This window comes from Gossypium raimondii, chromosome 8, assembly GCF_025698545.1.
Source record: "Gossypium raimondii isolate GPD5lz chromosome 8, ASM2569854v1, whole genome shotgun sequence".
NCBI classification, from domain to species: domain Eukaryota; kingdom Viridiplantae; phylum Streptophyta; class Magnoliopsida; order Malvales; family Malvaceae; genus Gossypium; species Gossypium raimondii.
The window spans coordinates 39,746,293-39,818,381 of NC_068572.1; the positions used below are offsets into that span (position 1 = coordinate 39,746,293).

General features: G+C 32.2%; 4 protein-coding genes and 1 pseudogene across 8 annotated transcripts; 1 reads left to right on the plus strand and 4 right to left on the minus strand.

The window, feature by feature from the left end:
* Positions 1-1,693: 1,693 nt before the first annotated feature.
* LOC105791421 (uncharacterized) lies at positions 1,694-3,367 on the minus strand (annotated as a pseudogene).
* Positions 3,368-9,782: 6,415 nt separating this feature from the next.
* On the minus strand, positions 9,783-11,223 carry LOC105793635 (protein NETWORKED 3A). Its single transcript, XM_012622497.2, is given in 2 exon segments — positions 9,783-10,405; positions 11,139-11,223. Coding segments are annotated over 2 exon segments (708 nt in total).
* Positions 11,224-29,707: 18,484 nt separating this feature from the next.
* Positions 29,708-32,946, plus strand: LOC105791422 (protein TRANSPORT INHIBITOR RESPONSE 1). 3 transcript variants are annotated; one of them, XR_008198472.1, is made up of 4 exons: positions 29,708-30,456; positions 31,093-31,588; positions 31,801-32,653; positions 32,718-32,946. XR_008198472.1 is itself a non-coding variant. In XM_012619487.2 (4 exons), the coding sequence occupies exons 1-3, from the start codon at positions 29,990-29,992 to the stop codon at positions 32,596-32,598; spliced, it is 1,761 nt and encodes a 586-aa protein (XP_012474941.1). In that variant the 5' UTR covers positions 29,708-29,989; the 3' UTR covers positions 32,599-32,612; positions 32,706-32,946. The 3 variants fall into 3 exon arrangements, 2 of the variants coding, with proteins under 2 accessions (XP_012474941.1, XP_012474940.1); XM_012619487.2 differs by having other exon boundaries at positions 31,801-32,612; positions 32,706-32,946; XM_012619486.2 differs by having other exon boundaries at positions 31,801-32,946.
* Positions 32,947-34,370: 1,424 nt separating this feature from the next.
* On the minus strand, positions 34,371-50,744 carry LOC105791423 (zinc finger protein CONSTANS-LIKE 13). Of its 3 annotated transcripts, none has more exons than XM_012619488.2 (4): positions 50,141-50,740; positions 40,749-40,946; positions 34,942-35,213; positions 34,371-34,672 (listed from the first exon to the last, which is right to left on the minus strand). In XM_012619488.2, exons 1-4 carry the CDS (start codon positions 50,639-50,641, stop codon positions 34,582-34,584), a joined length of 1,062 nt encoding a protein of 353 aa, XP_012474942.1. In that variant the 5' UTR covers positions 50,642-50,740; the 3' UTR covers positions 34,371-34,581. The 3 variants fall into 3 exon arrangements, 1 of the variants encoding a protein (XP_012474942.1); XR_008198474.1 differs by lacking the exon at positions 34,371-34,672 and adding an exon at positions 39,277-40,366 and having other exon boundaries at positions 35,039-35,213; positions 50,141-50,744; XR_008198473.1 differs by lacking the exons at positions 34,371-34,672; positions 34,942-35,213 and adding exons at positions 38,829-39,088; positions 39,277-40,366 and having other exon boundaries at positions 50,141-50,744.
* A 952-nt stretch (positions 50,745-51,696) lies between these two features.
* On the minus strand, positions 51,697-53,712 carry LOC105793636 (membrane-anchored ubiquitin-fold protein 6). The gene is made up of 3 exons (XM_012622501.2): positions 53,580-53,712; positions 52,544-52,714; positions 51,697-51,752 (listed from the first exon to the last, which is right to left on the minus strand). Exons 1-3 carry the CDS (start codon positions 53,710-53,712, stop codon positions 51,697-51,699), a joined length of 360 nt encoding a protein of 119 aa, XP_012477955.1.
* Positions 53,713-72,089: the final 18,377 nt, after the last annotated feature.

The following is a 72,089-nucleotide window of genomic DNA, read 5'->3' on the forward strand; positions in this document are numbered from 1 at the left end:
CCCTTTTTCGTTCTTCTTATTGTTTGTTTCATGGGAAAAGTAATAGAAGATGAGGATAGTTTTGACTCTTTTAAAACAACCCAACCCCACTCTCATGGACGGCAACTAATAAACGAGGTCGTTACTACTCTTATTAGTATTACACATGCAAAATACAAAAATTAAAATACTAAAACTTCAAAATTTTAATTAGTTAATATTTTAACTAAAAAAATAAAGAAAAACTCATGTGATTTATCTTCGACTCTGTCAATTTCCTTTTAATTTTAAAATTATAAAAAAAAAAGAAGTTGAATGTGGTTGGAGATCATTTGCGGAATTATCATTTACCAACTATTCCGACACTTCTTCTATGGCAGCAACGACATTTTAGATGTCAAAATCTCTTCTTCTTCTTTTTTAATGCTAGTTTTTTCATAGCTAATCATTACTTTGTTTTTATACAATTTCAATAGTTCAAAAAAATTACAGTAAAATTGTTTATTTTGGTAAGATGAAAATGATTGTGTAAATATGACTAGATTAATTGAGCTTGATTACCGAAAATCCCATGGCAACCAATTCTATCGAATTGTTTTTATTTTAGACAACCATATGTAAAAATTAAATCATTTAAACTATTCAATGGGTTGATTTTTTTCAATGGGTTCAAGGCCTTCCTATTTAAAATTACAATATTCTGAACTTGATCTTTGAAATTTCTTTTTGTCTTCATTAGTCCAAAATTTAACAATTTAATCTTTAAACTTGAATTCTATTAATATGTGATGATAGCGTGACATTTTGAAATTGTGTCATATTATTACTTGAAAATTAAAATATATATAATCTAAAAATTAAAAAATTATATATTAAAAATCGAAGTTATGATGTGATATAATCTTAAAGTGTCACATTATCACACCTTAATAAAATCCACGTTCAAGGATTAAGTTGAAAAATGTCTAAGTTTTAAGGACTAAATATTGTTTTATTCCGAAAAATAATTATAGATGCCTAGGGATGCGATATTATTGGTGGAAATTTTTTTATAACATTAAAACTGTTGACTAAAATTATGAGAAGCGTAGGCTAATAGGTTGACTAAACATTTTCTGGGCAACATGATGATAATTTACACAGTTACACTTCTTAATTAAAGTTAATGTTCATGTATTTTAATATTTTATTATTAATAGATATTTGTATTAAATATGTAATAATAATATTTTAATTGATGATATTTCAGATTCTGATTTTAATTTATAACCTTAAGTTCGATTAAATATAATTTATTTTATTATTTACATGTAATATATAAATTTAAATTTCGAATATATACATTTCTAAAACATAATGTAAGTTAAAAATTGGGAGAAGAAAATACAAAATTTTATTAATCCATTCTTTAAAATTAATCTGGATTCGAATAGTTGTTGTACTAAAAAACTATTAATTGCATTTTGGAAGACTTACTTGGTTTAAAGATAACCTAAATCAAAATAAAGAGAATTTCTTTTATTACTTTCCAAATATCATTTTGGCTTATCATTCTTTTCCTACTTTCCAAGAAAGATGAAGGGAATCACTTTCCAGTAGAATTATTGCTTTAGTTCAAATAGTGAACTTAACAATGATGAAGCCAAATTGGAAATTTTTGGAGCAAAACCAAATAATTTGAGAGTACAGGTATGTTGTTTACAAACTCGATTACTAAAGCTCAACAATGGCCTTGCACATTCAAATTTCTACTCTATGAAATACAGCAGTCAAGCATATTCACAAAAGGTAAAGATAAATCTATTCAATCAAGATAAACTTTAATATCAATTCCATTATCAAAGAGGGATTGAGCCACAGCTCTGATTTCTCCCTGGGAGTATAAGAAGCTGTATACACATCGCCTTCTCTCGCTCTCTCGGCCAATATCCTCCCAATCGCCAAGCAAGCCGGAATGTCCGATCTGGATCTCAGTACTGCTTTAGTGTCCTTTGAGTTTGTGCCTGCAACTGCAACTTGTTTACATGTCACCCTATGTGTAACCGAAGCAGAAACAAAGCGCTTCGAGATGAAGACATCGAGTGTAAACGGTTCCATGTAGGCTTCAGTTCGTTGTTTGAATGAGACATGCTTGTTCGGATTCTTCGACTTCTTTTCTTTCTGATAAGTGTACGGCCTGCTATTATCATCGTCAAGAAAATCCTCTACCCCAAAAAAACTTCTCTGTGAGCAATGAACCTGTACATGAGAAAATGTTGTATAAAGTTTGCAACTCTGAAATTTACAAGCTGCTAATGAAGCAACACTTTGGCACCGGCTGGCATTGCACCTTAGCCTCAAACTTCGAAAGTGCCTCGAACCCAAATTAAAGTTCTCTTTAATGAAGAAAATCCATCAGTTGTGCCTTCTCTCATGGTGCTACTTCCCTATTGGTTACTGTTATACCCATTCTTATACACTACCATCAAGTCACCCGTAATATAGTAAGGCATTGTGAGCCAGGCCAATGGCCCCCTCCTCCATCCCAAAGGCCCCATGACATATTTCTACTAGTTCTCCGAACCGCCTATTGTGAGAACCATCCGATTCTAGCACCCCAAACTTTTGTATTGTAACAGTTACCAAGCAGTATTCAGCCTTAATTCAGTTAAAATTCACAGCTTTATTTCTTTCATGCTTCGTATACATAAAGGACTTGACAAAGCAAGTTGCAAAGTAAGATTTTTATTTTTCATGTTTCAACGTACTTTTGTTTCTTGAAATATCAAACAATGAAAACAATCTCTGGACACCAACGGTGAATGGGTTTGGATTTGATTTGAAAATTCTCGAAGGAGGACGAATTGGGTATTTCCACAAAAACTGAAACAAAATTTAAAAGAATAGAAAGTTACCTGTCGAGAATGAAAAGAACAGGTGGGCACGTACATGCAAGGCAAAATAAGTTTATCTCCAGAATCTGAAACTACCCTTTTCCTCAAATTCCATATTACTTGCTTCAACATCTCACAGACAACACCCTGAAAACCAGAAACAAAATGTAAAACATACATATAACACTTCGCAGAGCGTATAAAGAAGCATTATATCGAACAGTTAACGTGCATTGTTAAACAAAGACTATTGCCAAATGTGACCCAAAAATGAAAAATTATAGTTGATTTTGAAGTAAAATTGATATGTTTTTTGGTGGAATAAATGAAAGTGAGATCAAGAAGAGTTCGGGAATGTGTAGAGCCGGTCAAGCCCAGTGAACAAACTTCAATGAAAAAGAAAAATAAAGAATTATTAAAAAAATTAAGGTAACTTCTTCTTCATCGTATATGTAAATTTCATCAGGAAAAATGGAAATTACGCAGAAAAAGAATAAAATTTAACTAATGAGGAGAAAAAAGAGTAAAGAGAGAGACCTGTTTGGATTCTGAAACAATGCTTGTCAGCAGTTTTGCGCAGTCAAAGGCTTTCGATGTCTCCACTCCACAGGTGATCTCCGATTGGATTTTGTGCAAATCGTAGCCGTACACGATGTTACTATTTTCCTTTTATATTAAAAAAAGAAGAAGATAATATCACATTTGCCACTTGAATTTTTCTAAAATGTCTAATGTGATATTTTCTAAAATGGTACCTAATATTAACACCGTTAGTAAGTAACTAAACTTGCTAACGAAAATTCGACATGTAAATTCTCTTTTTCCAAATTATCAAGGCTAGACTCATTGATGATGTTAACACCAAGCACCATAATGAAACGCATATTAATAGTTTAAATATCGCTTTAGATATTTTATGAAAATATAGATACCATAATAAAGCACATATTGATAGTTCAAGTACTAAATTAAATATTTTCAAAATACAGATATCATATTAGACATTTTATGAAAGTACACATATGATATTATGTCTTTTAAAATGACAAATGGTGTTTTGTAGAAAAATGAAAATCGGTCTTCTACAAGTCTTTTAATTTTTATTGAAAAATTTAATAATATATAATATACTTGCTATTAAGTTTTGGTTGTTATTGTAACAATTAAAAGGGTATGAGTTTAAAGTGGAGTTGTTCACAATTTGAATCGAACATAAATGCCATATTAATACATTTTATATTTGTTCAAGTCTAATTCGACTTGAAACATGAATCTAAAATTTTATTCAAGTTCAACCATATTTGAAAATGATTAATTCAAGCTCACCTACCATATTTTCTTTTTCTTTTTTAATATTTATATTTTTAAATTTTATTCATTAAAATTTTAGATATAAACAACTTAGCATCTTCTAATATTTACATTATAGTATTACATATAGTTTTTTATATGTTGTAAATTATATAATATATTATAAGCATAAAAAACGAGTTGGGGTAAGTTCGAGTTTTGAATATTCGAGTCCGAGTTCGACCCATATATATATATATATATTTGTCTAAATACATTTTTTTTAATCAAACTCTTTTAAATTTGAGTGGGTAGGTTAAGTGATGAAAATGTGAGGAGGAGGGAAGTGAAGAAAGATTAAAATTTGAATGGGGTTTAGAGAGAGTAAAGGGGCATAAATTTGTCGAGGACGCAAAATAGTTAAGTTTTTCCAAATTTCATCAAGAATTGGTGTTTTAGATTTCTGTTTTGAAGATATGATAGTTTTGCTCTCTAATTTCAGTATTTCACCAAGCATTGCTGTTCATCCTTTCCATTTTAAATAAAAATATATAGTAAAAACAACCAACTCAATTCATCTAAAGCCATAATCCAAAGATATTAAGGTAAAACATGGTTAGTCACTTTTTGTTTTTTCAAATCAAAACTTTTAATATAATTAGTGGTGTTGAAACCATTTTTTTTTTTTAAAAAATCGACCTTTTATTTTTTAAAAAGCGAAAATGGAGTCACCACCAATTACTTTTAAGAGCCTTGATCGGGTCACCACTCAATATTTGATCGGGTCACAGAAAGGGGCTTATTTCAAGTTGATCGAGAAGAAAGGATCATGTCCCGTAAGTTAGGACACAATGCCTTAAATTCTCATAAACTAGATATTCGATTATATTTATTTTAAAATAGATATTCGATTATCTCGGTTTTAGAATGAAGCCATATTCCGTAAGTTAGGAACACGACTTTTCTAATTCTGAAATAATAGACATTTGGCTCGGTTTAAAAATTTTCCTTTTTAATGCATCGCGCGAAAAACGAATGTGATAAACAATATGCATTTTACTTATTCAGGCATAATATACACATAGATAAATGTTATAATAATAATGTAAATATAACAATAATAAAATTATTAATTCATGGCATTAACAACAAAAATAAATAAAGTAACTTAAAATAAAAAATGAAAATGAAAGGTGGTTAATGAAAAGGAAGTATAAGTAATATCAAATTAAAATATTTAAAAAGTAAAAGAATAATAAATGAATAAATAGATAATAAAAATACATAATATTAAATTTAAGTATTTAAGAAGTAAAAGAATAATAAATAAATAAATTGATAAAACAAATACAATAATGTTAAATTTAAGTATTTAAAAAGTAAAAGAATAATAAACAAATAAATAAATAGATATAATAAATATAAATAATATTAAATTTAAGTATTTAAAAGCTAAAGAAAATAAATAAATAAAACAAATATAAATAATATTAAATTTAGGTATTTGAAAAGTAAAAGAATAATAAACAAATAAGTAAATAGATATAACAAATATAAATAATATTAATTTTAGGTACTTAAAAAGTAACAGAATAATAAATAAATAAATAAAACAAATATAAAAAGATGAAATTAATTGAATCAAGGACTGAATTGAAATTTAAACGGAATTAAAGGTATAAATCATAATAAATTAAATAATAAAACCGAATAAGGACTAAGATAGAATGCGAGCGAAAGAGGAGGGACCAACTGGGAAATTATTCCCAGGCTCTCTAAACGCACCGTTCTCTAGGGTAGGAAAATGAAATAAAATCAAATCTTCGTGGTAAAAATTAAAAGAGAAAAAGAAAGAAACGGGACCAAATTGAAAACTACCTAAAAAGCAGAAGGACTAGGGTAGCAATTATACCCTAGTCACAAAAACACGTGGATCTGCTAGCAATTATACCCTAGTGCGAAGACCGAACTACAGGTAAAAAATTTTATTATTTACTTATTTAAAAATAATAAAAGAAGAATGAATCACCTTGTATGATTTCTGTTTCAAAATCTCTGTTGTTGTTTTTTTTTTTTATGTTTCTCAATGTATTTTTTTGTTTTTTTCGTGTCCAGAAAAATTACATCTTGAATTCGTTCTTTATTGTAATGGCCAAAATTCAAGGTTATCGGAACAGTGGTTTCGTAGCCACAAATCTGATTTAAAGATAAATTTATTTTAATATTTTTGCATGAATATTGATATGATAGGAAAGTCGTATGAAAATATAGATAGAAGAATTTTACCGATTTAGTGGTTAGTTAGAAAAAGAAATTATTAAAGAAATTGGGTAAAAACAAGGTATCGAGACCATCATCTCTTAAAACTGAGTCGAAAATATTTTTATAAATATTTATGAAGTGTTAGTAATATGGTATTAAAATTTCGTTAGAAAATTTTAATGTTTGGGTAGTCAATTAATTGAAAAGGACTAAATTGAAAAATGTGTAAAAGTTACTAGAAAAATTAAATAGCTCAATTGTTAAATGATGAGGGAATAAATTGCAAATAAGCCCAAAAGGAGATATTTAGGGCGGCATAAGCTGAGAAAAATCAGGAGAATTGGTGAAATAAGGGTAAAATGGGAAAATAACAAATTTTACTAACATAAAAATGGGACCAGTTTGTAGTATCTAGAATCCTCTTTATTTTTCTGCATTCTCATCAGCCAAAAACGTCCTAAGGGTTTATTCAAGCTGGTTTTTCATAATTTTTTCACCAAGTGAGTTAATCATTACCTTTTTCTTGTAATTTTTATGTTTCTAAGACTTTTACAACTAGGTCATATTACTAAATTCATTAATTTTTTATTTCATGAATAAAATTGAAAGTCACAATGGTTGAGTGCTGTAAGTTTATGATAAAATAGCATGAAATTGAAGCTTTAATTTGTTTATGAGATGATTTTATTAGGTAATTTCAAAAGAAATTGATTTGTAGAACCTAATTGTGAAAAGGTTTGGAATTAAAGTCTAGTGCTAAAATTCGATTTCCAAAGGTTATAAAGTAGTTTAAAGTGATAGAATAAAGAGTTAATTGAGAAAAATAAGCTCAATTGAGAGGTTAATTGAGCAGGGATGAAATTATTATTTATTGAAAGCTTAGGGGAAAAATGGTAATTAACATCATGCACTAAAACAGTTTTGGATAGCAGCAGTAGTCTAACTTTAAAAAATCACCAAAAATTTTATAGATCGAATTATAGGATGAATAAAATATTAAATTAAATCTTATTGAGTCTAGTTTCTTATAAAAGAAACGGTGTAAGTAATGGAATTGTAAATCATGAAATATAATAGATTTTGTGAGACAAGGTCAGAATGAATTCAGGTTCCCCTGTTCTGATTTGGAAAATCATAAAAAATTGGAGAAAAATAATTAGGGGCTTAAATTTATATGTTTAAAATCCTTAATGAGTCTATTTTCAAAATAAACAAGTGATAAGATAATTAATTTTTAGTGAAGAGGGGTCGGAACTGTCTAACAGTGAAATAGGGGAAACTTTAAAGAATAAACTGCACTTATTGGCTAAACAAAAAATTCTGAAAATTTTATGGTAAGAAGATATGTGAGTTTAGTTTCTGGGAAAATTAGCGGATTTTAATTTTAAGTTTTGTAGCTCAAGATATAAATAATTTAGTGACTATGACTCAGTGAGACAGCTTTAAATGCAGTATAAATAATAATGGAATTATAGAGAATGTTACATATGAACATGAAATGTAGTAGATTAATGATTAAATTTATTTATTTAGATCCAGAAAATTCAAATACGAAGCTAGATCGAGGAAAAGAAAAATTTCGGGATTAGTAGATTTTTGTTTACGAACAAGTATCGAGGTAAGTTCATGTAACTTGAATTATATTCTTATATGCTTGAAATGTTTGTTATTGATGTGAATATGATTTGAATGTTCATTGTATGAAAATTGATGAAACATTGATATATTTGATAAAAAGGGGAAGAAATCTCGATTGAATAGAAGAAAAATTCGATGGATCTCTGAAAAGGAATTGACGGTAAAAAGGATCTAGCCCGGATGGGTGATCCTATCCTGATATAGCCCTCCCGAAGAATATGTGGAAAATGGATTTAGTCCGGACGGGTAATCCAAATTAGGGTCTGAATTTAGCCTGGACTGGTAATTCAGATCCAAGCTCATTAGAGTAATTGTCATTGCAGGGGATTTAGCTTTGACTGGTAATCCCGACAATACTCTATGAGTTTATATTACAGAGGATTTAGCCTGGACTGGTAATCCCGCTGTAAGGATGAGGTTCGCGGGAGTGTGCTCTCTGAAATAGAAATGTGCGCACATGAATATGAATTGACGGACTCGGATTTGTACACTAAAGTGTACCTTTGAAAATCCATCGAAATTCTGAGAAATTCAATGGGATAAATATGGAAAAATAACAAGGGAATGGAAATCATGGAATTGATGAGCTCATCAATCATGGTATATATATTATTGATACATGAAAATTATTGAACTAACTTGAATGTTGAGTTTGTGCATGTTAAGGGAATAATGCATTGAATGGATGTATGAATGTTTATTGCATTGTATTGAAAATATTAGGTAAGTATAATTCTTGTTACATGAGCTTACTAAGCACAAAGTGTTTACCCTGTTTCCTTTTCCCCTGTGTTGTAGTGTTAAGAGCTCGGAGGTTGGATTTGGTCAGATACGCATCACACTATCAACCTCAAGATCTCGGTATATAAAGAAACTTTATTTTGGAAATCAATGGCATGTATAAGCTAATAAAGTAAATGTTAATGTGAAATGAATGTATGGTTAGCCATTGGTATGGCTAACAAATTTTGGTTTTGGTATGTGATGAGGTTATCTTATGAATACGTTAAATCTATCTTGAAAATACGTTGAAATGGATTGGTTGTGTTGGATTGGTCTCGGTTTAAAATTGCAGGGAAGATTAGATATTTATAAAGGGGTTATATTGAGTTCAAAAAAAAAACTTTGGGATTTTGCAAAAAATTTCTTATGGTTTCGATTTAATCTCGGTTTGGCCCCGATGTATGTTTTGGGTTTCGGAGGCCCATCCAAGGGACGTCATGACATGTTTCGATAAATGAATAGTATTTAACTAGTAATAACAAAAAATTAATTCGGTAAAATCTGGTAATGCCTCATACCCTATTTCGGCGACGAATACGGGTAAGGGTATTACATTTATAGTCGATTTACATATTTTCTTTTTATTATATCTACTGTTCGTCTGCTTCTTGTCTTTTCATCCTTTTTCCTTGCAGGCGGTGACGGTGGCGGTGGCAGGCAGTTGATGGTGGCAGGCAGGCTAGGTAGAGTGCGGCGGCACAAGGGGGCTAAGGTTTCTGTTCCTTTTTTTGCTGAAAACAGTTTAGGTTTTGGGCTTGTTGGGCCATTAGGGTTTTTTTGTATTTAGGCTGTTTGTAATTGGTCTTTTCCTATTTTGGACTTTATTTTTTTGTTTAATTTTTGTTCAGGCTCGGACAAAATTGGGCTTCTATAAGTGGTATTACAAATTTCACCCTACTGAAATCATATATATTGAATGTATATATATAAATGAAGAAATGTGACCTAAACTAAAAACTATACAACAACAATAACAGTAACATGAGACTTTCACTTCAGGGATCCACTGAACAACATCCCAAAAATTCCTTCCTTTAATTTGCTGAATTCCCATTTCATTAGGGATTCCTTAAGTTTTTTAAGCTTCATATTCTCATCCTTGAGCACTTTAATGGCCAAACTCAATTTCCTAATCACTTGTCTCTTTTCTTCATCTTTCCCCAATAATTGAGCCTTCACTTTCTTGTTATCTTTTTTCAATCTCTCCACTTCTTCCCTTAACTTCATCGTTACTTCTTCATTTATTATATTCATATTGTATTTATGTTGGCTTTCAGCGTCATCAACTTCAGATTCGACATAGTCTTCAAAATCCACAGTATCGGAGCAGCTATCATAGGCTTTATCCGACATGTGCTTCATGGAACGAAATGATGCTCCTAGTGTTGTTACAACATGAGTTTCATGGCTGAACTTGGCTCGATCGTACCGCTCGACAAGCAAATGGTGAGTTCGGTAGAGATCTTCCACCAAGCCAATCAGCTCGGACCTTTTCTTGCAATACATTTCGGCACGTTGGGCAAAGGAATCCGCATCTTCTTCGATCAATTTTAGCATTGCCTTTGTCTTCTTATCCAGCTCTTCCATTCATATATAAACCAATTAAAGTGGTCACTGTTAATGTTGTATTTTTTTTTAGACTTTAAATTTGGTAATTGGGCTCACTTCAGTATTTGGATTTTTCTTTTTTGTCTACTTAGTACTAGAATGAGTCCATTTTAGTCCCTTAATTTGGAATATATAAAAATTTAATAACATGACAATTTAAAATTATATCACATCATCAAATCAAATATTAACAAAATCCAAGTTTAATAATCAAAATGAGTTTAGTTGTCAAATTCTAATATCAAAATAGACTACAAAAAGTTAAATGTAACCTAAATTTTTTTTAAATCGGACTAATGGTTGGACTGATCAGATCGCTGATTGTCAATCTGATCGGTTCAATTGGTTCAATCTTATTAAAAAATTATTAAAAAATCTAGTTCAATCGGTTTTTTGCTCAATTCTCAAGTCAACTAGTTCAAAGCCCCTCTCCAAACTAATACCATGACCGATTCTCAATGCAACTGGTTTGATCCAATTCAAACAACATTGATGTATAATATCAGTAGTTAATCCGCAAATAATTATTGAAGATTAAATGCTTATTCAGATTTAAAAAAAAAACCTTTTAAATAACTTATTATTATTATTTTTGTTGTAAATGAAATCATTGAAATAATTAATAAGTCAAATAATAAATTCTAGAGTGACTATACCTATAAATTAACCTAATGAAAAAAGTAATAAAAGTGATAAGGGTTTTGCCGGAAAGAGTGGTTTGAAGCCATGGAGAGCAGCTTAAGCCATCGTGATGACTATGAAATCGCCGCCGCCGCTGTGAAGCTTCCATCTTGCACATCCCGAAATGATGAAACGATTATTAATAAAATTTTCAACAATCAAACTGGCCAAATACGAAAAGATTTAATATGGAAAGAAATCTCTGTTTGGAATTTTAGAAATAATAGTTAAGGAAAGGAGGGGTTTTTAAGGTTGTAGGAAAATGGGCGAGAGCGTTTTAAACAATGGGACATTAGGCACATTTCTAGAGGGAATAATCAAAAAACTGACCATTTGATCAAATTGGTCCAACATAGAGTTTATGAGTTATATTTGTTTGCGATCTCTCTGTTAGAGAGGTTGGTCTAGTTTTTGTAATTTGTTTTTAATTCTACTTTTTCACCAAAAAAATAACTTCCGAAAATGATTTCTGAAAAATGATTTACTTTCCTAGAAAAATTAATATTTTCTGGTGTTTTGATGAATTGTGTGAAATATTTTCATTATTTGATGATTTCTTAAAAATATTTCATAAAAGTTGTTTTCAATGAGCAAACATACATTTGATATTTTCTTATCTTTTCATTGTTTAATTGAGTTTATTTTATATCTATAAATTTATATTTTACATTGTTTTTGCATATATTAAAATATTTTGTTAAATTCGAGTTCATTACAACGTCATTTTTAGTTACATGGCCACCAAATGAATATTTTTTATTTAAAATGTGACATCAACAAAATTGACAAAAAATTTAACAATGTCAATAATTGGACTTGATTTTCAAATCAAAAAGTAGAGGACTAAATTCTTGAAAATAAAGTACAAAGACTAAATTGCAAAATTGTGAAGGGTATATAGACTTATGACATATTTTAGCCTTTATACTACAAAACATTTATTATTAAAATATTAATATTTAATATTCAATAATATGTGAAGAATATCATTTAAAATTATTATTTTTAAAATTTATTATTAAAATAAAATTAAAATATTAAATAATTTATTAAAATAATACATTATATTAATAATTTATTATATGACTAAATATAAATAATTAAATAAGTATGTTTAATAATATTGAAAATATAATATTTTATATTAATATTTTTAATATTTTTAAAAATAAAAATAAAATTTATTATCAATATAATAATAGTAAATTTGATTTAAGTTAATTTTTATATAAAAATAAAATTACCTACATAGGAGCTCTTTTTCAGAAAATGACTTACGCTTTTCAAAAAGGGTAAGTTATTTTACAGGAAAAAGGGCTTATTTTACGTTGACTCGTAAGTTATTTTCCATTGACCAAGTTGTTTTATGTGAAACAAACACAGGAAAATGCATAAACATTTTACGTAAAACCTTTTACATGTAAACAAACGAACCCTAAATTATTAGTAAATTTACATTTTGGTAATTCAACTTTAAAAAGTTACAAGATGGTTACTGAATTATTCAAAAGTTTTCATTTAAGTCACTAAACTATTCGAAAGTTTATTTAAGTCACTAGGCTGTTAAGTTTTTATATATATATAAATAAAGTTTAGCTAGTGAGCTCTAAGTGACAATTTGGCAATCAATACAATGGATCAATACCATCAATGAGTAGAAGAAAATACTTTAGATCCAAGTCGATCTGATAGTTAGCATTGGAGATCAGAGAAGAAAGCTATTTGGATTTTGATTCGCAAATTTATGACATTTAAAGTTGTTTCATGAAAAGAACTAATGTGTAAAAGAGAAGATGAAGGAAAGCTTTCAATTAGTGCAGGCGATGTGAAGAGAAGATTGTACAAAAATAATTTTAACAGCCTAGTGACTTAAATGAAAACTTTCAAATAGTTCAGTAACTGTTTTGTAACTTTTTGAAGTTGAGTGTCCAAAACACAAACTTATTAATAGTTTAGTGACTTTGGGTGTATTTTTGCTTATAACTTAAAAAAAATCAATAATGAATGTTAGATATACATTCAGCCTTATCTATAATAGTCACTACCTATAACACCATTTCGCTATAACAGCCAAGTTTATAGTAGAACCGATTTTTATGTTTTATTTTAATCTTCTATAACAACTTTTCACTTATAACAACAACCATAGTTATAAAGTACTTTTTTTTATTAAATTAGTTCTCTATAACAACATATTGTCGAAATTTTTAAGTGAAATTTTAGCTATTTCACATAGGCAAATCTATTAATTATAACTTATTAAATAGAAATATCTTAATTAAAATATTATTTCAATAAAATGATTAAATTTCACATGAAAATCTATTAACCATATTTATTAAATGAAAATCATTCAATGAGTAGAATTAAAGATATCAATTCAATAAATTATTAAGTTCCCTAATTAAATATTCTACCATGAATTTGGATAATCATAAACTTATAAATTGATTACTTGGAATTTAATAACTCGCAATAAATAAATTAATTTAATTTCATAACTTGTTCCGATTAATTGAACTTGTTAGATTTGTAAACTTCATAATTAATCATGTGAAAGAATGTAAAATAAAATATGTATAAAAGTAATAATGAATTCACCGCTATATGTCTTTTAACTTTGTTGATTTGATTCTCATTTTCTTTTCTTTTTAACATAATTTCCACTTTCTTTATTTGATGAAAATTCACAGTATGAATTCTTTTGTATGTTTACAATAATTGTCTCTATTCATAACAAAGATGTTGTTATAGGTGTATAACAACCGCCTCTCTATATGCACAAAATCTTAGTAGACAAATAAAGCCATTATAAAGAGGGTTGACTATATATAATTGGTTGTGTTAATTACATTAGACATCTTTGAGCTATTACGTGAATTTGAAATCAAACTTTAAACTTAAAAACATTTTAATTGAGTATTCAAAGTATTGATAATGTATTAATCAAGTACTTTCATTTGCTTAACATCAACAAATATTGTATTAATCAAGTACTTTCATTTGCTTAACATCAACATGAGAGTTAAAACCAACTAAAATTGATATGAAGCTTAATTAAAATAAGTTATGTGTACATGTTGCATGAACAATGTCATTGAAATTTAGGATGACAATTTTTCACCATACTTAATCCAAGCTATTTGAGTGATAGGTATAAACATGTTTAAAATTTGTTCCACATGTTTTAAATATACTCTATATCGATTCAAACTAGCATTAATCCCAAAGATGATGGCCAGGCTAACAAAATGACTTAAATGATATGATACTAATACTTTAAGATTCTATGAGAATAATTTGAAATTTAGAGACTAATTTAGGGCTTAGATCATAACTTAGAGACATTTGTGTTGTTCAATATAAATTCGCTTGATTTTTAAGAAAATTTCATGTATTTGAAGAAGGTGAACAAAAATTAGTCTCTAAACTTCGACAACTTTTTTCAACGTGATCTTAGAACTTTTTTGTCCACATTAGTCCCAGAACTTGAAAAATATTCTCAATTTGGTCCTTGAACTTCAATTCCTTAAGATATAATGACATGACACTTCGAGATTGAGCCACGTCATCACCTAAACGTTTAAAATTTTTATATGAATTCTAAAAAAACCAATAAATATTAAAAATTTATGAAGATATTATAGGATTTTTCATTTTTAAAAATTAAAGTGGTGACGTAGGATAATCTCAAAGTATTGCATCATCATGTTTTAATCAAATCAAGTTTATGAATTAAATTAGGAAAAACTATCAAGTTCAAAAATTAATGTGGACAAAAAAACAATTGAAGGACTGAGGTGGATAAATTTGCAAACCTACTAATTTAAAACGTTGTAATGGCTTTAAAATTTGTGAGATTCCATATTTGAGTCCCACTTTATGTAAATCATGTGTGAATTCTCTTTTTAGATTTTATTTTAGTTTAAAGTCTCACAAGATGTGAATTTTATCAAATTTTATTTTAATTTAAGTTTTAAATTATTCTAATTATTAATTAAAAGTAGCTTTATAATGATTCGTTTTGAATTTTTAATTAAAATGTGTATTATTTCTACTTGTAACTTGTAACAACCCAATTTTTAATGGTACTAGAAAGTGCGTTTCAAAACCTCATTTCCATAAACCAAGTCCCTAAATATTAAATATGAACATTTATTAATATTTGGTCCATCAATTTTGTCAATTAAAGAGTTAATTTAAGTACAAAGATTAAATTGTAAAAGTTCAAAGACTATAGGTTTTAATTGACCAAAGACTTAGGGACTTAAATTGCAATTAATCAAAAGGTTCAAAATGGTAATCAAACCATTTTATAAAATAAAAAGTGGAAGATGGTGGAATACCCTCTAATTGTAATTAAGTATTAATTTTTACTAATTAATCCATGGTTAAACTAATTAAACTAGATTAACTAATGGTTAATTAAGGTATAAAAACCAAATTAAGTATAATTTTTTTCATTTTCTTCGTTCCCAACTATCCACCATAGCCAAAACATGAAGAAAATTCCTAAGAAACTTCAAGACATTCAACCATCAAATTGTAGGTAAATTCAAATTATTTTCTTGTAATTTTTATGTTTTTGAGGTCATGGGAGCTTGATTTAGATAGCCCATGTACCAATTTATAAAAATTCTAAAGTTTTTGAAAGTTGTCATTGTTGATTTCTTGAAGAATTTGGTGTTAAATTGATACATTTTAAGCTTAGATTATGAAAAGGATTAAATTGTAATATTTAATTGCTAGTTTTTCATAGAGGGCTAAAGTGAATAAAATGTAAAATTATTATAATTTTTATATAAATAGAGAGTATAGAGTCCCTACTGAATATAATTGAAGTTGGATTTTAAAACGAGACTAAAATTAAAATTTATGGCTACTCCAATTTAGGGACTAAATTAAATAAAATGTAAAATTTTAGGGGTATAAAATGAGAGTATATAGATTCATTCATGTCATGGCATAATATGAAGATGTTTAATATTGATGGATTGTATGGAATAATTGTATAGATCAAGAATTAGATTAAAACGGAGGTAATCAAGGAAAAACAAAAATTGTTTACTAGTCATTGAAGAATCAACTTGTTTGGTGTTTTGATCAGGTAAATTCATATAGTATTTATTTACTTAGGTTGTTATATATTTGAATGGTATATGTGTGTGTGTGTGTGTGTGTGTGTGTAGTTGTGAATTGATACGATCAGGCTAGAATTGGACTAAATTGAAAAGTGATGTTTATATGTGTAAAAGATGCATGTGTGAACTTAGTAAATGTTAGGATACGATTGGGATGCCAATATGGTCTTATCCGCACGTGTACGAGATTGATTTCAAATGTTACCGAGATCAATCATTTTTTGTGGATTCTCAAATATATGTGACACAAGTTTATCTCGGACAAGTAACCTGATGTGTCATTGTAAAGGTTTAGCCCGGATGGGTAACCTGACATGAATATATTCAACTCAAACGAGCAATTGGTGTGGTGTAGATACTTATGTATTTGAGTTCGTTTACTAGGGTTCATTGGGCAAAAAAATTAATGTGAAAATAAGAAATTGAAATGGGATGAAATGAACTTGATGTTCAAAAGGAAGAATATTGAATGAATTGAGTATAATGTCTTTGATATGTATGTGGTTGGATTATCTTTTTATTAAATGAGCTTTTGGATTTAGTTATCTAAAATGACATGAATTGACCTGTTAAATAGTTGTGGAATCATATGATTTGATTATAAGTTAATGCTCACTTTGTTGATGTTTTGGTTTTCCATATCTAGCCAAACTATGTCAAGTTAAGGTAGCTTACTGTATTTAGATAAAAGATAAGGTAAGTTTTTCTAATACCTAAGAACTTATTAAGCATCCTAAATGCTTACCATTTTTTTTCCCTTTTCCTTGTAGATCGCCACCTTGCATAACACATCAAGTCAGATTGTCTTGAAGATCACACTATCATTGAATTAGTAGTTATATGATCATTTTGAGTCAAGGGTTGTGACGTGTATATAAGTGTCATGGTGTAATCGTTAATTGTATAAAAGTCTTGATGAGTTGAAAATGATAATTAATTTGGTATATGATGATTTGAATCTTGTTCATGCAAGTGATTCGATTAATGCATGATTTAGCAATGTTTGATGCTTTGGGGAAGTTGAAACATAAAATGACTAAATTACACTAACCAATTTTGGATTTGAACTCCAAACCCCCTAGATCGTTGGTTCTCTCCTTCCCTCTCTTTATTCTCTTTCATTCCACTTTCATTCCACTTTCATTCATATTTCTTTCATTTTGTTTTCATTTAATGCATTATTATTATTATAACATAAGTTTAATAGTTTAATTAAATAAAAATTATTATGACAACTATCATCATCAACTACCCCACCACCATCCAAAACCATTTAATTAATGGTATAATTACTACTTTAGTCTCTTTTATTAACTTCAATCTATAATTCAACTTTTAGCACTTACACAATTTAGTCTATGTACCTTAATAACTCCTAATTTCATGAATATTACTTATCCAAAATTTAGTTTGCCTCTAATATAACTCCGTAAATATTTAATAAGAATATTTGTGGGTTCGATTTACGAAAATAAAGTCTTGAAACTACACTTTCTGTCACCACTGACTATAGGGTTGTTACACGCTCACCCCTAGATACAACACGATTCAATTCGACCGACATAATTATTGTGACATGTATTTCTAGACTCAACAGGAGCTATGTTTCAATCCTAAAATTGACTAAATCATAGGTCTGATACCACTAAATGTAACACCCCTTGCCCGACCCAATTATCGGGTCCGAACTACATGATGTCACATTCGTTATCGAAGTAACTAGAAACATATAGCATTCCAATTCACTTATAATCAACATTCCAATGCCATTCACCTATTCAATCGAAATTTAATTTATTCAATATCAAATTTCATATCATTTTCCGAATCGAATCGATTGATTCGTCACGTTCCCATATCAGTCCTCTAGACTTGTATATCCTGTTTGCATAATATTTCATATATTATCAAAATTCATATATTATAATTATTCTTTTAAGCATTATTTCACAATATCAATTCAATCAATATATCATTATCAACTTAACATTTTATATCCCTATTAATCTGACTTAGACTTAGACTCAAACGGGTACACGAATCTGTCACCCCAGGTTGCTTAACAATGATGATGCTATATTCATACTTAATACCACCCTGGATGTCAAGCATCAATGATTTTCTCAACTCAATCAATTTGTCACCCCGGTTTGCTTGACAATGATGACTTAATGCATAATATCTACCACCCCGGATTACTTGACAACAATGGTTTTACTAAGCATTATGATCCTATGACATGCCAACTATATCCGACTCTGCTTGAATAATTAATAGGGCAATAATTTATCCAATCATCATTTTGTTCACTTCGCATCTCATCAATTCAATTTATTATTCAAATCATCAATTCATCACATAGCAAATTCTATTTCAGCCCAATTCAAAAGCAATTTCATAATTTCATCAAATTTTACTATTTCCAATTCTTTTCAATTTAGTCCTCCATCTCAAAAATCAAACAATTACATACCAATTTCATTTAAATAATGAATCTCAAATTGTAATTCATCATATTCAATTTATCATTTCTTTATGATTTAGTTCATATCTCACCTTTTGTGCCAAATTGCAAATAATTCAAATTACTATCAAACACACACAAAATCATAATTCAAATATATAAAATTTAATTACAATTCATACCATATGAACTTACCTGGTTAAATCAACAAACAAGTTGAATTGCAAAGACTAATCGATAATTTTGCCTTTTCCCTATTATCCTCGGTTTGGTTCAATTCTCGATTTATATAATAATTCAATTCAGTTTTATCAATTCCAAAATATTATGTCATCCTATTATAATAAAAAATTAATTCAATTTCATTATTCAAATGCCCTAAAGTTTTTCATTTTATTCAATTTAGTCCCTAAAACCGAATTTTCTATATCTTTCAATTTTGAGCTTCGATTTTGAAATTGGTCTCAATTACATCCTCCTAAGTCTCTATACTATCTATAATTACAAATTTTTTACATCAATTTAGAAATTTATACACGTTAGTCCCTAGGTTCAAAAACTAGTAATTATACTTTACAAACTAGTCCTTTTTCACTTCTAAGCTTAAAAATTAGCAATTTAGTACCAATTTCTTCAAGCATTCATCAATGGAAACTTTTAAAAAATTTAACAGCTTTGAAAATTGGTATATGGGCTAGCTAAATCAAGCTTCCACGACCTCAAAAACATAAAATTACAAAAAAAAAAACTTAAAATTAACTTACAATTGAAGGACCAATCATTGAACCCTACGAAAGCTTTTCCCCCTATTGTTTCTTGAGTTTCGGTGAAAGAGATGAAGAAATAAGATGACATCCATTTTCTTTTTCCTTTTTTTAACTTTTATACTTTGATTAATAATTAATTAATCATAATTAACTTAATTAACCTTTAATTAATTAACACTAAGCATAATTAACCAATTTGGTGGATTACATCTAGCCTCTACCACCGTTTGGCCATGTATTAGTGGTCCAATCACTTAGTTGTACCTTCAGTTAATTAAAAATTAATAGTGATTAACTTTTACAACTTTTACAATTTAGTCATTATACCATAATTAACTATCAATTTGAAAAAATTAAGGGACCAAACTTTAATTGAATTTTATACTAACCCTCGAATATCTAAAATGGGTTTCCGAAACTATCATTTTCGATACTGCTGAAAAACGGGCTATTACATTCTCAAGCCCGATCCAACCCGAAAATGGGTAAAAATATTACCTAAATCCATCCATATTTATAAATGACTATTCCAAGTTCTTTTTCTGACTGTTCATGTTTTTTTTAACATAAGATTTAATATATTAGATGTCTTTATTTTTAATTTTAAATTTAGAAAACTTAACATAAATTTTAATGTTTACGAATATTATGTATTTAATATCATGTGATATAAATTACATAATATATAAAAATAATATATATTACAAAAATACAAAACGGGTTGAGTTGAGTTGGGGTCTTCTACTTCAGTCCAAACTCTTTTATATTTTAGATGAGCCTTCGGGCTTAGACAAATAGCTTGACATGAACAAGTTTAATTTAAAGTGTGATTCTTTAATCACTTTTCACTTGAGTTAAAATTTAATTGATAGATGAAACCAACTTAATCAAAATAGTATTAAATAAATTAATATCTATTGTACAAGCCCATTTTGCCCGGGCCCGTACCAGCAAAAACAAACCAAACCAAAAATAAAAAATAATAAACAGCCCATTTACAAACTTTAACCCAATGACAGACCCAAACCCAACTACCATAAATCCAAACCCGGAGCCCAAAACCAGGCCCAACAGACCCAGAAACCAAAGTCAACCTAGGGTTTCAGAAACTAAAACCCTAAGCGCTGCACCTTGCTTCAGACCTTTGGTCTCCTGGCCGTCGCTTGTTTCAGACCCTTGGTCTCCGGGCCGTCGTGCGTCTGCCACCGCCGCTGTCACGTCGACCGTCGCTTATCAATCACCTACAGGAGAAAAACAAACACGCAAGCAGCAAAAATAATAGGAAAATATAGAAACAAATTGGCTATAAAAGCCAAGCACCACTTCTGTATTTTTTCTTCTTTTTTTTACGATTGATTAATGAAAAAACAGAGCGAAAGCTTTTAAAAAAATGTTGACTCCAGTTAATTGCTTCTATTTTTCTGTTCTTGCGCATTGTTCTTCATTTCTTTTTTAATTTTTGTTTATTTTTTACTACCCTTTTTAATAAAAACGAAACAAAAAAGGAAAATGGAGGATACCTGTTCGCTTCGGAAGTCGGCACCTGAACCCATCTTCGCCATCACCGGAGTCGAATAGGGAGAGGTTTTTTTTCTTTTTCTCTCAGTCCCACAGTCGAGAAGGCATTGCCTTCAAGGACGCCGTGAAGCGAGGGCTGAAAAGCCCGTTTCGCGCGACTCCGGCCACTGGCCATGGAGGCGGCGCGGCGGAGGCCGGAACTTAAAGGTCGGACATTGAGAGAGAGAGAGAGAGAAAGAAGTTTTTGAAAGTTTTTTAAAGAATTTTGCAAAAATGATTTGTTTTAGAAAAAAATTAAGTTAAATAATGATACTTAAACGACGCCGTTTTGACATTTGAGGTCAGGGGCCAAAACGACGTCGTTTTGGCCCTGACCCATGACCCGACCCGTTGACCCTTAGGATTCGCGTGTTTCTGCGGTGAAGGGGCTATTTGCGCATGTGGCCCTTCCACTTTTGCGAGGCTTTGCGATTTAGTCCTGAATTTTTTTATTTACATTTTGTGGTATAATTTCATTTTTGTTTCATTTCGGCCTAGACGGAAACGATGCGTTCCAAAGGACTGGGAATAATTTCTCATATAGTCCTCGCCCTTTTCCAGTGCGTTTCAGTTGGCCCTTTTTTATTTATAATTTATACCTTTAAATTCCATTCAAGTTTCGATCCAGTCCCTCTTATATTTATTCATCCATTTTATTATAATTTAGACTCCAAAGTTTATTTTAACCTCAATTTGATCCTTTATCCTTTTAATTTCAAGCTTTATTTATTTGTTCTTTTTTCATTCTGTTTTATTTCTTTATTTATGCATTCATGTATTTATCCATGTTTTTCCTTACTTTTCTTGTGTTTGGGATTTGTATTGCTATTTATTTCTTTATTTATGCATTTCATTATTATTGTCATCATTATTATTATCATCATTTTTATTAGTGCTTAATTCATTTTATATTTCTAATATTAATATAGTCCTTGTCATTATTATTTGGTGGTTATTATTATAATTACGCCATGATTATTATTGTATTTTATGATTTGTCATTTATCCTTTAAATATTCTACTAATGTAGTTATTTTATGTTATTTCATTATTGTTGTACCATACATTGTAAAAATAATTGTTTGCCTTCACACGATATTTGCATAAATTAAATTTACATCTCGTCAAATATTACATTAATTCTTACTCAAATTCAAAAAAAAGGAAAATTTTCAAAATAAGGTAACATTTTGTATTTGGAAACTCAAGAAAGTCGTACCCTAACTTATAGGGTTTCGATTTTTTCTCGAAGAATTCAAATATACGAATCATTTCAATAAAAGTTTTTAAATGTTAACAGGAATTAACAAAAGATTGTGTTCTAACTTACGGGACATGATCTCTTTTGTTAAAACTCGAAATAATCAAACTCTTCTAAAATAAATTTTTCGGCATTGATTCTCGTATCGGGAATTTTAGATATTGTGTCCTAACTAACGGGATGTGATTCTTTTCCTCGATTAACGTGAAAATATGCTTCCCTCCTTAAATTTTTCAAAATTTTAATACAAGGATCGTATTTTAAAATTTTTAAATTTTCGACATTAAGACATTAATTAATCAACTAGATACCAATTTTTGAGCGTTACGAGGGTGCTAATCCTTCCTCGTACGTAACCGACTCCCGAACCCGTTTTTCTGGATTTCGTGGACCAAAATCGTTGTTTTAATAAAATCAAATCGTTTATTAAAAACAATCACTTTTCGAGGTGATCCAATCACACCTCATTAAAAAGGATTGGTGGCGGCTCCCATTTTCGTTTTCATTTTCAAAATCCAAGTCGACCCTGTTTTATCAAAAAAATGGTGTCTAACATCTATAAACATATAAAAAGAGGTTACCTAGGTGGTATTCTAGATGTGCACACTCATGAATCCTCCATTTGTCCTTTATTTTTCCTTTTAATATTTTGACCTTTGGGCGCAAGTAGGTTTAAGAATGAGAAGAGGGGAAGAAGGGAGAAAGGAAAATAATTTTTTTTTTTAATTTCAGAGATTATAGTATTATAATAAGGAAAAGATTTACTTATATCGTGTAAAATTTAAGTGGTTATAACACATTTTTTTGTAAATTTTATATAATTAATATTTTAACAATTCAACCATCATATTTTATACTTCATTCATGTAGATTATACATGTCAAGTTTAGTACAAATTAAAAAATTAACTATTTGTTTTATGTAAAAACTTTCAACTGTTAAATATATATATTAATATAGACAATATTTTAATTCAATATTACGTAGATATCGCACCAATTAAAAATTTACATGCATGACAAAAAAAATATTTTGATAAATTCAATGATTAGATTATTAAAATATTAATTGTAAAAAAATAAAAATGGTGTAAAACTACTTAATTGTAAGTGGATCCCACCCTTATAATTTTATTATTATAACTAGATAAATGTATGAATTTTTAATTTTGATATATTATGTTGAGGTTTTTAGTATTTTAATTATTTTCTCAAGTTTTTGTGTTGTATCGTAGTTCTTGCACAATTTATCACAATAAATTTTTTAATATTTATATAAGATATTAAAATGTAAAAATAATCTAATACTTTTGTTATAGTGATTTAATTTCAATAAAAATATTTTATTAATTATTTAGATTTATTTTATTCTTAAATGATGTATTTAAAAAGATTGGTTTGTATGTTAACTCGAATGTTGATTTAAGTGAATTTGTCCATTTTTACCTAGTTGGTCCCTAAAATTGTATTCTGTCAACTAGATTGGTTCCTCCATACTAAAGGCTAGTTTGGCAATGCTTTTGAAAAGTGCTGTGGAAAAGTGTTTTTGAAAAGTTTGGTTTAAAATTTGAGTGTTTAGCATTGCTGTCAAAAAGTGTTTTTGAGAAATAAAATGTCCATTTTAGACATGTTATTATCAAGTAACAAATATGCATTTAAATAATATTTAAATTAGTTAATATTATTATATTTCAGTAAGAATATAAAAAAATTATTATAGCTTGTTGTTAATATTTTAATATATGAAATATAAATTTTAAATATTTTTAAGCAATAAATATTAATTATTTAAAAATTTAATTAGAATATATAAACTATATTTTAAATATTTAAATATAACCATTAAATATTTGTTATTAGTATTTTAAAAAATATTTTTTTAATTAATGATTTTAACACATTTGTAATTAAATACCAAAAGTGCTTTTGGGAGAGAAAAAGCTAAAATTTTTAGCTTCTACTTTTCAGAAGTGCTTTTGAAAAGCACTTCTGAAAAGCTAAAAATTTCAGCCAAAAGCAACTTGTTCTGCACAACTTTTCTTTCAAAAGTGCTTTTGGAGTCAGAAGTATTTTTTTAAGCAATGAAGAACAGGCCCTAACACCATTAGTTTGTATTAACGTGACATTTTTAGCCAATCTAATAGCAGCCTCCCAGAGCACCACATGACAAACATCGTTTATATATTTCTTTAATTTATGTTTGTCATGTGACACACTAAGAGGTTGCCATGTGACGCAATTGGACTGGCTAATAGTATCATATCAACATGAGTAACGATGTTAGTGTGGAAGTACCAACCTGGTTGATAGAATATAAATTCAAGAATCAAGTAAGTCCAAAAAAATTAGGGGCATGGATAGATTCGGGGGCCAAATTATATATTAACCCATTTAAATTTGAAGGGTGTTGTTAAGGAGCTTGATTTGTCTATTTAGGATATTACAAAACAAAATTTTTTTTATTTCAATGATATAAATAAAAAATTGACACATACATTAAATCAAAGATGGATTTATTGTTCATACTGGAATCATTGGAGTTAAAAATAATACATTAAAAATTGATTCTTAAATCTAAACCAATATTAAAATTTTAGTTTTTATAGGAAGTAATTATCAGTTAATAAAATGAAATTTACGTACTTGATAAAATTGAGAATACAGCTCCCTCGTAGCTGGCACAGACAAATTCCGTACACGCAAAAATAATTTAAAAAAAAGAGAGAGAGAATACAAACCTGAAATCCCACTCTCGAAAACCGAACGTGGTTGACCATTGAATTAAAAAACAAAAACTAAGAGAACACCCTAATCATTCCGTCCATACACATCTCTGGTCCAAGATATTGTTTTTGAGAGTGTGGTTGTGAGTTTTTGTTATTTTATTTTCATTTCGATCTTAAGTATGGAATAGATAAGCTAAGCCAACATTTTGGTGTGAGGGTTCACCAACTCATGGTCCCATGTAATTGACAGTTGTGGCAATCTGTATTTATCACCCAATTCTACTTCTTTCAATTCAAGACATACAAATTCATTGAGGAAGTTGGCAACCATTTCAATATTAATTTTCAAATTCAAAATTTATTAATTGTCACTTTGCAATATTATTATACAAAGTGGGAGTACTTTGTTGGGAGAGACAATCTAAATGTGTTGAAGGATCGACTCTTGGTGAGCACATTTCACAGACTTCTCACAAAAAAAATTGGAAACCCTCAACTAAAGCTAGTTCAAGTGGGCATCGATGGCAAACTCTTTAGTTTCTTTAAGCATTCACTGAAGCACTCTCATTCTATAAATCTATCGCATTTTTAAATGTGACATAGTCGAGAGACAAAACTCCCACCATAATCTATCAATGCTAAGTAGACAACTCTTCATAATCTTATCCCAAAAGAACTCGAAAATCTACAAATTGTAATTTTCCTTCCGAAAGAAATCACCACTTCATTTGTTTATAAACTTTTGGGTTGAGCAAGTTTAAGCAAATTTTGATATTGGGATAAGTAAGTTGGGTCTCATTAGGCTAAACATATGCAAGGCAAACAAAGCTTTGGGAAGTAGTAGAATTTATGTTCCAAAACGCTTTTCGTTACCTAGGTCAACATAAGAAGAAAAAAAGAGAGTAAAATGTTAGGAGTTGATAATTAAGATGAAACAATGAATATGGGATTAGTCTCATAACTTTGGCTACACGACATTGATAGAAGGAAATTGTTCAGTTATTAGTCTCATAACTTATTTATTATGCATGTATTATTATAGTTGGACACAAAATTTAAAAATAAATCATATGAGACTAAAAATATGTTAATCACTAAAAAAAACATTCTAAAATAACTTATTTCATGAAAAAAAATTCAAAGTTGAAATAGTAACTCATAACGAATTGATTGATAATTTAAGTTGTTAGGGGAAAAAAAGATATGCGTCGAAGTCCAATCAAATAAGATGAGACGCATTGACAATGCTTACTAATTGCCCAATAAGACAAAATTACCACAGAAATTCCAGCAAGTTTTGACTGCCTGCCAGTGTATTATTGTTATTATTATTGAATGAATGCCCCAACCTCAAGCATGCCGAAGCTAAACTTTGTCATCTAGTAAACAAAACTTGTCAAGAACTTTCCAAAAAGTCTGTCATATGGTGCCTTTTTGGGGGGACTCCAAATTAAATTAACATAACAATTCCTTCTACATTCACTGCTTTCCTGTATTTTCCAAAGTTTAGAAATGGCACCATAATTCACAATACTCCGATTTGAATTTGTTTTACAATACACCCTTCTTCAATAATTTTATTATCTGATGGTAGAATTCACCATCTTTATTATAACACTTAAGTTATATAACCGCTAAAAATAGAGATTTAAACATGGTGTTTGAGTAGATTGATGGAAAGTGGTATTTATAAAGGAGGGCAAAGTTGGTGTAGGCCTTGCAGAAGGTGGAGTGTGCAAATGTCAGATAAGAATATTGTTGGAGTTGACATGAAGGGACTAAGTGAAATTGCTAAATAGAGAGTCATTAGGCCTGGTGAGATAATGGATTGATGAGTGCTGACAATAACTCTTCCTTGCATCTTCTAGGAATTGTGCAAGCCTATATTACATAATATGGTATTTTGGTGATGACTTAGCGAGGTCGTGTTTCTCCCAATGATGTATATCTTTTGTTTATTTATCATCTTTTAGATTTTCATTAAGAAGACGATAATGTTTCTAATTCTTTATGCTTCTAGCTCTAGGAATTTAGTACTTTTATTTGTATGGTTTAAAAATTAGGTCTAATTAGTAATGCTATTAATGACTTTTCATTGAATCGGAATAGAAAACATTTTAATATCTAAAGGTTTAATTTAAAATTAAAATTCAATTGATAAAACATATTTAAATTTAATACAAGTGAAGTATTCTTAAATGAGAAAATATTGATATTAAAAGTAAAATGATGAAATTTCAAAAAATCTAAACAATAAAGGGATTGGAGCTGAAATTAGACCTTTTAAAATAACACTACAACTAAAATAACCCAGAAAAAGATTGCAATTTAGCACCAAAATTAAATGTAGAAGAAAGAAAATTAATTAGTGTTAGGAATACAAAGAAGTCAAGGCTAAATGGGTGGTGAAATCTTGAAAAATGCTGATTCTCTTTTTGACAACCCATTACACCAAATCACAGATACAAGACTAATACCCAACCATCCAGCCTAACTTTGAATCTCGTAATAATACTATTGTTCCATTTACTAAAAAGAATTAATTATAAATTTTATTTTTCTACTTTACCAAAATAGATAGTTAATTTGCTTAATAATTTTCCATATTCTCGAAAATTCAATTTTAAAGAAATAAAATAATAGGAATTCAATTCAATCACACTGTTCCTAATTTGGTCAGGTAACATTCCAACTTTTGCAAGCAACTTGAACACATGTTTGTCACTTGGAAACGTGGGATAAGGAGCCTTCAACTTAAACAATGATTAATGTATGAAAAGTAACGAGGAGGCTTTTCTTTTGTTGGAATATGTTTAATTTAATGTAAAAATAAAAACAACGTTTATAACATTTATTTACACCAAATATGGTGTGTATGTATGCAAATGAAAATGGAACTCTTTTATCTCTTCAGCAAATATTGGGGAAAAAAGAATGAGTCATTATTGTGTTGGTTTAGTTTAATTGAAGACGAAATATAGAAAGTGAATAATAGTGGGCATGATTATCTCCACCCATGAAGTCAAAATAGAAACAAAAATGTTATCCATGTCCCCATTATGGCCTCTGCTAGACACCAACATTTCTTAATTTCCAAATCTATGATGAATCACTTATCAATGTTGTTCTACTACATAGTACATAATCTACTTTTTTTTTAATGATAATTAAGGATTTAGGGAATGCATAAACACATTTTGAGATTTTCTTCTTTTGAAATAAGGTTGGATTTAGAAATAAAACTTACTCTTGTCTCAACATAATATTATACTTGTTTAAAGTATATTCTTTTAACATTATACCTAGAAAATGATTATTAGTATAGTTTAAATTGTTATTAATAATAATTTATTATTCTATTTTTATAAAAAAATATTAAGCTTTGATTTCTTCGAGTCATATTTGGGTTGTGCGATGCTATATCTAGTGGAGGTTAAGGAATGCAAAAAATTGCCCTTTAAAGGGTATTGGATTGTTTAAATCCAAACCTTAAATTATTATTTTTGAAAATCGGCAGGTCGCTTAAATTTTAAATTAATTGACCAACATCTTACCAAAACATTTGAAATTATTAAAACACATATTTATATATAACTCGAGACTCGAATTAATTTATATATAAATATGTGTTTTAATAATGTAAACATTTGCTAGGTAAATGAATGTAAACATCGATACTTTTAATTAAATCATCCTGACTCGAATTTTTAAGTTAAGTTTTTGATGTTTCAGTTCTAATCATTTTACATAAATTTAAGTTATTAATTATTATTATTATTTTGAATTAATCAAAATTGAGAAATCTCAATCAAAGTGTTTATGAATTTTTTGTCGTTATTATAATAATAATATTTTATCCCTTTTATTGTGGTCCCCGCATATCGAGATCCCTCGGATCCAGCCGTGCTACGCGCATCATGGGGTTCATTGCACCACCACTCTCCCCTACACATCACCACATTTTATCAGCCCTCCTCGTATCAATATCTCGTCGCTCCATCTCCTTCCCGATATATTCCATCAAAAATCTCGTCGAACATCTGCCCGACACGCTCTTCCATACACCCGTTTTCTGCGGCTCCGCTTCGTTGCCGACGGATAAGATCTCCCCTTCCCACCGTCCATCATATGGCCCGCATCTCACCCCCACCACGTGTCTCTATCTTAAACGTCCATTAGTTATCCCCACACAAAAATTGATACCCTCATATTTCCTTTCGCTATAATTCTGGTTTAGTCCACGGTAATACTAAAATTTGACATTTAATCATTTTGTTTTATTTTAATTTGATATGATTTGTTATAAATTTTTTACAATATCACCCTAATTGGCTATCTTTTCCTATCACTTGACTTCTTACTCGTACTTTTATAATGTCATTAGTGTATTTAAATTCGATAAAATTGTTTGTTGATATTGTTAGAGTGTTGACGTGAAGTCTTTTGTATTATACGATCATACAATTTATATCACATAAAATTCAATCAATCATGTTTAACCCTTTGCTAATTTAATATAAGTAACAATTGAGGTTGTCAATTTACAAAGTTATGTAAACAAAAGCATAGAGAGATAAAGTTCAAAATTTCAACATAGTAAAGGGACTAAACCTAGAATTAGACCTAATTTGACATGACATATTTAACCATTGTTAAAATCTAACCCTTCTTCTCAACACATCAAAAAAATTTCTTATCCTCTCTCACCTTGTATCTGTCATATCACTTCACTTTCTCTCTCTTTATAGCTCCTTAACCTCTGCTCTCACTGTAACCTTCATTAATGGCGTTTCAGATCTGAAAATGAACTCTAAAGCTTAAGAAAACCCCAAACTTCGGCCAAACCGAAAGGCAAAAAAGAGAAATCTTTTTTTTTGTATATTTTTAATCCAAAAAGGCTTAATTTCTCTTTGCGTGTGTGTGTGTTTGTTTTTTTGTTTCTCTTTCTCGATTTTTCAAAATGCAGAAGAAAACGGCGTATTCGTTCCCCGACGAGATTTTGGAGCACGTTTTCTCGTTCATACAATCGGACAAGGACCGGAACGCAGCGTCGGTGGTGTGCAAATCGTGGTACGAGATCGAACGGTGGTGTCGGAGGAAGGTATTCGTGGGGAACTGTTACGCCGTCAGCCCTACGATGGTGATCAGGCGGTTCCCGGATATCAGATCCATTGAGCTAAAAGGGAAGCCACACTTCGCGGACTTCAATCTGGTACCGGACGGTTGGGGCGGGTACGTACTTCCATGGATATCGAAAATGGCTGGAGCCTATCCATGGCTCGAAGAGATCCGGCTTAAGCGAATGGTTGTCACGGACGAGAGCCTGGAGCTTGTTGCTAAGTCTTTTACGAATTTGCAAGTGTTGGTGCTCTTTTCTTGTGAAGGGTTTTCAACTGATGGGCTCGCTGCTATTGCTGCTGGCTGCAAGTGAGTTTGATGAACTCTTTTTTCACTTCGTTTGTTTGGCTTTTTCTTTGCTTTTCAGTTAGACAAAGAATTGAACCTTGGGTCTTTGTTAGATTCAATTTTTGTTTTTGGTTTTAGCTACATTTCTGTTTTCTTTGTGATTTTTGAGAAGGGTAGAGTTTTGTTCACTTCAAATGCCCCTTTTCCCCTAGGATTCCTTGTTCTTGTTTGCTATACCTAGATTCTTTTTCGGGGGTTGTTTTCCAGATTTTAAACGGTTACGTCTGGGAAACGTGGGCTTTGCTTTTGCTGTATAACGATGAATAATATATTTTGTAAATTGAGGATGTAGGGACTGATTTTCCAAGTTGGTACTGCAGATTCTTATCGTATTTCTTTTTTCAAAATTTTTCCTTTTTTTTTCTATCCTTCTTTGTATGTTATTTTAATTCCATCTTGGGATTTGTTTGTTTTTTGTTCCTAGATTAGAACTTTATTTCTTGTATGGTTTGAGCAATTAGATGCTTAAAGAATATGCAAATTTCTTCTCTTGTAAGTTCAATTGTAAAAAGAAACTTTCTTCTTGATTTTGTATTTGATTTGGTCGATTTTTTTAATTCCTTGTTTATATGAATCAAATCTGGTTTTGTGATACAGGAATCTGAGAGAGCTGGACTTGAGAGACAGTGAAGTGGATGATTTGAGTGGGCATTGGCTCAACCATTTTCCTGACACATACACATCCCTTGTGTCTCTCAACATTTCCTGCTTAGGATCCGATGACGTTAGTTTCTCGGCCTTGGAGCGCCTAGTTGGTAGATGTCCCAACTTGAGGAGGCTTTTGCTCAACCGTGAAGTGCCCCTCGATAAGATTGCCAACCTTTTATCCCGTGCACCGCAGCTGATTGAATTTGGCACTGGCACCTATGCAGCTGAGCTACGGTCAGACGTGTACTCGAACTTGGTTGAAGCTTTTTGTAATTGCAAGGAATTAAAGAGCTTGTCTGGGTTTTGGGATGCAGTCCCAGCTTACCTTCCAGTTATTTACTCTGTATGCTCTAGATTAACATCATTGAACTTAAGCTACGCTCCCATACAAAATCCCGATCTTACCAAGCTTGTAAGCCAATGTCCGAGTTTGCAACGCATGTTGGTAAGTCCATTACTGTATCATTATGCATTTGAATTTATACCTATAGTAAAAAGATTAGGACTGGCGTGAGATAAGACCGTATTGTAAACATTAAAACATTAAGTGGCCTATGGGTCCGATTTAAACCGTGCTGGGAACATGTTCTGATAATTGAATTGTATCTTGCTTTTATTTCTGTTATTTTTCTTAAGCTAGGTTGGTTGTGCTCACAGGTACTTGATTACATTGAAGATAGTGGACTCGAAGTGCTCGCATCTAGTTGCAAGGACCTACAGGAATTGCGGGTGTTTCCATCTGATCCATTTGGGGAAGAGCCAAATGTATCCTTGACAGAAAAGGGCCTTGTCGCTGTTTCTTCGGGTTGTCCTAAGCTACAGTCGGTTTTGTACTTTTGCCGTCAAATGTCTAATGCAGCTTTAGTCACCATTGCTCAGAACTGTCCGAACTTCACTCGTTTTCGTCTCTGTCTTCTTGATCCAAAAATAGCCGACTACCGGACCCTTCAGCCACTTGATGTAGGTTTTGGAGCCATTGTTGAGCACTGCAAGGATCTGAGACGCCTTTCCCTCTCTGGTCTCCTCACAGATTGTGTGTTTGAATATATCGGGATGCATGCGAAAAAGCTAGAGATGCTGTCTGTTGCTTTTGCAGGAGAAAGCGATTTGGCACTTCATCATGTGCTTTCTGGGTGTGAAAGTCTCCGGAAACTGGAGATTATGAACTGCCCCTTCGGGGACAAGGCTCTATTAGCGAACGCTGCAAAGCTGGAGACAATGCGATCCCTTTGGATGTCTTCTTGCTCTGTGAGTCTCGGAGCATGTAAGATGCTAGGTCAAAAGATGCCCAGGTTGAATATCGAAGTTATGGACGAGAAGGGACCTCCAGATTCAAGAGCGGAAAGTGACCCGGTCGATAAGCTCTATATATATAGATCTGTTGCCGGGCCGAGGTTCGATATGCCTCCATTTGTTTGGACGATGGACGAAGATTTTGCATCAGAGCTCTCTTGAGAATTAGGCAACATGTTAGAAAAAACTCTTTTAATCTCAAGAATCAATATATCAGGTACATGCTCCTTTATGTTACTCATTATTCCCTTGGCTTAATCTAATTGCAGACCTTATTGAAGGGTGTAAAATGGTTTTGAGCTCCATCGCCGTTCGTTTTAGTAGTGGCTGGCGGAGCCATCGGAAACACAAGGATCGATAAAGAGATGGAAACTCCAGTTGTGGATTAATCAAGAGTTTTTATTTTATTTTATTTGTTTCCCCATAGTTACCATGCATAATGTTGGATGTTTATGTCATTTGTATTATCCTTTTGGGGTTGTAAATCTTAATTATTATCTTTTCTCTCAATGCTCAAATTATGTTTTGGTCCCTCGACTAACCTCATTGAATCTGTATCAAAGCTTTAGGTTCTTAAATATTTTCAACCCTTAAAAATGATGCATTCATTAACCTTCAATATTTTTGTTAGAATTTCATTGCTATTTTCATTTAAAATTTAATTATTGTCTGAAATTTCTTATTTTGGTGATATTAAAATAGTTATATGCATTTTAATAATATTTGAATTAAATAATATTATTTCTTATTAAACATATGGCGATGTAGTATATGCATATTGGATAAATATTATATCGAAATCATCAGATTATTTGATTGAATTAGAGACAAATGAAAATACAGCAAAAGCAAAAAGATTTAGAAGGATTAATTTTATAAAAATAAATACATATTAGAGGGGCTTGATGTAGAATTGGGCCAATTAGAGGAAGAGATGATGACGATGGGGGCACACACACGTTGGGGGGTAATTTATGAAGGGATAGGGGGATCATGCTTCATCATTAATATTCTCTCTGTTACTTATGATTGTTGCCGCTGACTGCTGATTTCACCTCTTCTCATCACCATCACCATTATTACTAAGCAGAGGGTCAAATTCTTTGAGGTTACAGTGCCTCCAGGATATGGGCGTCAGTGCTTATAATGATGGGCTCACAGTTCTGTTAAAAGTGAACCCCCCCCCCCCTCATTATTAAAATAATGTTGGTGGTGTCATTACAGACTTATATATTTCTGCAAAATTAATCACATACTACTGCTATTGCTGATAACAATAAGAATGATGCTTTTATCATCACTTTTTGTTGCCTGCCCCCTTTTTATTGGTTTCTATATTAAAAATTATTATTACGTTTTGAGTAGGGACGTGTCATATCCAAATAAATTCCTATTCTTTGTTTTTATTTTATTTATTAGTATTTCCAAAAAAAATATACGTAAGAACAAAGTATAATAAAATATAATAGTTTAAAGGTTTAAACTGCTGATGGTGGACAATACTGAATTTGAGTAGAGTCCAGAAATACCTAATGAATCTCAAGGTACCTAGAACTAACGCCTTCGGTGTCTCCTACCTATAGCAACCACTACTGTCGGATTGATGAGATTATACCATGCAACTATTGGATGTTTGTAGGAGATCTAATTGGAGGTACTAATTTCTTCCTATTCTCTTCCAATTCTTTACAATTGTGGATATTAAAAACTATTATTAAAAACTAGGAGATCAACTATTGTGGTATATTGACATAAAATCTTAGTTGAAATCAAATCTCGAGTTCGATCCGTGATACCCTCATCCAAAAAGAGAAAAAACTAGTTTCCCAGATTTTATGTCTAAACCCTCCAAAAATTGTGATTTCAATTACTTTTTTTTTGATTTCCTGCACAATCTATCAGCTTACAAAGTCGAACAAGGGCACACAGCGATATACAATGATATATTTTTCGAATTTTCAGCTTTCAAGTATTTATATATAAAGTTCTACAAATCAAAATAACATGTACAAAAGCTAAACTCTACAAGTAAAAAACCAACCTGGTATATATACCCTAAAGCTTTGGCTTAAGGAAGAACAACTACAGAAGGGAAAAACATTTTCTAGTAACAAAAAAGCTAACCCAAGTTTACCACAAAGGTTTTCAACGCTTTACCTTTGCGAAACGGCCTTTAATTCTTGTCCTGCTTTCAGCTCGAGCTTTTCTTGATTCATACCTTACGTGCTTATCATATCTGTAATGTTTTCACATAAACAGTGTTTTTCTCAACCAAAAACATTCATCATATGTAAGGTTTTTATGTGTATGTAACATTTCTTTATGAAATAAAATAAAAATGTATGTGTTGGGTTATGTTTCCTAGACTCTGGATATGAGTATGCATGACAAAAAGTATATTCAATACCTATGTCAGGTACTCACACCCAATTTCGAGTAACGCAGCTACTTACTAATAAAGGTTAATGATATCAGTGGTAAGGAACAAAGTGAAGCAAAAAATACCTCCTTGTTTTCTTTTTCTCCTTGTAACGTGAGATTGCAGTCTCTCTCTCCTGGCTATTTAACTCATGGACAGAAACCTTTGGAAGTGCTGATATGGTTCCTACACCAGTTTGAGGTTTCATTTGTTGGTCTTCAGGGCCATCATTCACATCTATATTCCTGCTACAATCTACATGTGTATTAGCAACCCTAGCATTTTCCTCGGTATATAGGAGTGCTTGATTGGTGATCTCAACATTATCATTGAATTTCAAGCACTGTAACGGACTTGTCTGCATCAAGAGAAACTAGATTAGCTGTTCTGTTTTCACTAATCACAGAAGATTAAATGCTGAAATCCATCATCACCATAAACTTTAAGCCATATCAGGCTTCAACCTGAATATGATGGATAGATCATGATGGAAGCAACCATTAATGAAGAAGACAAAAAGTCTTAATCAAGTCTTAATCATCATTAAAACAATGATGATGTAAGAGGTGACAAAAGCAGCTGTAACACAAACAGTGACAACAACAGTCATAAATACAAGCATGACACATGGAATCATAAAAACAATAAGTAGAATCCACACGCCACGCCATATTTCAAACTAAAACCACATCAAAAAATCAATAGCTTTTTCAACTATTACAACACTTGTTTTTCTAACTTACAAGGACCTTTGTGCTCATTTTAAAAGTGACTAACATGCACTCTACTCTATGGTACAAGGACCTATAGGGTACTTTTGCCGCAACAATAAGTTTTGTTTGTTTAGACATAAAATAAAAGGACAGAAGGGACCATAAATATGCTTTTCTGCTGATCTAATTGTCAACTTAAACTCTCCTAAATGACAACAAAGACCAATAAACAAACATCTATTGATCTAGAATCAAAATAATAATAAAAAGACCCAATGTTGTATATTGAGAATGTTCCATAGAATGTTTCATATATCAAGAGAAGACAACAACATACGAGTTAATAGTGTTAGACTACAACAATATTCAAGAAAGAGATATTCTCTCTTTTTATTATTTCGCATTAAATGCATGCAGATAACTCATGCATTTATAGACATACGTAAAGTAACTGATGTTAACAGACTAACTGCTAACAATAACCATCCTTAACTATAACAGTTCTAACCATTTTGATAACTACTCTAACATTCCCCTAGCCTGTTTGTTTTTGTACTACAAAGTTCTCTTGATGGCAGCACTCGAAGAGCACGTCTGAAGGATGAAAATAGTTTAGGGGTGATCGGTTTTGTGAGGACATATGCAATTTGTTGAGCAGAGGGAACAAAATTGACTTGTAAGTAACCAGCAAGAATCTTTTCACGAACAAAATGATGGTCTATTTCAAAATGCTTCATTTTGGTATGATGAGTGGGATTTTCAGCAACTGACACTGTAGAAGAGTTGTCGCACCAGATGATTGGTATCTTAGACAGCGGCATTCCAACTTCATTCAGCAACTGTTGAATCGATAAGAGTTCAAACACGCAGTTAGCTAAGCTGCGATATTCTGCTTCAGCAGAGGACCTAGAAACTACTGACTGTTTCTTTGAACACCAAGCCACAGGATTTGAACCAAGATATACCACATATCCGGAAGTAGATCGACGATCTTCGATGAAGGAGGGCCAGTCAGCATCGGAATAACCCACCAGTTCTAGTTGTCCTGCTGTAAGGCACAGTCCATGATCCATAGTGCCAGCCAAATATCTTAATACACGTTTGATAGCTCTCCAGTGAGTATCACTTGGAGCACTCATGAATTGGCTAAGTTTGTTGGTACAGAATGACAAGTCGGGTCGTGTAATACAAACATACTGAAGCATGCCCACAACACTTCTATACAAGTGCACATCAGAGAATGGAGAACTGCCATCTGAAGCTACTAGCTTGGGCATGCTTACCATAGGTGTTGGCGTGGATGCTGCTCCAAGCATTCCAGTTTTCTCAAGGAGTTCAGTAACATATTTCTTTTGACTGAGCATCAGCCCCTGTGAGTGCGTCGAACATCAATACCAAAAAAAAAAAAACTAAGCACTCCCATATCCTTGAGAGCGAATTTGCTATGAAGACGATGCACAACATCTTCTATGTCTTGATCATGACTTCCAGTAACCACAATGTCATCGACATAGACCATGAGTAGGAGACACTTCCCTTCAAACACTCGGATGAATAGAGAGGAATCAGCTTTAGACGCAAGAAAACCTAGTTGATTCACGAGGTACTCCTTAAGAGTCTGAAATCAGGCGCGAGGAGCTTGTCTCAGACCATACAGTGCTTTATTCAGCTTGCACACCAGTTTCTGACCAAAAACACCTGGAACTTCAAAGCCAGGAGGTTGTTCCATGTATATTTCTTCAGTGAGCTCGCCATTAAGGAAAGCATTGTTGATATCGACTTGGCGTAGAGACCACCCCTGCATAACTGCAAGTGAAAGAACAGTGTGAATGGTGGAAGCTCGAACCACTGGACTATACGTATTATGAAAATCAAATCCGGCATGTTGAGAAAATCCTTTTGTAACTAACCGAGCCTTGTATCTGTCAATGGAGCCGTTAGACTTTTTTTTAACTTTAAACAACCATTTGTACCCTACTGCTCTCCGATTCTCTAGAAGGGAACAAAGGGTCCAGGTATTATTTCGAGCCAAAGCTTGTAACTCACTGTAAACTACTGTCTGCCATCAGTCAAACACCATTGCCTCATGAATGTTAGAAGGATCATCTCTTGGTGATGAAGCTGCCGTACTAAGATATGCCTTTTGGCTTAAAAATCCTAGCCTTGCTTCTGGTAACCATGTTATGGTTGTTGAGGGTGATGGGTTGAAGAGGTTGCTCTTGTTGTCGAGGGGAAGATGACATAGGTGCGGCTTGAGGGGGTGGCACTGGTTGTTGAGAAGAAGATGACATAGGTGACATGAATAAAGTAGGTTGACTATGCGTTATATTATGGGAGGCAGACTGTGAGTGAGACATTGATTGCGAACGGACAGGTGTAGTGGAAGTAGATGACGTAATTGGTGGAGGTGTAGGCAGAGTACTAGGACACGACACATGAGGAGAAGGTAAAACCAAAGGCTTAGCACTGACTTGTGGACTAGATGTAGGTGATGTAGCTATTGGAAACGGAGTTTTGTATGGAAAAGTGTTTTCATTAAAAGTGACATGACGGGTAACATAGACTCTACCATTGGGATCTTTACATTTATAACCTTTATGTACTGAAGAGTATCCTAGAAAGACACAGGGTATTGACCTAAATTGTAACTTTGCTTTGGTAAACGGTCAAAGGTTGGGAAAGCATAAACAACCAAAAGTTCTAAGGTAAGAGTAATCGGGTTTTGTTTGGAATAATTTTTCATGTGGTGAGACATCACCCAAAGGATGAGAGGGTAACCTGTTGATCAAGAATACAGCACTGCAGAAGGCTTCGTTCCAAAACGTCAGAGGCATTGATGCATGAGCTAACATGGAAAGACCTGCTTCAACAACTTGTCTGTGTTTGTGCTCAACAAGACCATTCTGAGCAGATGTGTAGGGAAAAGTGAGCCGGTGCAAAATACCTTGTTGATTCAGATAACTTTTCAACGCCTGAAACTCCCCTCCCCCATCTGTCTGTAGAGACTTGAGCTTTGTACCAAGTATTCTTTCAGCTTGGCGATGAAACTGTGGGAACACAGTTAGAACATCAGACTTGTTCTTCAGAAAATAAAGCCATGTATACCGAGAATAGGCATCAATGAAGGCAACATAATACCGAAAATCATTAGAAGCAACCGGAGCTGGTCCCCAAACATCAGTCACAACCAGTTGTAGAGGCGATGTATACACAGTTGTTGATTTAGAAAATGGGAGCTTACATTCCTTACCAAGATGACATGCAACACAATCAACAAATTTATTGATATCAGTATATGGTATATTACATCGTATAAGTGCTTTTGTAAGATTAGCACGACAGGGGTGTCCTAATCGATAGTGCCAAACACTAAGAGGAAGTCTGACACTAGTCGAAAAACACTGAGCAGGCTTAGAAGGCACATGAGTTCCAGTAGACTGATTGATATGAAGTCTGTATAACCCATGATGAACGGAGCCTCAAAGTAAAATCTCCATTGTCTTCAAATCACGCACCGGCACTGATTAGGGAAAAATTCAAACATGACCTGATTGTCTTTAGCAAACTTGGAGACAGATAAGAGATTTTTAGTAATTCCAGGAATGAGTAACAAGGACCGCATGTACAGAGGTCGAGAGTGAGTAAGCAAGGACGACTGTCATGCAGACATAACAAGTAAAGCTGAGCCATTTCCAACAAACACCTTACCTGGTCCTTTGAAGGATCCAGTATCACCAATGGAGCTGGCTGAATTTGTCAAATGATGCATGGCACCTGAATCCGGATACCATGAATTATCGGCTACAGTTTCAGGAGTCGTTACATATGCCTGAGACGGTGCTGAAGCTGTGCTAGAGGAAGGCATAGGGACCTGTTGTGGAGGACTACCAACAAACGGATTAGTCCAAGTAGATGACGGAAGAGTGGGAAAACACCAACCTGGTGAACTCCATTGAGGTTGAGAAGGAGGGAACCAGGGTGTAGCAGAAGAACCGGACCCAACCATGCAAATATTTGCTTGTGGGTGGCCTGTAGTTGTTACTTTTGTAGGAAGAGTCAAATCAATAGTAACAGCGATTAACAAGATGACCAACCTTCCCACACAACTGACATTGAATCTTTGAGTGAGAAGAACGACCTCGCCCACACCCCCGACTTATAGACGACGGTTGATAAGAAGGGATGGGATCATTAGAAACTGTGGAGTCAGATGATTGATGAGACACCACGTTAACAGAACTAGATATTTCAGTACTCGCAAGCTGTTGTCGCGCTTCAGCATCAAGAAGCATGGATATTACTCCTTGAACTGTGTAGGGCACCTGACTTGATGTAACAATTGTAATAACAGATTCATAGTCTGGAGAAAGACCATTTAGAATCGCAGTGTCGCAGTGATATGCTCGTGCTCACTGATGATCTCACCACAGCTGGCAAGATGATCGCAACAGCCTTTCATCTTGACCAAAAAGTCTTTCATGCTCAACTCACCCTTGCGCTGGGAGTGCAAAGTCCGCCGATAAAATATCAACTTGGAAGTGGTTTTACTCCCATACAAAGTGACAACCGCTTTCCAGATCTTCGCACTTGTATCTATGCCAATAAGGTGAGGCAGAACAGATGAACTGATAGAAGATAACAGCCATAACGCAAACGCACTGTCCTGTTGCTCAAAATGTGCAAACTCCGGATTCTCACAACAACCACCGCTGTCATCTGAAAGAAACTGAGTGGGAGGATCTTGATTCTCGTCTAAGAAGCGTTGAAGCTTATGTGCTTTGACTGCCAAGAGAACTTGCTGTCGCCATAACAAATAGTTACTATCATCAAGAAGAACGCTGATCTTTGTTGAAAAGATCCTACTATCGACAACGCCATCAACAGAACTACAAGCCATATCAAACATGCACAGCAGATATTCAAGTGAATAACACCAAGAAACAACTTACCTCTGATACCATGTTAGACTACAACAATATTCAAGAAAGAGATATTCTCTCTTTTTATTATTTCGCATTAAATGCATGCAGATAACTCATGCATTTATAAACATACGTAAAGTAAAGTAAAGTAACTGATGTTAATAGACTAACTGCTAACAATAACCATCCTTAACCATAACAGTTCTAACCATTTTGATAACTACTCTAACAAACAAGAGAGGAAAAGAAAATGCAAACCTCTAAAGCAGGGCATGAAACAGGATCTGCATCATTATTGCAACTTGGTTGCATACTTGCTGGCTGAAAATGATCAGTCTCAGGTATCAGCGACTGCAAATCAATTTTTTGAAAGGTGAGGGTGGGATCTGATTTTGCCAGTTCATGCAGCTGATGGAATATCTCCTCTTTATGTTGTCCACAAGATGAATTACGATTCTGATTCAAAAACAGTTCATTCAAGTTAATTGCCAATTTCATCATTTATATGACACGATGCAGAAAAAGCTAAGAAATTTGCAGTTAATGGTAAACAATTCATCCATTTTTTTACTGGAATTCCTAAACAACCATATCCAAAAGAAGGGCAGCCAAATCTCAATAAAATCACCTTACCAACTCAAACACAAAATTTCACAAACCTCACTCTCATGATTTTCTAAAAGACAAAGACATAACCTAAAATTTCTCGTCTAAGTGATAGAATGGTTTGAGTTCGAACAACGGCATGAGTGCTCTATCTACATAGAGCCTAATGGTTGCGTCCTTCAGCGGCTTCAAAAGTGCTCCTATGCTCACTTCCGAGTTGTAGAAAAAACTTGAGAGTGTATCTATTTTTTAGTAGCAGTCAAAAGAGAAAAATACTTTCGCAGCACAATATCCTCTAATTTGTCCATATACATATAGGTTCAGTTAGGGGAGAAGCTAGAACAATTTTTTTAGGGTGGTTGACTGAAATTTTAATTTTGTATGGTCTATATCTTTATAATTTTTAAAGGATTAAATCGAATTTTTATAATTTTAGGGGGGCTAAAGTGTAATTTTACCTTTACTAATTTAAAACTTTAAAAAATTTTAAAGGGACTAAATAGTAATTTTCCATTTTAGGGGGGTTGGGGCCCTGCCAGCCCCCTAGATTTGCCTCTGGTTCAGTCTTCTTTATAATAGAATTAGCATTTCGCTATAACAAAAGTTTTTATAGAAGCAACAATTATAGTTAATTATTTATTAAATTAATTTTTTAGAACATCATATTGTTTAAGTAAAATTATAGTTATTCCAATAACATTTAAGAATTATTGGAAAAATCTCATTGTAAATTAATTAAGGAACCCATAGGTATGTTAGTCAATTAGGGTATAGCACGATTTCGTTTACTGGTTAGCACGTTATTTGGTGTTTGCTTAGGGTTTAACAATTTTTCTAAGGGTTATTCGAACCTAATGATTCTTTTGCTAAGGGGTAAAATGGAGGAGGATCTGACCAACTTGAATATTTTTGAGGAAGAAAAAACATCATTCCGTGGTAAAATGTGATTGAAGAGGATTACAGGCTTTGCTTGGTGGGAAGTGTGTTAAGAGATAGTGTGGTGCACTTCCCTTCGATGAGGAATATGCTTGCAGATCTATGGCATCCACTGGAAGGAGTTACTATTTCAGATATTAGGGAAAAGAGGTTCTTGTTCCGATTTTATTATGAAATAGATCTAAAAGGATGAGTGACGACATGCCCTAGACATCTAATAGACATTTGATTATTTTTCACAAATTGGAACAAGGGAAGGACCCTTTATAAGTGCCTCTGATTTATTCAGTTTTTTGGGTTTAGATCCACAATCTATCAATGAGATTTATGTCAGAAGGTATGGCGCGCCAGTTTGGAAATTTCATCGGTACTTTTCTAGAGTATGACATTGCTTTGATCTCAAGGGGGATCATTCGGTTTATGAGAATATGTGAAAAAGTAGATGTTCGGATTCTACTGAAGTGGAAGAAGAGAATTGTGTTGGATCAAAATTGTTTGGTTTATGCTTATTTTTAGTATGAGAAGCTAACGTTGTTTTGCTTTCTGTGTGGGAAGCTTGGTCATGGGGAAGACTTTTGTCCAATGAGGGTAACACTTGAGACACAAGTAGTGAAGTTTGGATAGGATATCTATAAAAGGAGACATCAAAAAAGGGGCCAGCGACAGTGAGTAAATGGTTACGGGAGGAGATTTTGGGGAGAGGCCCTTTAAGAGGAATTTTGGGTGGAAAAGGGGTGGTAAGAACTTGCAAGAGATGCAAATCCCAAATTCAGATGGGTAGGGAGGGAGTGTTTGGTGGGACTAATTTGGACGGGAGTATGGATCTGGGTTCAGACATGAAGGATAACCCTTTGGAGGTAGTTAATGGAAAGAAAAGACAACGTACTCATGCAAGGAATCTAAATGGTCTTGTTAATGTGGGTTTGTCGAAGTTGGGTGCTTCTAATAAATTATAGGCGCCCACTTTCAAGCAGGTCGGTCAAGAATAATGAAAATCCTTAGTTCGAATGTTCATGGATTGGGGCATCCACGAGCAGTTAGATGTCTCAAAAATAAACTGAGATAAATAAAGCCCCAGATATTGTTTCTAATTGAAATAAGGTTAAGTGCTAGGAGAATGAAGCATATTAAAGAAAGGTGTGGGTTTTCTAATGGTATAGAGGTTGATGTGGATGGTTCTAGAGGTGGACTATGTTTGGGTTGGAATAACGGGTGTACTATTCAACTAAGAAGCTACTTAGTTTCGCATATTGATGTTGAGATTGATCAACGGGATGGGACGGACAAATGGAGGTGTACTGGGTTCTATAGGGCTCTAGATGAGAGAATAGATGAATTATGAAACCTTTTAAAAATGTTAGGTAAGGATACTTTGTTGTCGTGGTTGGTATTAAGAGATTTTAATGATATCATGTATTCTTTCAAGAAGCGAGGGGTATAGTTTAGGGAGGGACGAAGAATGGAAAGATTTTGGATGGCTCTTGAGGAGTGTAATCTAAGTGACTTGAGGTTCTCAGGTCAATGACTTTCCTGGGAAAGAGGATGCCTATAAGAAAATAATGTACGGGAATAGTTGGATCAAGGGGTAGCAAACTCGGCTTGGTGGAGACCTTTTTCAGGTTATAATGTTAATCATATCACTCATAGCTTTTCTGATCATTATTGGGTGTTGGTTGATACTATAGGGAATGATAAGAGTTGGATGATAAGAGAACGAAATTGATTCTGATTCAGTATTGATTGGGTACTTGAGAATATATGTGAGGAACAAATTAGGAATTTTTGGGAGTCGTCTAAATTGGGTGTGCCAACAAAATTGGTGAAATTAGGAAATGAATTAAGTAGGTGGACGAAAGAGAACTATTGACAGAGAAAGCAAAATGTTACAGAGTTGAATTTCCGGTTGGAAGAGTTAAATTCAGTCGACCCCGATTAAAGTTGTTTAATTGAGTTAACTAAAGTCAAGCTTGCATTGAATATAGAAGTAGAGAAAGAAGAATTGTTCTAGGAACAACGAGCAAAAGTAAACTGGCTCAAATTTAGAGATCAAAACACGACTTACTTTCATAGATGTGCATCTTTTCGTAGGAGAAAGAATACTTTTAAGGGATTGACAGATATGAGTGAGGTATGGGTAACAGAAGATGAGGAGATGGCGAATATTGCGACCTATTATTTTAAGGAGTTATTCACGATGACTTCGGTAATAAGCTATGCTTACATGTTGTCAAGTGTACGACCTAGTATTTCAGAAAGCATGAATGAAGAGTTGGTAGTGGATTTTAAAGAATAAGAGGTGAGAGAGGCAGTTAAAGGTATGACACCTTTGAAGGTAGCAAGTATGGATGGGTTCCCAACTTCATTTTTCCAGAAATATTGGCATGTTGTTGGTAAGGAGGTATTTCGGTATTGCATTGATGTTCTAAATGGGGTAAGGGAGGTTGATGTTATAAATTATACGAATATAGTTCTCATACCTAAAGTAGGAACTCCGAATAAACAATTTAGGCCTATTTTGTAATGTTCTTTATAAGATTGTAGCCAAGAGAATAGCCAATAGATTGAGAAAGGTTCTGGATGTCTTTATTGATGAAGCTCAAGGGGCGTTTGCCCTTAGAGGGAAAATATCAGATAATATAATTATAACATATAAGTTATACGCTTTCAAGAAGAAACAGAGGGGTTCAAGGGGATCGTTTACATTAAAGCTGGATATGAGTAAGGTCTGTGATAGGGTAGAGTGGGTTTTTTTTGGAAAGAATGATGGAACATATAGGTTTTATTAGAAGGTGGATTGAGCTTGTGATGAAGTGTGTGAAAACGGTGTTATATTCAATTATTTTTAATTGGATTAGGGGGATTTTTTCGGCCTACTCGTTACTAAGACAAGTGGATCCCTTAAACCCTTACTTATTTCTCATCTGTGTAGAAAGGGTATCAAGCTTGCTTAATTTGGCGAAAGAGGAGGGTTCAATTCTAGGAGAAAGAGTGGGAAGGCGGGGTTTGATAGTGACTTATTTGCTTTTTGCTAATAATAGTATTCTTTTTGGTAAAGCAAGTGCGGAGGGCGCAAGTACAATGAAAACGATTCTATTAGAGTATGAAGGGGTTTCTGGCCAGGTGGTTAATATTGATAAGTCACTTGTTTATTTTAGTAGGAATGATGATAGCATGTTGTAAGAGCGAATTAGGGATGTGTTGGGTGTTGGGTGTTCGGGTTTTCAGTAATCTAGAAAAGTACTTGGGCTTGCCGACACTTATTAAAAGAAGCAAGAAGGAAGCGTTTGTTACTTTCAAAGAAAGGTTTCTCAAGCACATAGAGAGTTGGAATGTGCGGCTTCTTTCGACAGGGGGAAAATGAGGTATTTGTTAAATCAATTTTGCAAGCAATCCTGATATATGCTATGCAGTGTTTTCTATTGCCGATTACTTTGTATCAAGAGTTAAAGGGTATTATGAGTAAATTTTGGTGGTGCAATAGTAGAACAAAGAGGGGGATACATTAGTGCCAATAGAAACTATTATGTATGTTGAAATGTGATAGTGGCTTAGGCTTTTGGGATTTAGGTAAATTTAATATAGCATTATTAGTGAAACGGACATGAAGACTATTGACGAAGCTAGATAGCTTGTTTGCTCATGTTGTAAGAGCTAAATATTATCAGACATGTGATTTTATGAGTTAAAGATTAAGGTCTTACCCTTCATATACCTGGCTGAGCATTTGGGGTGCTCGAAGGCTTTTAGAGAATGGCTGTGGGTGGAAGGTAGGCAGTGGGGAGGTGATAAATATTTGGAATGATTCATAGTTGCCAAGAACTGGATAAGGAAGGGTAAGGGGTCAGGACATTAATATTAAATTGTACATTAGTGGCAGACTTGATTGATGCAAATTCGACTACCTGGAAATTGGATGTGCTGGATAAGCTATTTGATAGTGAGCAGGTGAATAAAACTGTGTCAATTCCACTCTCTCTGTTTGCTCAAATGGATGAGCTGGTGTGGCAGGGAGATAATACTAGGGTTTATTTGGCTAAGAGTGGCTACAAGTGGCTTATGGCACAAAATAGTGATCCAACAACAAATGATGCAACAAATCAAAATACAATGCTAAAGGTTTTTTACAAAAAACTGTGGAGCCTAGATGTTGCTAACAAAATCAAATTTACATGTTGGAACATTGCTAATAATTATTTGCCTACTTTTGGTACTCTCCAAGCAAGGAGCATTGTTGCGGTGAGCTATTGTCCTGTCTGTCGAAGGGCTAAGGAGTCGGTCGAGCATGTGTTTAGAGAGTGCCCAATTACAAACCAAATTCTACAGGAGCTGGAAATGTCATTTTCAGCCTCCAATAGAACAAACAATTGGAAGTTATGGTTAGCCCAAGAATTTGTGAATAACAGTTTAGGCACATGCAAAATGTGAGGGATTATTTTTTGGGTAGTATGACACAATTGCAACATTATTTACCATGAAAGGGCTCATCAAAATGCATTTGGGGTGCTAGGTTTTGTGAAAGCTTATGTTCAAGAACTTGAGAATTTGAACGGGGTGATGTCAACCGTTTAACAATCGGTTATTTTTAGATGGGAGCCACCAATAGGAGACATAATAAAAGTTAATTTTGATGCAACATTTCATCGATTCTCAAAGCATGTGACAGTTTGGGCCTTAGTTCGTAATAGTGAGGGATTAATAATGGCTGCGTGTACATACCCATTTGAAAATTTGGCGGATCTAATAGTAGCAGAAGCCAGGGCATGTCTGCAAGTCGTAACATTTACGAAAGAGCTTCTGTTTCCAGAAATCATCGTTGAAGGGGATGCACTGACAGTCATTAAAAAACTAAGGTCTGATGAGAAAGACATATCAACACTAAGTTTTTTGATTAATGAGATTAAAGAATGGGTTAATAGTTTTATATTAGTGAAATTCAGATACATACCACGCTAAGGGAATGACGCAACCCACTTGTTAGCCGAAGAAGGAAGAAGGTATGCGACTCCCATGTTTTGGATAGAGGCACCAAGGGTGGTGGAAGCGGAGGTGGAGAGGAACAGAGAAGCCATGCAAGGTGCGAGGTGAGATGGGTTTTCTTGCTGCTGGAGGATTTGTTCGATTTTTGACTCCGACGACAAAAAATTGAAAGGAGCGGACTAGGTTTAATAAGACATATGCCATTTTCGATGATGTGGGAAGGTCGGAAGCTCGATTTGATGATTGATGATAGGTGGGGTGGAAGAATTTGTAAGGTCGTTTCATTTTTACAAATTGGAAAAGGGGTTTCTTTACTGCTGGTTTTTTGTTTCAGTTGTTTTTGTGGTTGTGTTTATTTTTTTAAGATTTTTGATTTGCTTTTCCAATTAAAATACCTTTAAGGCATCAACCCTTATAACCAATCACGTTGTGGTTAGGTGGGATGTAACAACCAACTTTAATAAATGTCTAGAAGTTTTTTTTAAAAAAGAGAGTAAAATTATAGTTATTTTATATAAGTAAATTTATTAATTATAATTTATTAAATAAAAATGATGTTAGTTAAAATATTATTTCAATAAAATGCTTAAATATCACATAAAAATATTAATAATATTTTATTAAATGAAATAATCTACCATGGGTGAACATATCAATTCAATAAACTATTAAGTTCCCTAATTAAATATTCTACTATGAATTTAGAATATCATAAATTTATAAATTGAATACTTAAATTTAATAACTCATGATTAATTAATTATGATAATTCATACTAATTGATTGAACTTAATAGATTTATAAACTTCATAATTAGTCAAATGAAAAAATATAAAATAAAATATGCATAAAAGTAATGATAGAAGCACATGATATACATCTAATAATTTTGTTATAGGTATATAATAGCCACCTCTCTATAACAAGCAAAATCTTGGCAAACAAATGAGGTCGTTGCAGAGAGAGTTGATTGTATAATGTGTTTGACTGAGTTGATGTCACGAGTCAACTCAACATCAACATCAACTTAGTTAAGGAAATTACTAAAAAACTAGTTTTTAATAAAGTACTGGTTATTAATATAATGATGTTTTTATCTTTTTACTATTGGGTTAAATCACTATTTGGAGCCTAAACTTGGAAACAACTTTCACATTGGGGCTTGAACTTTCTTTTTGTCCAAGTTAGTTCATGAACTTGGTAATTGTTCTCATATTGAAGCTTAAATTAGGCACTTGTTCCCATATTGAAGCCTAAACTTGGTAAATATTCCCAAGTTATGGCCTAAACATTAGGGTTTTTGAAGAAAATATCATGGATTAGCTTGGACCCAAAAAAGTTCATGTCTCGATGTAAGAAAATTACCAAGTTCATAGGTTAACTTGGAAAAAAAAGTTTAGGCCTTAATATGAGAGTAGTTGCCAATTTAGGCCCCAAAAAATAATTTAACCCATTACTATTTTTATATGAAATGCTTAAACAAAACAACTAAATATGAGAAGTTTAAATATTAAACCCAAGCCTAAAGAAGAGTTATTTACTTTACCACTCTACTTTATATATATAATACTTACTTTTTCCCATAACCCTTTTCCAACCCTTAAATTTATATATATCTATATATACTTATATAATGTGTTTGATTGAATTGGTGTCATAAGTTGTCGACATTAACTTGGTTAGATAAATTACTAAAAAGTAATTTTAATAAAGTAATGAACATTAACATAATGGTGTTTTCGTCTTAAACTATTTTTATATGAAATGCTTAAATAAAATAATTAAAAATGAGATGTTTAAAGATTAAATATGAGCCTAAATAAGATTTACTTACTCTACCACTACTTGTTTTTCTTAATATAATACTTATTTCTACTTTTAACCCCTCTTCAACGCTTAACCTATGTTTGGATGAAGGTGGGAAGGAGAAGAAAAGAAAAGGAAATTTGGATAGACTTTATAAGTTAGGTAGGGAAAGTAAAAGAAGTGAGTATCCCTTACTTTCTTCTTCAAGTTGGAAGGCTAAGGAAAGGAAACTAAAATAAATTTTAAGATAAAAAATGTTTTTTTGTTATTTCTTTTATAAATAATTTTATGAAAATGTTATAGTTGTAAAAATTCATTATAATTAATCATTTCCTTTCCTTTTCATTGTTTATCCAAAAAAAAACACCATTAAAATGACTTAACTTTCATTTCCATCACTAATCTAAACCATCCAAACAAGATAATGAATAATTATTTACTTTCTTTAGCTTTCTATTCTTTTACTTTTTTTTACCACATTTACTAAAGATAATGTTAAATAAGAGAAATAACATGCGTAAGCACGTTGAAATTATGCCCTATTAATTGCTGCAATAATCACTCTACTTATAATTCAATTCTTTGAATTTTTTTATAAATATAAATATAAATATAAATTTAATATTAATCTTTTCTTTCATACACATCACAAATTATAAAATCTTAGGGTTAATATATATGGAGGTACCTAAAGTTTGTAATTTACACCTATTTAGTACCTAAACTTTTTTTTAGACTTAACTAGTATCTAAATTTGAAAACCGTAAATCAACCTGATACTTTTTAAGGTATCTGGCTAACGTCGTTAAAATATGTTGATGTGACGCTAATAACCAATAGCATAATGACACGTGATAACCTCACATTTTGACATGTGGCAAAGAAATAAAAAAAAAATATATATAATTTTTTAAATTTTCACGTGTTACCATGCTATTGATTGTCAATGCTACATAAACATCATATCAGTTTTTTTAAAGATGTGAGACATATGCCTAAAGAAAATACTAATTTGACTTATGAATTTCAAGTTTAAATACTAGTTAAATTAAAGAAAAAAAAGTTGTAAAATACAAGTAGATGTGTATATAGTATCCTAAAATGGGGGTGTATCTATTTTCTAACAAGTTAGGTTATATGAACGTAAGATGATTAAAATCCCAAAATTCCGCAGCTCACTACAAAAGTTGAAGGTGTATACATTCTCGAGGAAAATGGTTTTGTATTATGAGCAATACATACATATCCCAAAATTCCAAACTTGGTGAAATTTCAACTTTTTCTCATTTTCTAAAACAACATAAAGGAGTAAACTTGATACTAACCTTAGGTAGAGGAGGAACATCCGTAGCCTTAAACCCATGATCCATATCATTCGGAACAATCACTCCATCAAACCCAGAAATCAAAGGACATTCCCAAGTCAAAAAATCAAGAAACCCATCATCTTCACTCCAACAGGAAGCTTTATCGTTACCCAAATCCTCGATCCCAAGAAAACTCAGCAACTCACTCACCGAAGGGCACCCGGTGAAGACTTCTACAGGCCTCCTATTATGCAACGAACACCTGTGGCGTTCCCAATCACAATTCGAGCAAAACACAGACTGCTCCGTTTCGCAAAAGAGGGAAGCAGGTGATTCGTCACAGGCGTCACACAACTGTGACCGAGAGTGCTTAGTAAACAGTTGGTTAGCTGAGTGAACTTCCCTATCGCATGAAAAACAGAGCTTGGCGGAATCAGCTCTGCAATATAACAGAGCTGTGGACTGGTTACAGTAGTCACAGAGTCTCCTCTGTATCTGGGTATGACTCTCATCACTCATGTTGTAGAATTGACGTGTTGGGGATGGGAAAATTTTATGGAGTAAAAGGAATGGAGCTTAAAGTAGGGTGAAACTAAGAAATGAGAGACAGTAATTGAAGCAGGATAAGCTTATCGTTTTATAATGCTTGCTTCCTGATTAATTAAATCGAAATTGCTTCAAAATTGACTACTACAATGCGCAGGTGATTAAAACGTGGTCCAACAATTTTTAAGTAATTTTTAAAATTTAATTCATTTTTGGTGACAAAATAAATTATTAAAATTGTTGAATCAATTGATTCGTCTTTGCTGATTCAAAATTGTTTTGAAGGGTAAATTTCATTAGATTTTATTTTGGGTTTCAATACCACTTTTATTCATAAATTAGCAATGCGATGAAATTCAATTTGATTAAATTACCTTTGAGATTTTGAACACCAATTGTATTTAAAATGTTTTTATTTGTTTTACCATCACATTTTTTGTTTAATACAATAATGAAAGTAGGAGTGTTTCGCTCAAAACAAATATGCTATGAGATATTTTGTATTATATAAATCTTATAGTGATTATTTATTTGTCTCATATTTAACTTATCTTTTCATATTTCATTATAACTTGACAAATTGCTGGAAGGTTTGATAGACTATGAAATATTAATTAAAACTATTTTTAAAGTTTAGAAGTATAATTATAATTAATAAATACAATAAAACTCAGTCTTTACAATATATATATATATATATATATATATATATAATTAGGTTGCTAATTGAAATATCCGAAATAAAAATAAAAAGAAATCACATATCACATTAATTAAAACTATTTACGGCTCATGTGACTCATGCTCAATACTCGGGTCTAGATACAACATCAAAATTAATAGAGAGCAACATTTCTGCATATACACGACACCGCTCGTGCTTCATTTTACTTTTACATATTCAAATATTTAATAACTATTCCTTCGTATAATATCTTAACATTTAAGTGGATTTTGTTGTAATTCTTTTTAAAGAATAGATATTTTTGCTATGACAAGTTGAGAATTAGGAAGTGCATGCTCCCAGATTAAAGAATAACACACCCGCACGAATTCAGCTTTTGCACATCCTCCTTTCTCTTTTCTGCAATGCACCCAAAACAAAAGGAAAAATGTAACAAGTTTTGATCATTTGGCCATCCTTCGATAAACAGATCAGATCATAAGCCAACGAAAATGCACATAAAAAGAATCGTGAGCTAACCAAAAGCATGAAAAATGTTAGGGATTAGGGGTTTGTAAGCTCTATCATTTGTTTTTCTTCTTTTATACGACTTTTCCCCTTTTGAAGGCACAAGAAGAAGTTAGTATAACTAATTTATGCAGTTGGTAGAATCCAAACCAACTAGAAAGGTTAAACTCAAATATGAGATTCAACTGTCAAATCTATTCATCTCTAAAAGAAACTTATGCAGTAAGATCAGTGTCAAGTAGTAAGTTAAAAACATAACCTACAAAGACAAGTGTTTGTGTATATATCTATATTATATATTAAGTCCCTAATTGATTTACTATCACAAGTTAATCGAGTACCAATTCAATTGAATAATGATAGACGTAGTAAAAAAACAAAATTAAGTTATATATTTTTATGAGAGTCGAAATACAATTTCAATGTTACATTCGCTTATATTTTTACGGTTTTCAAGCAGGGAGAGCCCTGCCTACCCCTCCTTTTGCCTGGGTAATGACTAAAATACCCCAGCATGTTGCAAGAAAAAGGTGGGGTTGGGGAGGGTTGTAAACAAAGTTACATGACATGAATTCATCAAGGATTTAAATGCATCTCTTGTATAAGAGGAATAAAATAAAGGCATCTTAATTCTAAGCAAACTCAAATACCAAAAAAATTTCAAGAAAGAGAGCTGGACAAACCTGTTTTCTTTTTTGTTGTAGCTAGCTGCACTACCACATGCATTATAATGAAACCGATAGGAAGTTCATCAAATGTTATCCTGAAATCAGCGAGTGTTTTGTTGTTTTCCAGAACTTTACCAGCATGTATAAGTTTCAGATCATTTATTGACTTTGGTGTGACTGTTTTCTCTGAAATTACATGAAGGCTCCATTAACTCAAACTCAGGTAGTTGTTGCTGGGGAGGAGCATAATCCAAGACATAAAAATTCCAATTCCATCATTATAAATTCTCATAAACATGACACATGCATACATGAGTTCATATATAATGGCCAACATTAGTCATTTTCTTCAAGCTGAATGGTATCATCAAAATGAAGAATTGTGGTTGATTTTGTTTAGATGCATAAACATTGTGGATAAATTAATTTCATTCAAAATTAGCATAGAGGAATAACAAACTTTTAAATATACCATGCAGGTTATGATCATTACTGGATTGATTCTTATCAATGAAAAGTTAACAACAGACAACATAAAAAATAAACTCAAAGAAGAGACCTAAAATACTGATTTTTTTTTTGGGTACAATCAAAGTTTACATTACAATCTAAGAGGAATGTGATGTTAACATCAAAATTCGAAGCCTGAACCTTGAGCTAGCAACATGGAACTTTTAACATTGTGGCTAAATCAATGTCATTCAAATGAGTATATATGGACAATCAACTTTTAAACATACCATGCAGACAATGATCATAGAATTGATTCTTATCAATGATAAGATTAGGAATAGACAATATAGAAACTTAAATACTAAATTTTTTGGTACAATCAAAACTTCTATTATAATTTAGAGAGAAGAATATTAACATCAGGACTTGAATCTTGAACGTTGAGGTGCTTTTAAGCATTTGCTTAAAATATTGAATTGTTACTTATAAACTTAATAAAGACAATCAAACCGAGCACTTAAGATGGGACTCCCATAATAGAGTTCAACAAAGAGTAAGTTAAGAGGAGGAAACATTAAAAGATAAATAGATTAATAACCTCGAGGCCACTCAGCAACAATCTTTTGCTTAAGATTCGCAACAGTCATAGATGATGTGTAAGTATTGTGTGCTATATCTGTCCCATCATAAATGCGAAATTTAAGCTCAATAAGCTCCTCATCATTAGCCATTGTAGTCTTTTTTCTCGGTTTCTCCACTTTCAAGTCGAATGCTATAACAGACGAACAATCTTAGTCTCAGAACACAGTCTCCCCTCACTCACCTGAAGAAAGAACAATAATTCCATGTATCTAAAACTCAAACCTAAAACATTCACATTGCAGAAAAATTATACTCTCAATCTTGAGTAATCAATTCAATTGTCAATCCTAGATATATTAGGCTCACAAATTATTAATAATATATTCTACAATATCAACTAGAAAGCATAAAATGCAGAACTTGTTATTATCTTTTTTTTACTATTGTTTTTCATACTCATTGAGAGAAACACCTACTCTACTTCAAATTACATTATATCAAACTAACCTCAGTGAATCTTTTGAGAAATTTTTTTGGTAAAAGTGTATGCAAATCAACTGCTAGAGAACCTCGCCAATAGAGTGAGCACTTCATAGGATCTAACTGATAACTGAATAAGGTTCCTTGTTACTAGCTCACAACCAATGTTCCTTTAACAAGATGCAGAACTCAAATTCAAGAACAAAAAACAATCATAATTAATAATAATATAACAATAAGATATCAGTATTAAGCTATATTCTGATCGGAGAAGAAAATTGAAATCAAACAACAATATTTCTATAAATATCAAAACAGTACAGAAAAAATCTGAAAAGAAATGTAACTAAAAACCTAATGGAGATGAATTCGATAAGATTTCTGGTTTTCGCTTCCTCTTTTTCTTTCTTTTTCCTTTTTCTGTTTCATCGATCCATGAAATGAATTAACAAAATCATACTACACATTGTCTCTTTTTTTCTCTCTCTCTCTAATTCTTTTCGACTTCTTTTCTCGCTCACCAACTAAATTACTAAACAAATCAAAGGAAATGTCAGGAAACAGTAAAAGATCATACATGCACAAAAAATTGAAAGAGAAAATACCTAACCAATAAGCCATTGATGGAAGGTCAGTGTGTATTGTGTGCGTATGTGAGAGAGAGAGAGAGAGAGAGAGAGAGAGAGAGAGCAAAAGCCTTTGTCTATCGACTACGTAGGTGTTTGATCCAAAAAGAAAAAAAAAACTATTTTCTTTCTTTGCTTTTTATTTAAAAAAAAAAAAGAAAATTCCGAAGATGTCTGTGATAAGATGTTAAAAAATCAAAATAGATAAAAATGGTGGATCCAAACTAGAGCCAAATTTATACTAGTAACTCTACAATTTTACAGGCTTAGTTACCCTAAGGATGACAATAGAATAAAGATATTGAAACTCACATTATTTGCTTACCATGTCAAACATAGGGTTTTTCAAAATGAAAAAAATAACCTTACCCTTTACATGGTGCTGCATAATTGGTTTCTCCTATAATTAAAGGTCGTTACCAACTGATAGAGAAAATGAAGGTCGTCGTTATTGTTAGTTATTTCCCTAAAATCTTTCAACTACTTTTTCTTTTCTTTTTCTTTTGTCTAGTTAAAAATAAAAATAGTTGAACAAAAATAAATCATTGTAAGTATATATATATTTTTTTCAAATGAAAAAAAAGCAAATTTTTTTTTAAAAAAGAAGTTAAATATAATATTGTCATTATTGATCTCTAGAGAAATCAACACTAAAACAACAAACAAATAATTAGAATGCATACTAATGTACGGTGTCTACAAGTATGACAGGTCAGTTGTAATATAATTGTACAACGAGATACGGAGTACTCTGAGAATCAAACCCAAGAGAGTCGGCAATTGAACAAATTCTAGCTACAAGCATGTAAAATAAAGAGTCTAACTAACTAATTGCTAAACACTATAGTGTGACAAACCATAAAATCAAGAGTAATTATACTAATTTACCAACTAATTAACGCAAGGACTAAAATTGTAAACTATGCAAAGTTACTAAATTAACCAATGAATAACAAATTGTGGTTGATTGATTTCGATGTGGTTCACTAATCTTCGAATTAGGGATCTAAATTACTTAAACTCTTAAAGTGGTTCCGTTTTACCTCTCAGTCTCAACTTTACCAAATCAAACAAATTAGTCTGGTTTATCTTTCGATCTCACCGGTTAACCTAGGACTAATGAATTGATGCTCAATAAGATTACCTCTCAGTCTCACTTTCCTAAATATTCCCTAAGGGTGTCGATCTTAAGTTTTTAGGTTTATTCAATTTAGTCCAATTTATTACAACTTAGTCCCCCATCCAAATATTAGCTTACCCACATCTCCAGTAACCAACCCCTTTAGAGTTTAGTTATCCATACTAAAAACTAAGCTAATAAACATGAAAGAAAAGGAAATGTCAACCATTAACATAAAGTTTAAGAAAAATATAAAGTTTGGATTTTTAATCTAGAAAGCTTAAAAGTAAAGTAAATATGAGCATTCAAGAGTAAAATGGAAAACAAGAAATATAAAAGGTAAATTTTTAACAATTGAAACTAAAGGAAACTAAAATACATTAAGCTAAAGGCTAAAATGTCATTACAAGCAAAGGAAATGGACTAAAAATGCAAATAAACCCTAGCTACAGTGATAACTAACTTTGCTAACTTAAAGAGCAACAAGAATAAGAAGAAAAATTGTACAAAAATAAACTCTATAGTTAAGGAATATGAAAAATAAGAAACCCTAAAAATGAAGAAGAAAACCTAAGAGAAACTAAGCTAAACCTAAGCTTACAAGTTGTGTCCCTTTCTCCTTAGTCAAAATTGGTTGTTTTTAGCAGCAAAATTTGACCCATTTATTGACCAAAATGCCCTTGAACGAGCCTTATTTGATTGGTGTTTTGGTTGGACAAAGATTACCCTTGATGTCATTTTTTGTCCCCTTCACGATATAGATATCGCGATACTCAGGGTAAGATATTGCAACGTTGTTGACAATTTTAAAATAGGGTGCTCCTTGGCAAGTGGGTATCGATACTCAGGGTAGGATATTGCGACATTGTTGATAATCTTAAAATAGGGTGCTCCTTGGCAGGTGGGTATCGCAATACCCAAAGAGGATATTGCGATACCATTGTAGGTGGTTTTCATCTCGGGCCTGTTGGAGGTATCGTGATTCCCATGCTTTGATGTCATAATACCCCTTTATTTAGTGATGTTTTCGCGCAATTTTGGGTCACCGTCGAGTACCTACAACACTCAATTAGACATTAGGGCCCCCAATGACACAATTGGCCAATTTGGGTATCAAAATAAGTAAAAAAGTGACATTTACACTTATTTAATTGCAAAAACTAAAATTAAGCTAAACTAATAAAAAGACCCTTAAATTGCTTAAAAACAAGGTCGTTAAGTGACACGAGGAGCCTAATTTGACATATCAAATTTCAATAGATTAATTATATGTTACTTTTATTTAATAAAGGCTTTTAGTCATTTAATATATTTTATATATTGCATTATATGGCACTTAGAATCTATATATCTATGTAGGGTGAGCAAAATTCAATCAAAAATAAAAAAATGAATTTTGAGTTAATCGAATCGAAGTTATTTAAGTCAACTTGAATAATTAATTCAAGTTTTGAGTTTGAGTCTAGTTGAATTTTACAATTAAAATAACTCGAATAATTGAATAATGATTGGTGTAAATACCTTTTGGCCCTGTTAATCTTCAAAATTTGAAAAATAGCAAATTGGTTTCTTTTAACAAAATTACAAAAAATTAAAAATTAAAAATTAAAATATTTATAAAAATTCTAAAAAATGTATAAAGAAAGTTAAAAATTAAAATTTTCTAAAATAATAATTTTGGGACCTAAATAAGTTAATTAATTATTCAAGTTTGTCATAATAAAGATATTATTTTTATTATTTTGCTTTGAAATTTTTTCAAATATATATGATTTTAAATTTATGTGCTCTAACATTGAATTAGTTATACTATAACAATATTTTAATTTGATATGTGTAATTTTTTAATTTCAGTTGATTCGAATCGATTCGACCAAACTTGAATTTCATTTTGCTTGACTCAATTAAAAAAAAATTCAAATCAAGTTAAGATGATAAAATAGGACTTGTCAACTCGATTAACTTGAAATTTCTTCACTTGATTCGATCGAACACTCATCCCTATATCTATCTATACACATATAAAGCTCTTGACTAAGTTAATGTTATGAGTCAACCGGACACCAACTTAGCTAAAAAAGTTTAAAAACCATTTTTTTAGAAAATAGTAACGTAACATCCTGAAAATCCTCTTAATCGTAAGAAGTGTAAACTCATGAGTATATGTGCTAAGATTTGTTAGAGTAAATAAAATTTGAATTATCAATGTTAGTAGAAAAGAGTAACATATATTGAAGGAAGTTAAAACAAGTAATATGTTGTGAGATAATGCTTTGAAGCAAGGACTAAATTATAAATAAGTTAAAAGTAATAAGGTAAAATCGTAAATACTCAAAAATTGAGGATTCAAAGTAAAAAATAGAAAATTATAAGGACTAAATTTATAAGTTTGCCAAAGGTTTGAATGGTGAAATTGTAATATTAAAAGTGTTAAGGGCAAAATAATCATTTTGCAAGAAAGATAGTTTTTGGAAAAATTACTAAAATACCCTTGCATGTATGGATGAATCATGGCCATTGGACTTGGAGATTAAGGAGAGGAATATGGACTCTTAGATTATAATTATGGTGTTGGTGATATTTTATTATTATTTAATTTTTATTTTAAATAATATTTTATTAAGATATTTTATTATTTTAATATATATGATAATTAGAAAGGAAGTATGAAGAAAATTATTACTTTCACAAAGCTGCCAACGTCCACAAAAGAGAGAAGAAAGAAAGTTTGTATTTTATGCAATTTAGTCCTTTTCCATTTAGTCCACCATTTTCACCCAAATTTTTAGGAATTTTCTGTAATCACCAAAAAGGAAAAGTGAAATAGAGATCCTAGAGAGTTTGATTATCATTTTGGAAGCAAGGAAGTGGGGTTGGAAGTGGAAGAAGTTAAGAGAAGTTAGGAAATCAAGGTATCAAGGCTTGAAGATGAATATAGAAGTGTGAGAAAGCATGGGTATGTGAAGAAATTAGTTAAGAAATTAAGGCAAGTGGTTTAAATTGTTATGTTATATTTATTTGAGTGTTTAATTTGATGAGATATTGTAAAAATTAATTCTGTATAATTATTTTCTATGTTCTAAGTAAAGAAAATATTATGTTTATGTATGAAGAGAATGATGGATGATTTTAGGAACAATTGGATGGATGATTTTAAGTGAATAACTAAAACAAAGTAAGTGTGAGTGGTTTAATTATGAAAATTTGTAATTCAAAATTTATTAGTGTGAATGATGAACTATGTATTTGTGACGTGGAAAGTGTGAAATATTTATTTTGAATATTATTTGGATGAGCAAATTGAAAAATCATTTGTTAATGTGATTAATTTGATAAAAATCAAAATAAGGACTAAATTTTAAATTTGGAAAAAAAATTAAATTAAGGATTTAAATAGAGAGATTAAATTTTGGATTTTTTACGATAAGACTATATGTTGGGGATTGACCGGTATATGCAACAACAAGAAAGAAAAAGAGAAAAGAAAATTGGTACACAAATATTTATGTGGAAAAACATCTCCGAAGACGATAAAAAACCACTGGCAAAGTAGACTTCACTAAATGAGCAAATAATTTGAAAGATTACAAGATAGAGTAACCAAAACAGAAAACTTGAATCCTGGGAAAAACAAAGCTCTTTGACTAAAACACGAAATTCCTTTAAACTCTTTTAATCTTAATGTGATGAAGATGTAAATTCTAGGGTTACTAAGGCCTTTTTATAGGCTGAAATTCGTGTGAATATATGACTAAAATATCCCTAGAATAATCAGAGTTCAACTGAGAAAAGATAGCAGAGTTTAACTAGGAGAAGAAATCCAATTTAAGTTGAATACACGTCGCAACGCCATGACGTGGCATATCACCTCGTCAGGATGTCATCCATCCCATCATCATAACGTCGATTCTTTTTCATCTCTAGTTTGCTTGAAAATGTGAGGCACACCCCACAAAATCTCCACCTTGACTCGTATTTTCATAACGCCTTCTTTGTCGATCCCCTTCTATAATAGCCCGATTTCAGTGGTGCCGAAAATGATGGTTTTGAGACCACAATTTTCAATAAGGGAATCAATAAATATTATTAATTTAATATTTATGAACATTTAGTAAATTCATATTAGACTTTAGTTGGGAAATTTAAATGTTTAAACCACTAATTAAGCAAAAAGGATTAAATCGTAAAAGTAAAAAAGTTAAACCCTATTAGTTAAATATACCAAATAGCCATGAAAAGATGAATAAGTGGACTTAGGGTGAGTTTGGATGGGTGGTGCGTTTACCTGCGGTTAGTGTAAAAACAGGGGTGACGGTGAGATTAGATACTGTAGCGATACTGTAGCGTGAAACAAAAAGTAAGCTAAATGCATTGCACCGCACCCAATCGCCTATCCAAACCTACCCTTAAAGGGCAATTATACCCTAACATAGGTTAGTGGATGGTGGGTGAACAACTATTGATATTTTATGTGTTGAATTATAAAAATAAAATAGTAATGATGGGTATTAGGTAAGAAAAATGAAGAAAACAATTTGGAGGGTATTACTTCTTCTTCTTTTTTTCAAAAGAAAATCGTGAAACCCCACTGTTGAGTAGGAGGAGTTTCAGCCAAGCTTCCTACCTTGCTTTGGGTGAGTTTTTTTTGGTCCATTTCTATTGATTTTTCTGTTTTTGAGTTCATTTTAGCTTAGTTTAGCTAACCCGAGGGTTGATTTGTGAAATCGTTAGAAGTTTAGGGACTTACCATGAATGCGATAAGTGTATTTGTAAACTTAGTTATTAAATCCTTAAGTTGAAGGTTAAATATAAGTATTTTAATAAATAATTTTTGATGATTTTGAGTTTAAGGTTTGAGAGTATAGTAAAATGAAATATGAATAATATGAAATGATAGAAAATTTGGGCTGAATTGAAAACATAAAAAAATTGGCTAGTTTGGTTTTTGCATGGATTGTGGTTAAATTGTGAATTTCGGTTTAAGGACTTAGTTGTACCAATGTTAAAGTGTTGATGGTGATTTTGTAAAATCACGTTAAAAGGGTTATGGGTTCGAATTAGTTATTTTAAGTTGACTTTTAATGATTTAATTGAATAAAATTATTATTTAGATTAAGATATGCAACAACTGGACTTGAATCGTGGAAAGGTCAAAGTTTCAGATTAGTCGTCGGTACCTTTCTGTGCAGTCGTGTAGTCAAGGTAAGTTCGTTTAATGGTAAACTATCAATGTTGTAAATTGATGGAAAATTTATTTATGTTGTGCTTTGTATAATTTCTTTGTATATAAATTGTTAATTTGTTATTTGGGCGATATTGTAAGATAGTGTAATTTAAGATAATGCGTGTAAAACATTGAAGATTAGGGAATGATATGGAAACATGCTTCGTTTAAGCCTTATGGATACTTAGGATACAAATGACACGTCATTAGGGATTATACATTTTCGGGTGCTGGTCTTAGGTGTCCTATCGATGGCTAAGGTTCTGCGTTAGTTGAGGATTCTCCATAGATGGTGTGAGTAGCATTGTGCAATCTAAGATCCCGACCCACAGCTTGTGTGAGCATTACATGATACAGTTATACTTACATGTACAGACACACTTCGTGTGAGCATGGTTCCCATGTATCCTAAGTAGATTCGTTTGGTTCAATGGATATTAAAGTTTAAGCAAACGTTTGAGATGTATAAATGTTACATTGGATATATGTTGAATGTTATGTACCAGTTCACTAACTTGTCAGAATGGTGATTGAAATTAGAAATCAATTATACATATGAGCATGCTAATGAAATAATGCATTCACTTTATAAATTAAGCCTATTTGGTAAGTTTTTGTTTAAGTTAATATGTGCTTACTAGACATTATATGCTTATGTATTTGTCTTTCTTTTCTTGTAGATCATCTGAAAGGTTGATCGGTTGGAATTTTGTTGGAGCACAATTACACTATCCAATCATCATTTTGGTAGCTTTCGATTACTTTGGTTAAGGTTATAAATGGCATGTAATAGGACTTAAATATTATCTTGGTTTGTTTTGTTTAGTTGCCAGGTCTATTTGTGTTTATTGCCCTTTTTTAGGATGTTTGTAAACATGGTATAGATATGTGATGTTAAATTCTTATGCATGCCTTTTCGAAAGTGAATAGCATTGGTTGTTTTGGTTGTTTGTAAACATAATAGACTAGTTTAGATCGATCCTAACTAGATGATTCTGAATTACTTTTTTTTCTATTTAATAGATTAATAAAATATTAACCCCTTAGGCTTAAGTTAAGAAGGAAAGGAAGAAGAGGGATTAAATCAATCTTAATTAAATTGTGGATTGGTGTTAAATCATTGCTTGTTATTTAACTTATTTAACATCTACAAGATCCACAATTTCATGAGCTTGGGCTTCTGTTGTTGACATAAAAAAAAATCTCTTTCCATGTCTTTGGATACAACCTATAGAGGCTTGCCCGTTCTTTGTACATAAACCCTTGTGAGACTTTCGCGAAGTTTTAATAGTTCTTCCGCTTCCAGGATAAATTCTCCTGTTTGTGCCTCATAAAAAAAAACTAGCAGGTTGATGGATCATTACCCTGATGATATAACATAATAAAAGGTTCTTCTAACTCACATAATGAGGCAAGAAGAATAGCTAAAAATAGCAAAAGAATAATAAGAAAAAAAAGAGATAGAATTGAACAACCATACAGGCATTTTTTGTGCATTGCATACGGCTTTACAATGGAATTCTCTTTTTTCTTTCATCGAAAAAAGAAAAAGAGAAAATATAGAGAGCGTCTATTAGACCCAGATCACTAAATGATCCAATTACCACCCTTCTTTTTTTTTCTTTTTTTTTTCAGAAAAGTTCAAAAATACTATGATTGCTTTGTTGCTTTATATATTTATTTCGTCTGTAATTCAGCAATCCCAAAGTTTTTTTTTAAAAAAAAGAAAGAAAAAAATAGTCTAGGTTTGTTTAAATGTGTTTTTAAAGTATGGAAATGATTGGTTTTAATTTGGCTTGGAACCTAGGTGTTGGATGAAAGTTTGCCTTGTTTTAGAAGCTTTTTAAGGTTCACACGGCCTGGGCTGTTCCACGCGGCCTGGCCACATGGTCATGTGTCTTCTTAAATTTAGGTGTAGGATTTTTCATGCAATCATAGTTAGTTACATGGTCAAGCCACACGGCTATGTGTGAAGCTACACGGCCTAGGCTATTCCACACGGCCTGGCCACAAGGCCGTGTGACCCCTGTTTCCAGAAGTTTCAAATTTTTGCATATTTTTCTATTTTGATTCAAATTAGTCCTGGATCATTCTCAAACTATTTTTAGGGCTCCATAAACTTGATTTAGCCCGTAAGTGTACTTTTACCCTGATTTTTATAAGCTATTGAATGTTATCATTTATTTTATATTTTTGTTTCTGTTTCATGATAAATGTCCTGATTTGTACTGTAACGCTCCGTAACCCCCCAATCCAACGACGGAGATAGGTTAAGGGTTTTACACCTTCAAGGGCCTAACTTGATTTTGCGCGATACTTAATGATAACTTTAAAAAATAGAGTTATCTTAAGCTCTTCTAACTATAATTCTTGCTAATTCTGGGTAGAATATAATTAATTTCCAAGTTTTAAAAAAATATTATTTTATTTAATTAAGACTCATGGGAATTAAATTTAAATAAATAAAATGCTAAAATTTTAGAAATTAATATTTATTTAATGACTAGTGAAAGCAATGATTGAAATTGTACAGGCCAGTGATGAATTTTGCAGTCAATTGGGCCTTAAAAGCTCAAGTGCATAACCGACATGAAGGAGCACCTACTTGGGCCTCTCTACACATCCAACCCAACATGGAGGAGCTCAGCACATCTCTTGACCCAATGTTAAAGCCTAAACCGTGCACATGTAGAAAGAGGAAAGAAAAAATTAAAGAAAATCTCAACATCTTCAACCCCTTCCTTGATTCAAGGAAACCATTCAAACTTCTTCCTTGATACATGTATGGATGGAAACTATATGGAGAAAAAGGAGGAATTCCATGCTATTTTAGCCATGAATGTTGGATGGCTTCAAGTATAAATAGGTGACCAAGTTGCCATTCACTTCATCACTCAAGCATTATTCTCTCATCTTTCATTCATTAAGCATTTCCATTCTCTCAAGCATTCTCTTATTTTCTTCAAGAGTAGTGAGCATTCTTTAAGTAAGGGTAGTTTAATATTAGCTTGTTTAAGCTTTACTTGTATAGTTCCAAATGAGGAGAAGAGGAAAAGACGTGTGCTCTAGTACGGGCAACCACCGTGAATGACTAAGAGTTCTTTCCTTTAACTTTTTCTATTATGTTCTTGCTACTGAAAGCATGATTACTTTGTGTTATTGTGTTTTCATGTTAATTACCATGTTATAATCTTGTTAATGCTAGAATTGTTATGAATTTTTAGTTTATATTCAATAGTATCTTGATGAATTATTCTGTGTATCTGGTTATGTTTACGTAGTTAAGTAAAATCATACTTATGTTTATTAACGCTACGTGATGTTAAATAAATAAAAATTAGTATATTTATCTGAGAAGATGGTTGTTAACTAACACGATACTTAATTGGTGTTTGTTTAATTAATTAAGGATGATTAGTTAATTTTGTAGTTATGCCTAGAGGTACCTACTACCCTATATAACCTCAGGAATGTGTGATTAAAATTGTTTCAGTATAGACTTAATTTTGTTACTTCACATAGTCTTTAGAGTTGCATTTGACATAGAGATATGTGATGAACCTACAAGGCTAAACATAGTGACTTTGAGAGAAGCCTATTAGTGATTAAATTGTTCCAAGTTAGACTTATACTGTTACCTCACATGATTTTATAGTAACAATGCCTAAGAAGGTAAGCTAAAATTAAAGGTTAGTAACTCATCAGTTATGCCACAGTTTATTCGTAATAATTTTCATCAAGGTTAAAATGAATATAGGTTAAAAAGGATTAACTATTCTAGTAATTTATGATATTGGAATAACCCATTTGTATTGCTCATTATTCTGTTGATTTTTGCATTCATATAGGATAAAACTCATTTAGCTAGGTCATTTGCATAAAACTCTCACTATAAATTTTGTTGTTACCAAATTGTTAATTAAATCATTTCACAAATATTAGCTTTAATATCAATCCCTGTGGAGATGATACTCGTATACTTACTAATTTAGTACTTGTTACAATTGTGTACACTTGCACATAATTCGTGAAGATTTTAATTATATACACACCGCGACACTTAACCGAGTCCAAATAGTACTTGGACTTTCAAACTGGAAGACTTTTAGTTTTCTGAACTGCCAAATTAAAGCTGACTCATGTTTACTTCCGATAAACACAATGCTTTGTCTTACCAACTCTTGCACCTAGATGAGAACCTCTCTTATTCAAAACGATCATACTTTTATCGCTTATATGAATAAGTTTCCTATGCTTCAAATGAATCTAATTCGACTCCATAACAGACTAGGAAGTTGCTACTTTCCTAGTCACTATTGTACCTTACAAAGTATATAGACTATCGGTCTGCTAACCTTTCATCAAAATGAGAGCTCCACAAGATAGCTTAATGTCGCTTGACTTAATCACAATTTTACAATCATTCGAGTCTAACAAACTAATAAGTTTAAATTATATAGGTTTATTTAGCACATTTTTAATTGGAATTTATGCATATCTCAAGCATCTAGATAGCTAATTGTGTAATTTTAGTTCATACTGAGACATTGGGAATAATTTTAGTAAAATCTTTAATTTTACATAATTAGGTGTTAATTTTACATAATTTCACTTTATTATGCTACATGTTAAATTTTTGCTTAAATTGCTGCAATTGGACCATCGAATTGCTCAATGTTGGGAGCTATATTAAAGACACACATACAAGGAAGCTAATTATTTCATATTATGGATGGAAAGCTAATGAATTGGACTTAAAGAATTGTAACCCAACTTGGATGATGATTGTTGAAAAGAATTAAGTTTGCCTCGAATTGGGTTGTCAAACCGTCCAATAGGGGGAAGAAGAGCCCAAATTCGGCAAAGACATGAAGAGAAGCCCAAAGACTTTTGGAACAATTATTTAAGGGTCCCTACATGTGTAAAAAAATCACATAATGGCCCCAACAAGTTGTCATAGTTATCTTCCAACCTTTCTCCTTGAATCAAGCAAAAATTAGGCACAAACCAAACAACTGTAACGCTTAGTTTGTGCAAGTGTACATAGTCGTTATCAAGTAATAAGTAAAAGAGTTATCATCTCCACAGGGATTGTGTATGCTAATTAATATATTTCAAAATTAAAGTTAACAATTTGATGATAAAAATAATATATCTTGAGTGATAGGTGATTAACTAAATTAAATTATCTAGATTCAAGATTGATCCCTAATGCAATTTAAACTAAATACAAGTATGAAATGAAATGTATGAATGAATTTAGCAAAAACAGAAACTTCAACAATTGAAATGAAATGTATGAATGAATTTAGCAAAAACAAAAACTTCAACAATCAATAACATGAATATGCTAGGATAATTACATCATTCAACTTAGCTTATTTTTTATCATGCTTAATAGTGTTCGAAAATTATTCCATGGCAACTCGATCTTTCATGAGTTAGGAAATCAAATTAAGTCATTTCAGAATCTCTTTCTTAGTAAAACAAACACTTTACTGATCATATTAAACTAAGGGTTTCTTAGGATTCCTGTGAAGTAACAGGGACGGGTTAGATTTGAAACAGTTTAATCACATAAACCTAAAAACTATGCAAGATAATAGAGCTCGTTAAAGTTATTATGAACCTTTAATTTAGTCGGGTTAGGATCTAAATTAAGCATGCACATTTCAATTATTGTGTCCACTAGCTGTCGTCTGGTTAGGATTGCTCGATTAATTATAATGCATCCAATCACGTTTGAATGAAATACATACTTGAGTTTAATTGAAAACATGATCAACTGAGGCACAAACACTATATACATGATTTAAACAGACTTCATTAAATAAATGCAATCATCTTAGCTAAATAGAACTTAGCTACCATTGTTGATGACAAGATAATAAAGCACATTGCAAACATAATTAAAATCAAAATAACAAAGTAAATGAAGAATAAACTCTATTGAATCAGTAGTCTCGTGAACTCTGATTGAAGATGTTTTCCTTCGATCCTTGTGTTGCCTCTTTGGTAATGACTCCTCAAGGTGGCCAGCTAAGAGATAATCTTATCAAGGTTTTTGGCCAAGAAAAAAATATGGGATGCTATGCGTGGAAATGAAGAGAGGAAATGAGAGAATGAATGATGACTGAGAGATGTGAAGAATGAAGGATGTGGGGATGATGGATGATTAAAATGGGGAATGAGTGGGGGTATTTATACTTGAAGTAGATGGTAGAGTTTACTAAAAATAGGGATTGGAATCTCTCCGTTTTCTCCATTTCTTGGTCGACCACAATTTATGTAAGAAGGTGGATGGTGGTTCCTTTATTTGAGCATAGAATCATGCTAAATTTAAGCATGGGTTGGACGGTTTCAAAGGTAATCTTTGTGTGCTGATTTTCAATGATACTCCAAATGTAGAGACCTCCAGTAAATATCCCAAGATAGATTTTTGGGCAGTCAACATGCTTGTGTCGAATTTGGGCTTGACTCCCCTTGTTGGACGGTTTTGTAACCCATTAAATAATCAGACTTGTTGTAACAGCTTATTTTCAGTGAAATTGAAACAGTAGTTTCGGGACCACAAATCCTACATGAAAATATTTATTTTAATATTATTTTAATATCTACAGTATGTTAGCAAGGTTGTATAAGAATTTCGTTAATATTATTTAAATATTATTTAAATATTTATTTTAATATTATTTTAATATCTACAGTAGTTTCAGAATTTTTTTGTTTGCATGCTTAATTTGGTATGTACAAGCCCAATTTCGCTCGGGCCTAAACAAACAAAATAGAAAATACCAGCCCAAATTTGCGTAGGCCCTATACCAATAATCCCAAAACCTAAACCTACCCAGACCAAAATACTAACTCGATTCAAAACAAGCCCAAACATTATGGCCCAAACCCAACAAAGACTAGGGTTTCAGAACCCTAGCCCCTTCCGTATGCGCCGTACCATTCTGACCCCTGCTCTGCCATCGCAGCACATCCCATCAGCGCCGACGCCGTTCACTCCTACCTCTGACGCCGCACCTACTCCTGCAAAAACAGATACCAAACAGAGAGAAACAAGCAAAGGCACAGGAGACAATAGCAAAGATCAATTTATTTTTATTTTATTTTATTTCAGGTATAAAAAATCGATTTGTAAACCGAAATGGGGGGATTTTTCTGAGTTTTTTCTCTTAAAGGCAAAAGCCGAATACTGTAAAAGGGGATTCTCTTTTTTTTTGTTTCTTTTGTAACATTTCACAAAACCAAGAAATAGAAAAATCAAAGGTGATTTTCGTTTTGCATTTCTTTCTTTTTTATCTCTTTTTTATTGTTGTTTATTTTTATTTTTATTTTTATTTTTATTTTTTGAAAAACAGTTTACATTTGCAAAAAAGGAAAAAAATATAAAGAGAAAGAGCAAAAAAATACCTTTTCTGTTTTTCGGCCACCATGTATGGTGGCCGGCGCGGTGGCGCTACGGCGTTGGCTCGCCGGAAGCTTGGCCGGATTTTGGGGAGAAGAAAGGGGGAGAGAGAAAATTTTCGGATTTTTTCTGAAAAAAGGGGGAAATGAAATTTTTTAAAATTTTTTTGAAATATATAGGAGTGTGAAACGGCGCCGTTTTGTCTTGGATCGGACCGACCCGACCCGAATCGCCAAGGATCCGCGTGTTTCTGGATAAAAGGGGTTATTTGCGCTGCTGGTCCTTCCGCTTTTGAGGCTGTTTATGATTGGGTCCTATTTTGTTTTTGTTTTTCAATTTTGCCACAAAATTTCATTTTTCTCTCGATTTGGTCCTCAATGAAGCTGTGCGTTTTAGAGGAGAAGGGAAATTGTCCCTTCCAGCCCCTCTATGTTATTCGCACATTCAAATCAATCCCTCCTTTTTTTATTTTGATTTCACTACCATCTTTTATTATTTATTATTACTATTATTATTATTATTATTTTACAATTTCAAATATGTATATATATGTTAATATGTTTTTATAATATATATGTTTTTTTATCCGTATAAAATATATATATATGCACATCGCTTTATCTTAGAATTTTTTTATATTTATGTACATATCTATGTTCTTATAATGTACATGTTTATATCTTATATATGTAAATACTTATATTTTCATGTTTTATAATTCATATATATATCCTTTATTTATTCTCTTCATTTATTTATTTATGAACATATTTGTTGTTATTTTATCTTGCTTTAGTTTTGTCTGCTTCAGATTTATCATGATGCTGCACAATTGCTTTTATATTAATCTTATTACTAATTTATATTTCGTTTTGCTCGTGATTATTTTATTTACATTATTATCATTATCATCATCATTCCATCACACTCATTTTATTTAGATTTCAAAAAAAGAAATTTTAAAAATATAAGTAATACTCAGGTATTTTGGATCTTGAGAAAATCGAGCCCTAATGTATTGGGTCTCGATTTTCTTCGTTGAATTTAAATAATCGAGATTACTCTTTTAAAATGATAAAAACTCGTTATCGAGAATTCAATACGTTGTGTCCTAATGTATTGGATGTGACACGTTGTTTTCTCGAGACGAAGATTTTTCAAATAAATGTAATATTCAATGTTTAATATTTTGATAAATTGTGCCCTAATGTATTGGGTTGCGATTTTTCATTTGATTTAAACAATTGAATATTCTTTTAAACTTTATTACGAATCTTTTCTAAATCAAGTTTTAAACGATATCGGAATTAAAAAGGATCGTGTCCTAACTTCTCGGTCGTGATCCCTTTTTATCCAAGATAGTTAAATATCTTTTGAACAAGCATTTTCATTCGCGATCGGGAATTCGAGACATTGTGTCCTAACTTCATCGGATATGATTCTCTTTCTCGAATAACGTAAAACATGCCCTTTTCCCAAATTTTGATTTAATACAAGGATCGTATTTTTAATTTTTCCAAGTTCTCGATTTTCGACATCAAGACATTAAGTAATCAACTAGGTACCAATTTTGGGCGTATCGAGGGTGCTAATCCTTCCTCGTATGTAACCGGCTCCCGAACCCATTTTTTTGAATTTCGTGGACCAAACTTATTGTTTTAATAAAATCAAATCGTTTATTAAAAATAACCACTTTTCGAGGTGATCCAATCACACCTCATAAAAAAGGATTGGTGGCGACTCCCATTTCATTTTTTAAAACCCAAGTCGACCCCGTTTTTCATCAAAAAAATGGTGTCAACAGCTTGGCGACTCCACTGGGGACTTTAAATAAGAGAGTCAAGCCACGAGTTGATTATTTATTGTCTTTTTGTCGAAAGTTGAAAATTTGATTTAAATCTACGATCCTCTCATTGCATTTCATTTGTTTTGAGTTATAGTTTTCATCATGTTTTGTATTTTAAATTTTTATATCTTTCTGTATTGCATTGCATTGCATGACCGTTGGTCACACCTTTTAAGTGGGAGTGAGAAGCTAGTCCTTCGTGAGGTTTTCACCTCCGTGCAGGATAATGGATCACTTTCGGGATACATCCGTACCTATGTCTTCGTGAGATTTTCATCTCCGTGCAGCCATAGGGAAATGTATTCCCCTGAACCGAACTCGGTCTATATGAGCCTATAATGGGTGAGGATCGAGGAATCTGCTGGTTCGGGTACCTTTACTTTAGAGCCAAACCTCATGTAGTGAACCTTAGGAGCCCACCCTAGGTAGAACCACTTTGAACCCCTAGTATTCACCCGAATATGTGTTCTCTTTATTCTTGCTTGCTTTTGCTTTGTACTAACTTATTTTCTTTTTTTGATGATTGCATTGCATTTTCATCATAAAGAGGTGTTGATTCAGGTTCGGTCGTTAAATAGAGATCATGTCATAAGGAAATGGGTCTTTTGATAAAGTGGAAAATAATACGGTTGCCCGAATATGTTCCGAGAAAACACAACAAGAGAAAGATGATAGAGGACAACACAACTATTGCTCTGATGCCCGAGGATTCAAGATGATGAAGATTATTCAAGAACAGCTGAACTTTCTTAAAGAGGAGCCAACGAGCATCATGAGGATAGGCGAGCAACGAGTCGTGGCTCAAATAAAGCAAAAAGGAGATAAAATAGATGTCGCTTTTGAAGAGTTCGTGAGATTCATCTTAACGCATGAATGAAGAAAAGGATCGTTGTCTTGGAATATAAGGGCAAGGCCGTATATATATCCGTTTTATGTAAAGAGATTTGTTTTCTAGTAAAGTTGTCATAATAAGAATTGAACCAAGAATCAACGTCTCTTTTTGCATTCATTTCATGCATTTGCATTACATTACATCATATGCATTAGATTTTCATGAAGTGACCCTAATTAGGTAAAATTATTTCAGAAAATCTGGAAAACCAACATTCTTGCGGTACCCGAATAGAAACTAAAGGAATGGACCAAAGGTTGGAGAGATTAGAGCGAATGCAGATACAGATGCAGGAGCAATTGACCGAATTTCAACAGGAGATGAGATATCAGATACTAGAATTACAGAGAACCATGATAAGCCGATTCAACCGATTATTAGCTGGAGAGTTAGAAAAAAAGGAAGGATCTGATAGACCACTCTGAGGTTGATAATGAGGATTTTGCTCCGACAAGTGTCCAGGTTCAGCCAGATGGACACCCACAAGGGGCACCCTTTACCATAAGATCTCAACAATATCAGACTGGTACAACGGCACCAATGAGTGGCTTGACGCTACCAAGATCCAATTTTCTTGTTGCACGTGATGATCCAGTAGAAATGAAGCAGGTGAGGGCAAAGTACCCAGATACTATAGAGGCCCCAAGGAAGAAGGGGAATACGGGGAATAATGAAAACAGATATAACAAGGGCCACTCAAAACCAATCACTGTGGGCAAGTCAAAGATAGAAACCACCAGACGTCGAAATCAAGCAAGAATCTGGGGTGAAACCAGGTACCGAGAAGCTCCAGTTCACACCAATTCCGATGTCATATAAGGAGCTGTATCAAAGCTTGTTCGATGCACATGTTGTTGCTCCTCATTACTTAAAACCCATACAGCCTCCGTATCCCAAATGGTATGACACGAACGCACAATGTGA

Coding starts and splice junctions, on each gene's coding strand:
- LOC105793636 (XM_012622501.2), bottom strand. CDS start 53,712: ATGGCTAATGATGAGGAGCTTATTGAGCTTAAATTTCGCATTTATGAT. Junction 52,715..53,579: donor TGTTGCTGAGTGGCCTCGAG/GTTATTAATCTA, acceptor ATGTAATTTCAG/AGAAAACAGTCACACCAAAG. Junction 51,753..52,543: donor TACAACAAAAAAGAAAACAG/GTTTGTCCAGCT, acceptor GGTGCATTGCAG/AAAAGAGAAAGGAGGATGTG.
- LOC105791423 (XM_012619488.2), bottom strand. CDS start 50,641: ATGAGTGATGAGAGTCATACCCAGATACAGAGGAGACTCTGTGACTAC. Junction 40,947..50,140: donor ATGTTCCTCCTCTACCTAAG/GTTAGTATCAAG, acceptor TTTTTGAATCAG/AATCGTAATTCATCTTGTGG. Junction 35,214..40,748: donor TTTCATGCCCTGCTTTAGAG/GTTTGCATTTTC, acceptor CTCTTGATGCAG/ACAAGTCCGTTACAGTGCTT.
- LOC105791422 (XM_012619486.2), top strand. CDS start 29,990: ATGCAGAAGAAAACGGCGTATTCGTTCCCCGACGAGATTTTGGAGCAC. Junction 30,457..31,092: donor GCTATTGCTGCTGGCTGCAA/GTGAGTTTGATG, acceptor TTTGTGATACAG/GAATCTGAGAGAGCTGGACT. Junction 31,589..31,800: donor CGAGTTTGCAACGCATGTTG/GTAAGTCCATTA, acceptor TTGTGCTCACAG/GTACTTGATTACATTGAAGA.